The sequence below is a fragment of the Somniosus microcephalus genome, chromosome 4 (genome assembly GCF_052327205.1).
Source record: "Somniosus microcephalus isolate GS21.2 chromosome 4, FLI_Smic_1.0, whole genome shotgun sequence".
NCBI lineage: Eukaryota > Metazoa > Chordata > Chondrichthyes > Squaliformes > Somniosidae > Somniosus > Somniosus microcephalus.
The window spans coordinates 37910500-37982588 of record NC_140990.1 but is presented as its reverse complement, the minus strand read 5'-3'; positions in this window follow the sequence as shown (position 1 = coordinate 37982588).

The window sequence follows — 72089 nt, the reverse complement described above, 5'->3', positions numbered from 1 at the left end:
CACAGACGCAGCGATTGGCCAACCATCAGGTGACTGAACTGTAGGATTGGTCAATCATGACGGCACAGGATTGGTCGAACCTTGACGTCAGTCACTAAATGCTAATTAGGAGATTTTGGGCCAGAAATTGGTGAACGGGGCTTGCAGCCCCGTTTCTGCACTTACCCCGCGCTACTGCCGATCAGCTCCAGGGACGCCTGGAATTGGTGTTTCCAGAAGAAGAATCCCGGGCAGCGTATGACGTCACGCCGCCCAGGAGTGCAGCCAGCGCGAAGCCAGGAGCGTGCAGTGCAAGTGAGACACGCCCCTTGAGGTCTCAGTTTCACTGGACACACCCCCAATGTTTCTGTCAAGCTGCTAACCATTTTTACATGCAAAGCAGCAGTTTAAATAGGTTTTTGGAAGTTTTTTGAAGATTTTGGTAACTTTTATAAACTTATTAAAATGTTTACATTATTTTGAGTAATCTGAAGTAGTTTTAAACAGAATTAAAGCAATTTAAAGACTTTTAAAAGCCCTAAAAGAATTTTTTAAATTCCATTTATGTATTTAGCAATGTCGTCGTCATACGTGTCTTCACACTGTTCCCTTTGGGGAACTGTATGAAGTGGTGGAAGGATTTATGGCCATGATTAATGCTCATTCCGTGACCGTAACCATCTTTGAACCAAGCATTAGGGCGGTTAGTCCTATGGCGGGAGGGTTTTACGGGCTCCCACAAGCTATACAAGGAGGGGGGGCCACTCACACCCACGGACGCAAATATCCCACTGGATGTCAACCCAGAATTTAGAGCCGGAGCTCCGACTCCACTTGCCGGGACTGTCTGGAGCGGGGTTCGAAACCCTACCCTGATCTGGCCCAGCGGCAGGGATCCTACCGCTATGACAAAGGCCCAATCTGATTAGCAACGTGAAATGGCAGCATAGGGCTCCAGTCACGGGGAGGGAAAAGGCACAGGAAACATATGGGTGTCACCTTTTGTGCGGAGTGGGCCTTTTGTGTAGCAGTAAGCATCCCCGCCGCTGGGCCAGAAGGAGTAGGGTTTTGAACCCCACTCCAGACAGTCCCGGCAAGTGGAGTCGGAGTTCCAACTTTAAATTCTGGGTGGACATCCAGCGGGATACTTGTGTCCGTGGGTGTTGGTGGCCCCCCCCCTCAGATGGGTTGTGGGAGCCCATAAAACTCTCCCGCCATAGGACTAACCACCCTAATGGCTGGTTCAAAGATGGTTACGGTCACGGAATGAGCGTTAATCACGGCCATAAATCCTTCCACCACTTCATACAGTTCCCCAAAGGGAACAGTGTGAGGATATGTACGATGATGACCTCTTGCGCAATGCACCTCCTTGGACCCTCAGTCGCAGATGCGAGGGGGCAAGTCGTGCAATTGTTAAATTTTTCATTTTATTGACATGTAAAATGTTGGCCCAGTAATTCCCTTCCAACTGCGCGAGTACGGTCGGGGTACTTACGCATCTGGCCGGATGAAATGCCGGTTTTCAGCATGCACAGTGCTTTTGGGGAAAACCGGCATTTCCTGTCCTCTGAACGAAGGGGTTCAGAGGCAGAACGCGTGCGACTGCACAGGCAGCGCGTGCGCAGTATAATTCGCCGCTTTCATTACTGCTTTCAGTGAGGTCAAGTCCTTACAACTTACACATGAAAAAAGCATGGGTACAGTTGCTCCAGAGGCTGCGGAGGAAGATATTTCTTATCGTGGAGCTTCTGAACGTATGTATGTCTGTATATATTCCTTTGCGTGTTATGTATATATTCCTTTACTTATGTGTGTGAATGTATTATTTAATTATGACTTTCAGAGAAAGTAACTTATTGGAAAATCATAATTAAAAACACACATTCATACACATTAGTAAAGGAATATAAAACATACATACATATACGTAAAGGAATATATGTGGACATACATACATAACTCATTCTCACATTCCATTCACACAGCCACAATTGCTCCTTCTACCTACCGTTCTGAAAACCCTTCAAAAAAAAAAAATTTTAACTTTAAAACTTACTTAAAATTTCTTAAAATAACTTCCCTCCCTTTCCCAAACAAAAATATTGCATTTCAGAAGCTCCACGATAAAATGTTTCTTCCTACGCAGCCAATGAACCACTTTACACTTGCTTTTTTCAAGTGTAACTTCTGAGGACTTACCCTCACGGATTTCATGAATGAAATCTACGAAGTTCACTGCGCAAGCGCTGCCTGTGCAGTCGCATGCGCTCGAGGTCTGGAAATGCTGGCGTTCCCCGCATGCGCTGTTCATGCTGAACGCTGGCATTTCCAACGGCCAGATGCGTGAGTACCCCGAGCGCACTCACGCCTTTGGCTGCGAATTTCTGGCCCAAAGCGTGGAATTTTGAAGGTTTTTTGTATAAGGCGCAAACAATTTTTGTCCGAGCGAAAAGTAAGTACACTTACGACCGTCCTGGAATCGTAAGCTTTCTTTGGAGGTAACGCACGTGTAGGCACGCTCTATAACTTTCGAGTGTATAGCCGGACAGACAAATCGTAAGGAACTGCTTTATATATAGACTAGCTGGAGTGCCCGGCGGTGCCGAGGCTTTTTCGAGGTCATGTTGCTGTTGGAAGAGAGAGAGAGAGCAACTGGGGGTGCGGGGAAGAGAGAGAGCGACTCAGGGGGGGGAAGAGAGAGAGCGACGGGGGGGAAGAGAGAGAGCGACTGGGGGGGAAGAGAGAGAGCGACTGGGGGGGAAGAGAGAGAGCGACTGGGGGGGAAGAGAGAGAGCGACTGGGGGGGAAGAGAGAGAGCGATGGGGTGAAGAGAAAGAACAACTGGGGGGAAGAGTGAGAGCGACTCGGGGGGAAGAGAGAATGACGGGGGGAAGAGAGAGAGCGACTGGGGGGGAAGAGAGAGAGCGACTGGGGGGGAAGAGAGAGAGAGAGCGACTGGGGGAAGAGAGAGAGAGCGACAGGGGGGAAGAGAGAGAGAGCGACAGGGGGGTAAGAGAGAGAGAGAGTGTCTGGGGGGAAGAGAGAGAGAGGGCGACTGGGGGGGAAGAGAGAGAGCGACTGGCGGGGCAGAGAGAGAGCGACTGGGGGGGAAGAGAGAGAGCGACTGGGGGGGAAGAGAGAGAGAGAGTGACTGGGGGGAAGAGAGAGAGAGGGCGACTGGGGGGGAAGAGAGAGAGCGACTGGGGGGGAAGAGAGAGAGCGACTGGGGGAAGAGAGAGAGCGACTGGGGGGGAAGAGAGAGAGCGACTGGGGGGGAAGAGAGAGAGCGACTGGGGGGGAAGAGAGAGAGCGACTGGGGGGGAAGAGAGAGAGCGACTGGGGGGGAAGAGAGAGAGCGACTGGGGGGAAGAGAGTGAGTGACTGGGGGGGAAGAGAGAGAGCGACTGGGGGGGAAGAGAGAGAGCGACGGGGGGGAAAGAGCAAGCGAGTGGGGGGGAAGAGAGCGAGCGACTGGTGTGGAAGAGAGAGAGCGACTGGGGGGGAAGAGAGGGAGCGACTGGGGGGGAAGAGAGAGGACTGGTGGAAGAGAGAGAGTGACTGGGGGGCAAGAGAGAGAGCGACGGGGGGAAGAGAGAGAGTGATGGGGGGGAAGAGAGAGGGCGACTGGGGGGAAGAGAGAGCGATGGGTGGGGAAGAGAGAGAGCGACTGGGGGGAAGAGAGAAAGCGACTTGGGGGGAAGAGAGAGCGACGGGGGGGAAGAGAGAGAGCAACTGGGGGGAAAGAGAGAGAGCGACTGGGGGGAAGGGAGAGCGATGGAGGGGAAGAGAGAGCGACGGGAGGAAGAGAAAGCGACTGGGGGGAAGAGAGAGAGAGAGTGACTGGGGGAAGAGAGAGAGAGAGCGCCTGGGGGGAAGAGAGAGAGCGACAGGGGGGGGAGTGGAGGGGGGGAGGGGGGGGAGTGGAGGGGGGGAGGGGGCTGAGGGGGGGAGTGGAGGGGGGGAGGGGGAGGGGAGGGGGGAGAGGGAGGGGGAAGGGGAGGGGGAGAGGGAGTGTGGGAAGGGGAAGGGGGGAGGAGTGGGGGAAGGGGGAGGGTGGGAGGGGGGAGTGGGGGAAGTGGCAGGGGGGGAGTGGGGGAAGGGGGCAGGAATGGGGGAAGGGGAAGGGGGAGGAGGGGGAGGGGGAGGAGGGGGAGGGGAGAGTGGGGGAAGGGGAAGGGGGGCGATGAGGGGGAGGGAGGAGGGGGAGGGGGTGAAGGGGGAGGGAGGAGGGGGAAGGGGGGAAGGGGGATGGAGGGGGACGGAGGGGGGAAGGGGGGGAAGTGGGATGGAGGGGGAGGGAGGAGGGGGAGGGAGGGGAAGGGAAGGGGAGGGAGGAGAGGGAGGGAGGAGGGGGAGGGAGGGGTGAAGGGGAGGGGGATGGGGGAAAGGGAGGGGGGTATGTGGGGAGGGGGGAAGGGAGGGGAGGGGAAAGGGGAGGGGGAGGGGGAAGGGGAGGGGGGATGTGGGGAGGGGGGAGGGGAGGGGAGGGGGGAGGGGAGGAGGGGAGGGGGAAGGAGGGAAGGGGAGGGAGGGAGGGAAGGGGAGGGAGGGAAGGGGGAGGGGACGGGGGGAGGGGACGGGGGGAGGGGTAGGAGGGGGGGAGGGGTAGGAGGGGGGGTGGGGAAGGGGGAGCGGGAGGGGAAGGGAGTAGAGGAGGGGAAGTGGGAGGGGAGGGGCAGGGGGGAAGGGGGGAATGGGGGAAGGGTGTGGGGAGGGGGGAAGAGGGGGTGGGGGAGGGGGAAGGGGGTGCAGAGGGGGGGAAGGGGGTGTGGGGAAGCGAGGAGGGGGGGTGTGGGGGGGACGGGGGTGTGGGGAAGCGAGGAGGGGGGTGTGGGGTGGAAGGGGTGTGGTGGGGAGGGTGGTGGGGAGGGGTTGGAAGGGGGGAAGGAGGGGTGGGGGATGTGGGGGGGAAGGGGGTTGGGCAGAAGGGAGTGTGGGGGGAGGGGGTGTGGGGGTGTGGGTGGTGTGGAGGGGGGGTGGCAGGGGAAGGGGGTGTGGGGGGGGAAGGGTGTGTGGGGGCTGTGGGTGGGAGGGGGGGTGTGGAGTGTGGAAAGTGAGGGGGGGAGATAAACTTAAAGTACAGGAAACTTTGTGCTATCCGGCACCCACCCTCTCCAGAGTTAATGTTGAGAGATACGGAGATTCTTATCTCCGTATTTGACAACAAACACTGTTGCTTAGCAACAGCTTCTAAACACTGGGTGTGGCCCTAAAGCTCTGTAGCTAAAGCTGTTGCTATAGCTACAGACCTTGCACAGCTTGACTGTTCAAACAAAGCAAAATAAGAAACGGCTGCTGATTTTTGCCGCTGGCTCCAGATTGACGGATAGCTCACCTCCGGATAGCACAAAGATTCCTGTACTTATAAAACATTTTTGGTAAATCTTTCTATAACATACACTTTATAACCTCACCAATCTTTTTGTTAAAAAAGGGGTGCTCACCTCAGTGTGTTTTATCACGAACAATCGCCGCTGCTTGCTTTTCAGTTGGAAAGATTAGGCCCCGCCCACACAGTCGATTGTCTGTCACAGACACAGATTTGGAGCACAGAAGCCCCACCCACTCTATGTTCCTGTACTAAGATGGCCACGCATGCACTCTGTTACACACTGAATCAAAATGGCGTTGCACTGAAACTTTTCACCCTCCTTGACAAAGATGGCTGCCGTTAACTTGGGGCTGTCAGCAGAAGAAATTTCCTCAGCTGCAAACACAGGATCTTCAGATTATTATTCGGGGCTTGCGACCTACCCAAGTTGCTTATGAAGCCTCCCCACCTACTGACCCCGGGAATGGAGCTGAGGCAGCACACCCTCTGCCCTCTGCCAGTGTTTGTCTCTGTCTAGGCCGGGAGCCTGGGTCTAGAGTTGCACTGCTGGCAGTTGGAGAAGCCTAGGCCCCGGGCCTGGAAAAACGGTGAAAGGTAGGAGAATTATAGAGGTTAGACAAAAGATTTACAAATTAATTAACTTTTTAAAAAAAAAATTTGTGTTTTAAAAGCAACTTTTTTTTTGCTGGAACTGTAGATTTGAAAAGAAACACGCAGAAAGCGGGAGAAAGAAAGGAAAAGTTTGGAATCAAAATGGCGGTGACTCACCTCGGTTCAGAATGATAAGGCCCGCCCACACACGCACCGACCGATTGGTCGACCGTCAGGTGACCGAAGCATAGGATTGGTCAATCATCCCGTCACTCGACCGTAGGAGGGCCCGGCCGCACGCGCCAGCAACCCGACGTACGATTGGTCAACCTCGAGGTCACTCTATCACTAATGAGCGGATAATGAGATGCTAATGAGCGGAATGTTGAACGTTTTTCGGATACCGTGGGCGCGATTTTTGTCCGGCCGAAACGTCAATACGCTTACGACCGTTTCGGAATGGTAAGCTTTCTTTTGACGTAACGCATGCGTAGGTATGCTCTATAACTTTCGAGCGCATAGCCGGACAGACGCACACGTGAGGACAGACAGACAGACAGATAGACAGACAGACAGACAGATCGATCCGTTTATATATATAGACTAGCTGGGGGAGCCCGGCTTTGCCAGGGCTGTTTTGGGCCGGGCGGTTTAAATCGAGTGCGAGGCTTTGGGGCCTCTCTGTGTCCCTCTGTGAATCTGCTGCCGGGCAAAATTTTAAATCGAGTCCCAGGCTTTTGGGCCCTGTCTGTGTCCCTCTCTCAATCTGCTGCCGGGCAAAATTTCTACCTTTTAATATCCTTAAAGGTGAAAGTGAAAGTACTTATAAAACGTTTTTGGTAAATCTTATGTTATTTTTAAAAGAGATACTAACTTTTTCAAAGCTGGATGAGCAGAGTAGTTTGAGCTGGAAGCAGTGAAACAATGGCTGCCACATCCCTGTGAAGAAAACGGTTAGTCGGGCCCACAGACGCAGCAATTGGCCAACCATCAGGCAACTGAACTGTAGGATTGGTCAATCGTGACGGCACAGGATTGGTTGAACCTTGACGCCAGTCAATCAATGCTAAGTAGCAGATAATGAGTTTAATTTTGAAGGTTTTTTGCATAAGACGCGAACAATTTTCGTGCGACCGAAAAGCAAATACGCTTACGACCGTCCCGGAACTGTAAGCTTTCTTCGGAGGTAACGCACGCATAGGTATGCTCTATAACTTTCGAGCGCATAGCCAGGCGGACGCACACATGAGGACAGACAGACAGATAGACAGACAGAACGATTCATTTATTTATATATATAGATAGACTAGCTGGCGTGCCCGACGGTTCTGAGGCTTTTTCGAGGGCATGTTGTTGTTGGAAGAGAGAGAGAGAGCAACTGGGGGGGGGAAGAGAGAGAGCGACTGGGGGGGAAGAGAGAGAGCGACTGGGGGGAAGAGGGAGAGCGACTGGGGGGAAGAGAGCGAGCGACTTGGGGGGGGAAGAGAGAGAGCGTCTGGGGGGAAGAGAGAGAGCGACGGCGGGAAGAGAGAGAGCGACTGGGGGGAAGAGAGAAAGCGACTGGGGGGAAGAGAGAGAGCGACTGGGGGGAAGAGAAAGAGCGACTGGGGGGAAGAGAGAGAGCGACTGGGCGGAAGAGAGAGAGCGACTGGGGGGTAGAGAGAGAGCAACTGGGGGGAAGAGAGGCGGGAGGAAAGGGAGGGAGGGGAGGGGGAAGGGAAGGGGAGGGGGAGAGGGGGGTAGTGGGGGAGGGGGAGGGTGAGAGGGAGGGGGTGGAGGGAGGGGGAGGGGAGGGGGAGAAGGGGGGAGGGGAGGGGGAGGGGGGAGGGGAGGGGGCGGGGGAGGGGAGGGGGAGAGTGGGAGTGGGGGGAGGTGAGGGGGAGAGGGGGGTAGGGGAGCGGGAGAGGGGAGAGGGGGAGGGGAGGGGTTGAGGGGAGGGGAGGGGAAGGGGAGGGGGAGAGGGGGGATGGGGGGAGAGGAGGGGGAGGAGGAGAGGGGGGGAGGGGAGGGGAGAGGGGGGAGGGGAGGGGAGGGGTGGGGGAGGTGGGGGAAGGAGGGGGGTAGAAAGGGAGGGGGTGCAAGCAGACCCTCTCCCCTCTGCCGGCGAAGGCTCCACTGAGCTCCGTGCCGCCCCACGCACTGACATGTTGAGCACAGCGCCCCAGTCAGCACGAGCCCCACCCTCCCGAGGCCGGGACTGAGGCGTCTTGAGATGGCCAATTGCAGCTGGCCGGGCCCGGTTGCCTTGGTAACCCTCCTCCCCTCTCCGCCTGCCGATCTCCGGGACCGGACTGGGCCTGAGCGGCCTGAGACGGCCGATTGCAGCTGGCAAGCCTGGTTGCCGTGGTAACCCTCTCCGCTCCCGCTCCCCTCTCGAGCCCCGCCGCCCCCCCCCGCTAACCTGCTTGCTTCCCTCTGGCCGCGCTCTGTCTGGAGGTGCGCGTGCGGTGTGCAGCGCGAGGAGCTTGCAGTGAGCCCAGCCAACCTTTACCAGGATGGCTGGCCGCTGGTTCGGAATCAGACCCAGCGGGGGGGTGGGGTTTGAGGGGTGGGAGGAGCTTGCCACAAAACTAATGTCTAGGGTCCAGCATGGCTGGCAACAGACGCCCAGGCTTCGAGGTCTACCTTCAAAAACGGGGAAATGTAGGAAAATTAATGAGATTAGATAAAAGGTTTAGAAAGTAAGTAATTTTTTAAAAAACAATATGTGTTTTAAAAGCAACTTTTTTTTTAAGACGCAGAAAGCGGGAAAAAGAAATGAAAAGTTTGGAATCAAGATGGCGGCGACTCACCTCAGTTCAGAACGATAAGGCCCGCCCACACACGCACCGATTGGTCGACCGTCAGGTCACCGAAGCGTAGGATTGATCAATCATCCCGTCACTCGACTCTAGGAATGCCCGCCCACATGCGCCAGGAACCAACCCCCGCCACGCAGCAATTGGTCGACAGTCAGGTCGCTCGACCATACGATTGGTCGACCTCGACGTCACTCTATTGCTAGTGAGCGGATAATGAGAGTCTAATGAGCGGAATTTTGAACGTTTTTTGGATACCGTGGCGCTATTTTTGTCTAGCCGAAACTTAAATACGCTTATGACCGTTCCGGTTGCGTAAGCTTTCTTTTGATGTAACGCACGTGTAGGTACGCTTTATAACTTTAGAGTGTATAGCCGGAGAGACACACTGAACGACAGACAGACAGACAGACAGACAGAGAGATGTAACCTTATATATATATAGACTAGCTGGAGTGCCCGGCGGTGCCGATGCTTTTTCGAGGGCATGTTGTTGTTGGAAGAGAGAGAGCGACTGGGGGGGAAGAGAGAGAGCGACTGGGGGGAAGAGAAAGAGCGACTGGGGGGGAAGAGAGAGTGACTGGGGGGCAAGAGAGAGAGCGACTGGGGGCGAAGAGCGAGAGCGACTGGGGGGGAAGAGAGAGAGCAACTGGGGGGGGAAGAGAGAGAGCGACTGGGGGGAAGAGAGAGAGCGAGTGGGGGAAGAGAGAGAGCGACTGGGGGGAAGAGAGAGAGCGACTGGGCGGAAGAGAGAGAGCGACTGGGGGAAGAGAGAGAGCGACTGGGGGGAAGAGAGAGAGCGACTGGGGGAAGAGAGAGAGCGACTGGGGGAAGAGAGAGAGCGACTGGGGGGAAGAGAGAGAGCGACGGGGGAAGAGAGAGAGCGACTGTGGGGAAGAGAGAGAGCGACTGGGGGGAAGAGAGAGAGCGACTGGGTGGAAGAGTGAGAGTGACGGGGGGAAGAGAGAGAACGACTGGGGGGAATAGAGAGAGCGACTGGGGGGAAGGGAGAGAGCGACTGGGGGGAAGAGAGAGAGCGACTGGGGGGAAGAGAGAGAGCGACTGGGGGGGAGAGAGAGAGCGACTGGGGGGAAGAGAGAGAGTGACAGCGGGAAGAGAGAGAGCGACTGGGGGGAATAGAGAGAGCGACTGCGGGGAAGAGAGAAAGCGACTGGGGGAAGAGAGAGAGTGACGGGGGGAAGAGAGAGAGCGACTGGGGGGAAGAGAAAGAGCGACTGGGGGGAAGAGAGAGAGCGACTGGGGGGGAAGAGAGAGAGCGACTGGGGAGAAGTGAGAGAGCGACTGGGGGGAAGAGAGAGAGCGACTGGGGGGAAGAGTGAGAGCGACTGGGGGGAAGAGAGCGAGCGACTGGGGGGGAAGAGAGAGAGCGACTGGGGGGAAGAGCGAGAGCGACTGGGGGGAAGAGAGAGAGTGACTGGGGGGAAGAGAGAGAGCCACTGGGGGGAAGAGAGAGTGACTGGGGGGAAGAGAGAGAGCGACTGGGGGGAAGAGAGAAAGCAACTGGGGGAAAGAGAGAGAGCGACTGGGGGGAAGAGAGAGCAACTGGGGGGAAGAGAGAGAGCGACTGGGGGGAAGAGAGAGAGCGATGGCGGGAAGAGAGAGAGCGACTTGGGGGTAGAGAGAGAGCGACTGGGGGGAAGAGAGAGAGCGACGGGGGGAAGAGAGAGAGTGACGGGGAAGAGAGAGAGCGACTGGGGGGAAGAGAAAGAGCAACTGGGGGGAAGAGAGAGAGTGATTGGGCGGAAGAGAGAGAGCGACTGGGGGGAAGAGAGAGAGCGACTGGGGGGAAGGGAGAGAGCGACTGGGGGGAAGAGAGAGAGTGACTGGGGGGAAGAGGGGGGGAAAGGGGAGGGAAGGGGAGGGGAGGGGGGGAGGTGGGGGGAGGGGCGGGAGGGGAGAGGGAGGGGGGAGGGGAGTGGGGGAGGGCAGCGGGGAGGGGGAGAGGAGGGGAGGGCGAGTGGGGGGGAGAGGAGGGGAGGGGGAGGGTGAGTGGGAGGGGGTGGCGGGAGGCGGGGGGGAGGGGGAGAAGGGGGGAGGGGATGGGGAGGGGCGAGGGGAGGGGGAGGGGGATGGGAGGGGAGAGGGGGAGAGGGGGGAGGGGAGGGGGAGAGGGGGGGAGGGGAGGGGGAGAGGGGAGAGGGGGAGGGGGAGGGGGTGAGGAGGGGGGAGGGGAGGGGGAGAAGGGGGAGGGGAGGGGGAGAGGGGGGACGGGAGGGGAGGGGTGGGGGAGGTGGGGGAAGGAGCGGGGGAGGAAGGGTGGGGTGCCAGCAGACCCTCTCCCCTCTGCCGGCGAAGGCTCCACTGAGCTCCGTGCCGCCCGACGCACTGACATGTTGAGCGCAGCGCCCCGGTCAGCACGAGCCCCGCCCTCCCGAGGCCGGGACTGAGGCATCTTGAGACAGCCAATTGCTGCTGGCCGGGCCCGGTTGCCTTGGTAACCCTCCTCCCCTCTCCGCCTGCCGATCTCTGGGACCGGGCCTGGGCCTGAGCGGCTTGAGACGGCCGATTGCGGCTGGCGAGCCCGGTTGCCGGGGTAACCCTCTCCGCTCCCGCTCCCCTCCCGAGCCCCGCCGCGCCCCCCCGCTAACCTGCTTGCTTCCCTCTGGCCAAGCTCTGTCTGGAAGTGCGCGTGCGCCGTGCAGCGCGAGGAGCTTGCAGTGAGCCCAGCCAACCTTTACCAGGATGGCTGGCCGCTGGTTCGGAATCGGGCCCAGCGGGGGGTTGGGGGGTGAGGGGTGGGAGGAGCTTGCCACAAAACTATTGTCTAGGGTCCAGCATGGCTGGCAACAGACGCCCAGGCTTCGAGGTCTACCTGCAAAAACGGGGAAAGGTAGGAAAATTAATGAGATTAGATAAAAGGTTTAGAAAGTAAGTAATTTTTTAAAAAACAAAATGTGTTTTAAAAGCAACTTTTTTTTTAAGACGCAGAAAGCGGGAAAGAGAAATGAAAAGTTTGGAATCAAGATGGCGTCGACTCACCTCGGTTCAGAATGATAAGGCCCGCCCACACACGCACCGATTGGTCGACCATCAGGTCACCGAAGCGTAGGATTGATCAATCATCCCGTCACTCGACTCTAGGAAGGCCCGCCCGCACGCGCCAGGAACCCGCCCCCGCCATGCAGCGATTGGTCGACCGTCAGGTCGCTCGACCGTACGATTGGTCGACCTTGACGTCACTCTATTGCTAATGAGATGCTAATGAGCGGAATTTTGAACGTTTTTTGGATACCGCGGGCACAATTTTTGTCTCGCGGAAATGTAAATACACTTATGACCGTTCCGGAATCGTAAGCTTTCTTTTGATGTAACGCACGTGTAGGTACGCTCTATAACTTTAGAGTGTATAGCCAGACAGACACACCGAAGGACAGACAGACAGACAGACAGACAGATGTATCCTTTTACATATATAGATAGATAGATGCGTTAACTTTTTAAAAACGTCACTGTAAATTCTTCTCTGTGAAATTGTTAATAAATCTGGAATGACAAATGGAATTATTTGGATTTTGCTGAATTCCTTTCTCCAAGGTTCCTCCACACCGCTCCATTATCCATATCACACTTTGTTTTATTTCGCTGACCGGTATTTTTCACCCGTCCTGTCTGGGGTCTGTTTGAACACAAGTCCTTTCGGTTAAGGAGCCTCTGCGCCACCTAGTGCGCTATCAGAGTAAAGACACCTTTACCCGTGCATTTTTCTGTCAAGATGTGGAGATGCCGGTGTTGGACTGGGTTGGACAAATGTGAGAAGTCACACAACACCAGGTTATACTGACTACTCACATTTTTATGTCAAGTCCCAGAGGCGGAATGACTGCACAGCGCACGGGCGCACCTCGCTGTCTCCTCTAATATTATGGTCTGTAACAGTCACATGCCAGGTTCTAATAAAGAACAGGGCTCTGCTCCATCACAGCCTCATAGAGTACAGCACATGGCAGAGTAAAGCTCCCTCTACACTGTCCCATCAAACACTTCCAGGGCAGGAACACACTTGTTAGATACAGAGTAAAGCTCCCTCTACACTGTCCCATCAAACACACCCAGGACAGATACAGCAAGGGTTAGATGCAGAGTAAAGCTTCCTCTACACTGTCTGATCAAACACTCCCAGGGCAGGGACAGCACGGGTTAGATACAGAGTAAATCTCCCTCTACACTGTCCCATCAAATACTCCCACGACAGGTACACACTTGTCAGATATCTGCCACAGACACACTGGGTAGCACAAATGCCGGAAATGGTTCTAACAGTCTGTGGCGTATCTGACACACAGGCTTTTCTTTTATACACACACATGGACAGTCTTCACTTTTTCTGTTATACAGACAAACTAACCCTCTCTCCACCTGTTATGTTACACTCAAAGATTCCCTCTCCATCCCTTCCGTTATACACACTCAGGCAGTCTTCACTTTACTGTTATACACACTCAGGCTCTCTTAACTTTACTGTTATACACACTCAGGCACTCTTCACTTTACTGTTATACACACTCAGGCTCTATTCACTTTACTGTTATACACAATCAGGCACTCTTCACTTTACTGTTATACATACTCAGGCTCTCTTCACTTTACTGTTATACACACTCAGGCACTCTTCACTTTACTGTTATACACACTCAGGCTCTCTTCACTTTACCCATATACACACTCAGGCGCTCTTAACTTAACTGTTATACACACTCAGGCTCTCTTCACTTTACTGCTATGCACACTCAGGCACTCTTCACTTTACTGTTATACACACTCGGGCTCTCTTCACTTTACTGTTATACACACTCAGGCACTCTTCACTTTACTGTTATACACACTCAGGCATTCTTCACTTTAATGTTATACACACTCAGGCACTCTACACTTTTCTGTTTTACACACTCAATCCCTCTTCACTTTACTGTGATACACACTCAGGCCCTCTTCACTTTATTGTTAAACACACTCAGGCTCTCTTCACTTTACTGTTATACACACACAGACACTATTCACTTTACTGTTATACACACTCAGCACTCTTCACTTCACTGTTATACACACTCAGGCACTCTTCACTTTACTGTTATACACACTCAGGCGCTCTTCACTTTAATGTTATACACACTCAGGCACTCTTCACTTTAATGTTATACACACTCAGGCACTCTTCACTTTTCTGTTGTACACACTCAGGCACTCTTCACTTTACTGTTATACACACTGAGGCACTCTTCACTTTACTCTTATTAACACTCAGGCTCTCTTCACTTTTCTGTTAAAGACACTCAGACACTCTTCACTTTTCTGTTATACACACTCAGGCACACTTAACTTTACTGTTATACACACTCAGACACTCTTTACTTTACTGTTATACACTCAGGCACTCTTCACTTTACTGTTATATACACACTGAGGCAATCTTCACTTTAATGTTATACACACTCAGGCTATCTTCACTTTTCTGTAATACACACTCAGTCACTCTTCACTTTACTGTTATACACACTCAGGCACTCTTCACTTAACTGTTATACACACTCAGACACTCTTCACTTTACTGTTATACACGCTCAGGCACTTTTCACCACACTGTTATAGACACGCAGGCTCTCTTCACTTTACTGTTATATACAATCAGGCACTCTTCACTTTACTGTTATACCCACTCAGGCACTCTTCACTTTACTGTTATACACACTCAGGCACTCTTCACTTTTCTGTTATACTCACTCAGGCTCTCTTCACTTTACTGTTATACACACTCAGGCACTCTTCTTTTTAGTGTTATACACACTCAGGCTCTCTTCACTTTTCTGTTATACACACTCAGGCACTGTTCACTTTTCTGTCATACACACTCAGACACTCTTCACTTTACTTTTATACACACTCAGGCTCTCTTCACTTTACTGTTATAAACACTCAGCCACTCTTCACTAATCTGTTATACACACTCAGGCTCTCTTCACTTTACTGTTATACACACTCAGGCTCTCTTCACTTTACTGTTATACACACTCAGGCACTCTTCACTTATCTGTTATACACACTCAGGCACTCTTCACTTTTCTGTTATGCACACTCAGGCTCTCTTCACTTCACTGTTATACACAATCAGGCTCCCTTCACTTTACTGTTATACACACTCAGGCTCTCTTCACTTTACTGTTATACACAATCAGGCTCCCTTCACTTTACTGTTATACACACTCAGGCACTCTTCACTTTAATGTTATACACACTGAGGCACTCTATATTTTACTGTTATACACACTCAGGCTCTCTTCACTTTACTGTTATACACACTCAGGCAATCTTCACTTTTCTGTTTAACACACTCAGGCACACTTCACCTTAGTGTTATACACACTCAGGCACTCTTCACATTAATGTTATAAACACTCAGACACTCTTCAATATTATGTTACACACACTCAGGCACTCTTCACTTTACTGTTATACACACTCAGGCTCCCTTCACTTTGCTGTTATACATACTCTGGCACTCTTCACATGCGTTTTATACACACTCAGGCACTCCTCGCTTTACTGTTATAGACACTCAGACACTCTTCACTTTTCTGTTATGCACACTCAGCCACTGTTCAATTTACTGTGATACACACTCAGGCACTCTTCACTTTACTGTTATATACACTCAGGCACTCTTCACTTTACTGTTATACACAATCAGGCACACTTCACTTTACTGTTATACAAACTCAGGCACTCTTCACTTTACTGTTATATATGCACAGGTTCACTTCACATTACTGTTATACACACTCAGGCACACTTCACTTTACTGTTATACACACTCAGGATCTCTTCACTTAATTGTTATATACACTGAGGCAGTCTTCACTTTACTGTTATACACACTCAGGCTACCTTCACTTTTCTGTAATACACACTCAGGCACACTTCCCCTTATTGTTATACACACCCATGCACTCTTCACTTTACTGTTATACACACTCAGGCACACTTCACTTTACTGTTATACACACTCAGGATCTCTTCACTTAATTGTTATATACACTGAGGCAGTCTTCACTTTACTGTTATACACACTCAGGCTACCTTCACTTTTCTGTAATACACACTCAGGCACACTTCCCCTTATTGTTATACACACACAGGCACTCTTCACTTTACTGTTATACACACTCAGGCACACTTCACTTTAATGTTATACACATGCAGGCACACTTCACTTCACTGTTATAATAACACAGGTTCTCTTCACTTTATTGTTATTCACACTCAGGCACTCTTCACTTTCCTGCTTTACACGCTCAGCTTCTCTTCACTTTATTGTTATACCCACTCAGGTTCTCTTCACTTTACTGTTATACACACTGAGGCGCTCTTCAATTTACTGTTATACACACTCAGGCTCACTTCACTTTTCTGTTATACACAATCAGGCACTCTTCACTTTTCTGTTATACACACTCAGGCAATCTTCACTATACTGTTATACACACTCAGACACACTTCACTTTACTGTTATACACACTCAGGCGCACTTCACTTTACGGTAAAACACACTCAGGCACTCTTCACTTTACTGTTATATACACACACGTTCTCTTCACTTTACTGTTATACACACTCAGGAACTCTTCACTTTATTCTTATATATACTGAGGCACTCTTCACTTTACTGTTATACACGCTCAGGCTATCTTCACTTTTCTGTAATACACACTCAGGCACTCTTCACTTTAATGTTATACATACTCAGGCACTCATCATTTAACTGTTATACACACTCAGACACTCTTCACTTTACTGTTGTACATGCTCAGGCACTTTTCACTATACTGTTGTACACACTCAGGCGCTCTTCACTTTACTGTTATACACTCTCAGGCACTCTTCACTTTACTGTTATACACACTCAGGCACTCTTCACTTTAATGTTATACACACTCAGGCACTCTTCGCTTTACTGTTATACACACTCAGGCACACGTCACTTTTCTGTTATACACACTCAGGCTCTCTTCACTTTACTGTTATACACACTCAGGCTCTCTTCACTTTACTGTAATACACACTCAGACACTCTTCACATCACTGTTATACACACTCAGGCACACATCACTTTACTGTTGTAGACACTAAGGCACTCTTCACTTTAATGTTATACACATTCAGGCACTCTTCACTTTTCTGTTATACACACTCAGGCGCTCTTCACTTTTCTGTTATACACACTCAGGCTCTCTTCACTTTACTGTTATACACACTCAGGCACTCTTCACTTTACTGTTATACACACTCAGGCTCTCTTCACTTTACTGTTATACACACTCAGGCACTCTTCACTTTACTGTTATACACACACAGGCACTCTTCACTTTACTGTTATACACACTCAGGCACACTTCACTTTAATGTTATACACATGCAGGCGCACTTCACTTCACTGTTATAATAACACAGGTTCTCTTCACTTTATTGTTATTCACACTCAGGCACTCTTCACTTTCCTGCTTTACACGCTCAGCTTCTCTTCACTTTATTGTTATACCCACTCAGGTTCTCTTCACTTTACTGTTATACACACTGAGGCGCTCTTCAATTTACTGTTATACACACTCAGGCTCACTTCACTTTTCTGTTATACACAATCAGGCACTCTTCACTTTTCTGTTATACACACTCAGACACACTTCACTTTAATGTTATACATGCTCAGGCACTCTTCACTTTACTGTTATACACACTCAGGCAATCTTCACTTTACTGCTATACACACTCAGGCACTCTTCACTTTACTGTTACGCACACTCAGGCACTCTTCACTTTACTGTTATACACACTCAGGCACTCTTCACTTTACTGTTATACACACTCAGGCACTCTTCACTTTTCTGTTATAGACACTCAGGCACTCTTCACTTTACTGTTATACACACTCAGGCTCTCTTCAATTTACTGTTATACACACTCAGGCACTCTTCACTTTACTGCTATACACACTCAGGCACTCGTCACCTTACTGTTATGCACACTCAGGCTCTCTTCACTTTACTGTTATTCACACTTAGGCATTCTTCAGTTTACTGTTATAGACACTCAGACACTCTTCACTTTTCTGTTATACACACTCAGGCTATCTTCAAATTACTGTTATACACACTCAGGCACTCTTCACTTTTCTGTTTTACACGCTCAGGCACTTTTCACTTTACTGTTATACACACTCAGCCACTCTTCACATCACTGTTATACACACTCAGGCACTCTTCACTTTACTGTTATACACACTCAGCCACTCTTCACATCACTGTTATACACACTCAGGCACTCTTCACTTTACTGTTATACACATTCAGGCACTCTTCACTTTTCTGTTATACACACTCAGGCTCACTTCACTTTACTGTTATACACACTCAGGCACTCTTCAGTTTTCTGCTTTATACACTCAGGCACTCTTCACTTTAATGTTATACACATGCAGGCACGTTTCAGTTCACTGTTATAAACACACAGGTTCTCTTCACTTTATTGTTATACACACTCAGGTACTCTTCACTTTCCTGTTATACACACTCAGGTTCTCTTCACTTTACTGTTATACACACTGAGGCACTCTTCAATTTACTGTTATACACACTCAGGCTCACTTCACTTTTCTGTTATACACAATCGGGCACTCTTCACTTTTCTGTTATACACACTCAGGCAATCTTCACTTTACTGTTATGCACACTCAGACACTCTTCACTTTACTGTTGTACACGCTCAGGCACTCTTCACTTTACTGTTATACACACTCAGGCACTCTTCACTTTATTGTTATACACAATCAGGCATTCTTCACTTTTCTGTTATACACACTCAGGCACTCTTCACTTTACTGTTATACACACTCAGGCTCTCTTCACTTTACTGTTATACACACTCAGCCACACTTCACTTTACTGTTATAGATACTCAGCCACTCTTCACTTTTCTGTTACACACACTCAGGCACTCTTCACTTTACTGTTATACGCACTCAGGCACTCTTCACTTTACTGTTATACACACTCAGGCACTCTTCACTTCAATGTTAAACACACTCAGGCACACTTCACTTTACTGTTATACACACTCAGGCACTCTTCACTTTATTGCTATACACACTCAGGCACTCTTCACTTTCCTGTTATACACACTCAGGTTCTCGTCACTTTACTTATATACACACAGAGGCTCTCTTCAATTTACTGTTATGCACACTCAGACTCACTTCACTTTTCTTTTATAGACAATCAGACACTCTTCACTTTTCTGTTATACACACTCAGGCACTCTTCACTTTACTGTTAAACACACTCAGACACTCTTCACTTTATTGTTATACACGCTCAGGCACCCTTCACTTTACTGTTATACTCACTCAGGCTCTCCTCACTTTACTGTTATACACACTCAGGCACTCTTCACTTTACTGCTATACACACTCAGGCACTCTTCACTTTACTGTTGTGCACACTCAGGCACTCTTCACTTTACTGTTATACACTCTCAGGCACTCTTCACTTTACTGTTATACACACTCAGGCACTCTTCACTTATCTGTTATACACACTCAGGCCCTCTTCACTTTTCCGTTACACACACTCAGGCACTCTTCACTTTACTGTTATACACACTCAGGCTCTCTTCACTTTCCTGTTATACACACTCAGGCACTCTTCACTTTACTGCTATACACACTCAGGCACTTTTCACTTTACTGTTATGCGCACTCCGGTTCTCTTCACTTTATTGTTATACACACTCAGGCACTCTTCACTTTACTGTTATACACACTCAGGTTCTCTTCACTTTACTGTTATCCACACAGAGGCACTCTTCAATTTACTGTTATACACACTCAGGCTCACTTCACTTTTCTGTTATGCACAATCAGGCACTCTTCACTTTTGTGTTATACACACTCAGGCACTCTTCACTTTACTGTTATACACACTCAGGCACTCTTCACTTTAATGTTATACACACTCTGGCACTCTTCACTTTTATGTTATACACACTCAGACACTCTTCACTTTTCTGTTATACACACTCAGGCACTCTTCACTTTTCTGTTATACACACTCAAGCACTATTCACTTTACTGTTATACACTCTCAGGCACTCTTCACTTTACTGTTATACACAGTCAGGCACTCTTCCCTTTACTGTTATACACGCTCAGGCACTCTTCACTTTTCTGTTTTACACACTCAGGCTCTCTTCACTTTACTGTTATACACACTCAGGCTCTCTTCACTTTACCGTTATACACACTCAGGCACTCTTCACTTTACTGTTATACACACTCAGGCTCTCTTCACATTACAGTTATACACACTCATGCACTCTTCACATTAATGGGTTTGAAATTCGTGACCAAATGCGTGAGTACGGTCGGGGTACTCACGCATCTGGCCGTTGGAAATGCCGGCGTTCAGCATGCACAGCACTTGCGGAGAACGCTGGCATTTCCAGACCTCGGAACGAAGGGGTTCATAGGCACAGCGCATGCGACTGCACAGGCAGTGCTTGCGCAGTGAACTTCATAGATTTCATTCATGGATTCAGTGAGGGTAAGTCCTTACAAGTTACACTTGAAAAAAGCAGGTGTAAAGTTGTTCCAAGGCTGCGGAGGAAGATATATTTTATCGTGGAGCTTCTGAAAGGCAATATTTTTGTTTGGGAAGGGAGGGAAGTAATTTTAAGAAATTTTAATTAAGTTTTAAAGTTTAAATTTTTTTTTAAACGGGTTTTCAGAATGGTAGGTAAAAGGAGCAATTGTGGCTGTGTGAAGGGAATGTGAAAATGAGTGTTCTAAAATGAGTAATGTAACATTTCCAGCACTTTTAAGAAAGAAACTTTTCATCAGTAATAAGTAATTATGTATGTATGTCCGCATATATTCCTTTACGTATATGTATGTATGTTTTATATTCCTTTACTTATGTGTATGAATGTATGTTTTTAATTATGATTTTTCAATAAGTTACTTTCTCTGAAAGTCATAATTAAATAATACATTCATACACATAAGTAAAGGAATATATACATAACACGCAAAGGAATATATACAGACATACATACTTTCAGAAGCTCCACAATAAGAAATATCTTCCTCCGCAGCCTCTGGAGCAACTGTACCCATGCTTTTTTCATGTGTAAGTTGTAAGGACTTGACCTCACTGAAAGCATGAATGAAAGCTGCGAATTTTACTGCGCACGCGTTCTGCCTCTGAACCCCTTCGTTCAGAGGACAGGAAATGCCGGTTTTCCCCGCATGCGCTGTGCATGCTGAAAACCGGCATTTCCTCCGGCCAGACGCGTAAGTACCCCGACCGTACTCGCGCATTTGGAAGGGAATTACTGGGCCAACATTTTACATGTCAATAAAATGAAAAATTTAACAATTGCACGATTTGCCCCCTCGCATCTGCGACTGAGGGTCCAAGGAGGTGCATTGCGCAAGAGGTCATCGTCGTACGTATCCTCACACTGTTCCCTTTCGGGAACTGTATGAAGTGGTGGAAGGATTTATGGCCGTGATTAACGCTCATTCTGTAACCGTAACCATCTTTGAACCAGCCATTCGGGTGGTTAGTCCTATGGCGTGAGGGTTTTACGGGCTCCCACAACCCATCTGAGGCGGGGGGGGCCACCCACACCCACGGACGCAAGTATCCCGCTGGATGTCCACCCAGAATTTATAGTTGGAGCTCCAACTCCACTTGCCGGGTCTGTCTGGAGTGGGGTGCGAAACCCTACTCCTTCTGGCCCAGCGGCGGGGATGCTTACTGCTACGCAAAAGGCCCACTCTGCACAAAAGTTGACACCCATATGTTTCCTGCACCTTTTCCCTCCCCGTGACTGGAGCCCTATGCTGCCACTTGAAAGACCAAGCTATCATCTGCCCTTTTTGCGGCGCCTTTGACTTCTCATTACCAATGATGAGCAGGTGCTGCACCTCCACCTCCTTGAGGAGATTGCTGAGGTCATCATCAGTTCAATTGTGAGTTCATTTAATGCCGTGAATTGTGCTCATTACAGCCATTTCACGTTGCTAATCGGGTTGGGCCTTTGGCATAGCGGTAGGATCCCCGCCGCTGGGCCAGATCAGGGTAAGGTTTCGAACCCCGCTCTCGACAGTCCTGGCAAGTGGAGTCGGAGCTCCGGCTCTAAATTCTGGGTTGACATACAGTGGGATATTTGCGTCCGTGGGTGTGGGTGGCCCCCCTCCTTGTATAGCCCGTAAAACCCTCCCGCCATAGAACTAACCGCCCTAATGGCTGGTTCAAAGATGGTTACAGTCACGGAATGAGCGTTAATCATGGCCATAAAATCCTTCCACCACTTCATACAGTTCCCCAAAGGGAACAGTGTGAAGACACGTATGATGACGACATTGCTAAATAAATAAATGGAATTAAAAAATTACTTTTAGGGCTTTTAAAACTTTTAAATTGCTTTAATTCTGTTTAAAACTACTTCAGATTCTTCAAAATAATGTAAACGTTTTTAAAAGTTTATAAAAGTTACCAAAATCTTCAAAAAACTTCCAAAAACCTATTTAAACTGCTGCTTTGCATGTAAAAATGCTTAGCAGCTTGGCAGAAACATTGGGGGCGTGTCCTATTAAACCTAGACCTCAAGGGGCGTGTCTCAGTTGCACAGCGCGCTACTGGCTTCGCGCTGGCTGCAATCCTGGGCGGCGTGACGTCATACGCTGCCCGGGATTCTTCTTTTTAAAACACGAATTCCAGGAGTCCCTGGAGGTGATCGGCAGGCGCGTCGGGTAAGTGCAAATCGGGACTTTGCACGCGCGGCAAGCCCTGTTCACGCTTCAATTTTCTGTTACACACACTCAGGCTCTCTTCGCTTTATTGTTATACACACTCAGGCACTCTTCACATTACTGTTATACACACTCAGGCACTCTTCGCTTTACTGTTATACATACTCAGGCACTCTTCACATTTCAGTTATACACACTCAGGCACTCTTCCCTTTACTGTTATACACACTCAGGCTCTCTTCACTTTACTGTTATACACACTCAGGCACCCTTCCCTTTACTGTTATACACACTCAGGCACTCTTCCCTTTACTGTTATACACACTCAGGCACCCTTCCCTTTACTGTTATACACACTCAGGCACTCTTCACTTTTCTGTTATACACACTCATGCACTCTTCACTTTGCTGTTATACACACTCAGGCAATCTTCACGTTACTGTTATACACACTCAGGCACACTCCACATTAATGTTATACACACGCAGGCACTCTTCACTTTACTGCTTTACACTCAGGGACTCTTCACTTTACTGTTAAACACACTCAGGCACTCTTCACTTTTCTGTTATACACACTCAGGCACTCTTCACTTTACAGTTATACACACTCAGGCTCTCTTCACTTCACTGTTATACACAGTCAGGCACTCTTCACTTTATTGTTAAAACACTCAGGCACTCTTCACTTCACTGTTATACACCCTCAGGTTCTCTTCATTTTACTGTCATACATACTGAGGCACTCTTCAATTTACTGTTATACACACTCAGGCTCACTTCACTTTTCTTTTATACACACTCAGGCTCACTCCACTTTTCTGTTATACACACTCAGGCTCTCTTCACTTTACTTTAACTCAAACTGAGGCACTCTTCAATGACTGTTATACACACTCAGGCTCACTTCACTTTTCTGTTATACACACTCAGGCACTCTTCACTTTACTGTTATACTCACTCAGACACTCTTCACTTTACTGTTATACACGCTCAGGCAATCTTCACTTTTCTGTTTTACACACTCAGGCTCTCTTCGCTTTACTGTTATACACATTCAGGCACTCTTCACTTTTCTGTTATACACACTCAGGCACTCTTCACTTTACTGTTATACACACACAGGCACTCTTCACTTTACTGTTAAACACACTCAGGCACTCTTCACTTTATTGTTATACACACTCAGGTTCTCTTCACTTTATTGTTATGCACACTCAGGCACTCTTCACTTTCCCGTTATACACACTCAGGCTCTCTTCACTTTACTTTAACTCAAACTGAGGCACTTTTCAATGACTGTTATACACACTCAGGCTCACTTCACTTTTCTGTAATACACACTCAGGCTCTCTCCACTTTTCTGTTATGCACACTCAGGCACTCTTCACTTTTCTGTTATACACACTCAGGCACTCTTCACTTTAATGTTACACACACTCAGGCACTCCTCACTTTTCTTTTATACACACTCAGGCACTCTTCACTTTTCTGTTATACACTCTCAGGCTCTCTCCACTTTTCTGTTATACACACTCAGGCACTCTTCACTTTACTGTTATACACTCTCAGGCATTCTTCACATTACTGTTATACACACTCCGGCTCACTTCACTTTACTGTTATACACACTCAGGCTCTCTTCACTTTACTATTATACACACTCAGGCACTCTTCACATTACTGTTATACACACTCAGGCACTCTTCACTTTACTGTTATACACACTCCGGCTCTCTTCACTTTTCTGTTATTCACACTCAGGCACTCTTCACATTACTGTTATACACACTCAGGCTCTCTTCACATTACTGTTATACACACTCAGGCACTCTTCACTTTACCGTTATACACACTCAGGCTCCCTTCACTTTACTGTTATATACACTCAGGCTCTCTCCACTTTTCTGTTATTCACACTCAGGCACTCTTCACTTTACTGTTATACACACTCCGGCTCTCTTCACTTTACTGTTATACACACTCAGGCTCTCTTCACTTCACTGTTATACACACTCCGGCTCTCTTCACTTTTCTGTTATTCACGCTCAGGCACTCTTCACTTTACTGTTATACACACTCAGGCTCTCTTCGCTTTACTGTTAAACACACTCAGGTTCTCTTCATTTTATTGTTATGCACACTCAGGCACTCTTCACTTCACTGTTATACACACTCAGGCTCACTTCACTTTTCTGTTATACGCGCTCAGGCAATCTTCACTTTACTGCTATACACACTCAGGCTCTCTTCACTCTACTATTATACACACTCAGGCACTCTTCACTTGACTACTATACACAACCAGGCACTCTTCACTTTACTGTTATACACACTCAGGCTCTCTTCACTTTACTGTTATGCACACTCAGGCTCTCTTCACTTTTCTGTTATACACACTCAGGCACTCTTCACATTAGTGTTATACACACTCAGGCACTCTTCGCTTTACTGTTATAGACACTCAGGCACTCTTCACTTTTCTGTAATACACTCTCAGGCTCTCTCCACTTTTCTGTTATACACACTCAGGCTCTCTTCGCTTTACTGTTATACACACTCAGGCTCTCTTCGCTTTACTGTTATACACACTCAGGCACTCTTCACTTTTCTGTTACACACACGCAGGCACTCTTCACTTTTCTGTTATACACACTCAGGCACTCTTCACTTTTCTGTTACACACACGCAGGCACTCTTCACTTTTCTGTTATACACTCTCAGGCATTCTTCACTTTACTTTTATACACACTCAGGCACTCTTCACTTTACTGTTACATGCTCAGGCACTCTTCACTTTACTGTTATACACACTCAGGTTCTCTTCACTTTATTGTTATGCACACTCAGGCACTCTTCACTTTACTGTTACATGCTCAGGCACTCTTCACTTTACTGTTATACACACTCAGGCACACCTTACTTTTCTGTTATACACACTCAGGCACTCTTCACTTTCCTGTTATACACATTCAGGCTCTCTTCACTTTACTGTAATACACACTGAGGCATTCTTCAATTACTTTTATACACACTCAGGCTCACTTCATTTTTCTGTTATACACACTCAGGCTCTCTTCACTTTTCTGTTATACTCACTCAGGCACTCTTCACTTTACTGTTATACACACTCAGGCTCTCTTCGCTTTTCTGTTATACACACTCAGGCACTCTTCACTTTTCTGTTATACACACTCAGCTTCTCTTCACTTTATTGTTATACACACTCATGCACTCTTCACTTTCCTGTTATACACACTCATGCACTCTTCACTTTCCTGTTATACACACTCAGGCTCTCTTCACTTTACTATTATACTCACTCAGGCACTCTTCACTTTTCTGTTGTACACACTCAGGCACTCTTCACTTTTCTGTTATACACACTCAGGCTCTCTTCACTTTACTGTAATACACACTGAGGCACTCTTCAATTACTGTTATACACACTCAGGCTCTCTTCACTTTACCGTAATACACACTCAGGCTCTCTTCACTTTACTTTTATACGCACTCAGCCACTCTTCACATCACTGTTATACACACTCAGGCACTCTTCACTTTAATGTTATAAACACTCAGGCACAATTCACTTAACTGTTATACACACTCAGGCAGTCTTCACTTTACTGTTACACACACTCAGGCACACTTCACTTTACTGTTATACACACACAGGCACTCTTCACTTTATTGTTATACACACTCAGGTTCTCTTTACTTTGTTGTTATGCACACTCAGGCACTCTTCACTTTACTTTAACTCACACTGAGGCACTCTTCAATGACTGTTATACACACTCAGGCTCACTTCACTTTTCTGTTATACACACTCAGGCACTTTTCACTTTCCTGTTATACTCACTCAGACACTCTTCACTTTACTGTTATACATGCTCAGGCAATCTTCACTTTACTGTTATACACACTCAGGCTCACTTCACTTTTCTGTTATACACAGTCAGGCACTCTTCACTTTACTGTTAAACACACTCAGGCACTCTTCACTTTTCTGTTATACACACTCAGGCACTCTTCACTTTACAGTTATACACACTCAGGCTCTCTTCATTTCACTGTTATACACAGTCAGGCACTCTTCACTTTAATGTTACACACACTCAGGCACACATCACTTTACTGTTATACACACTCAGGCACTCTTCACTTTACTGCTATACACAATCTGGCTCTCTCCACTTTTCTGTTATACACACTCAGGCACTCTTCACTTTTCAGTTGTACACACTCAGGCACTCTTCACTTTACTGTTACACACTCTCAGGCACTCTTCCCTTTACTGTTAAACACACTCAGGCACTCTTCACTTTACTGTTATATACACTCAGGCTCTGTTCATTTTACAGTTATACACACTCAGGCATGCTTCACATTAACGTTATACACACTCAGACATGCTTCAATTTTCTGTTACACACACTCAGGCCCTCTTCACTTTACTGTTTTACACGCTCAGGCAATCATCACTTTACTGTTATACACACTCAGGCTCTCTTCACTTTACTTTTATACACACTCAGGCTCCCTTCACTTTTCTTTTATACACACTCAGGCTCACTCCACTTTTCTGTTATACACACTCAGGCTCTCTTCACTTTACTTTAACTCAAACTGAGGCACTCTTCAATGACTGTTATACACACTCAGGCTCACTTCACTTTTCTGTTATACACACTCAGGCACTCTTCACTTTACTGTTATACTCACTCAGACACTCTTCACTTTACTGTTATACACGCTCAGGCAATCTTCACTTTTCTGTTGTACACACTCAGGCAGTCTTCACTTTACTGTTACACACACTCAGGCACTCTTCACTTTACTGTTAAACACACTCAGGCACTCTTCACTTTATTGTTATACACACTCAGGTTCTCTTCACTTTATTGTTATGCACACTCAGGCACTCTTCACTTTCCCGTTATACACACTCAGGCTCTCTTCACTTTACTTTAACTCAAACTGAGGCACTTTTCAATGACTGTTATACACACTCAGGCTCACTTCACTTTTCTGTAATACACACTCAGGCTCTCTCCACTTTTCTGTTATGCACACTCAGGCACTCTTCACTTTTCTGTTATACACACGCAGGCACTCTTCACTTTTCTGTTATACACACTCAGGCACTCTTCACTTTACTGTTACACACACTCAGGCACTCCTCACTTTTCTTTTATACACACTCAGGCACTCTTCACTTTTCTGTTATACACTCTCAGGCTCTCTCCACTTTTCTGTTATACACACTCAGGCACTCTTCACTTTACTGTTATACACTCTCAGGCATTCTTCACATTACTGTTATACACACTCCGGCTCACTTCACTTTTCTGTTATACACACTCAGGCACTCTTCACTTTTCTGTTATACTCACTCAGGCACTCTTCACTTTACTGTTATACACACTCAGGCTCTCTTCACTTTACTATTATACACACTCAGGCACTCTTCACTTTTCTGTTATACTCACTCAGGCACTCTTCACTTTACTGTTATACACACTCAGGCTCTCTTCACTTTACTGTTATAAACACTCAGGCACTCTTCACTTTAATGTTATAAACACTCAGGCACAATTCACTTTATTGTTATGCACACTCAGACACTCTTCACTTTACTGTTATACACACTCCGGCTCTCTTCACTTTACTGTTATACACACTCAGGCTCTCTTCACTTTTCTGTTATTCACGCTCAGGCACTCTTCACTTTACTGTTATACACACTCAGGCTCTCTTCGCTTTACTGTTAAACACACTCAGGTTCTCTTCATTTTATTGTTATGCACACTCAGGCACTCTTCACTTTACTGTTATAAACATTCAGGCTCTCTTCAATTACTGTTATACTCACTCAGGCTCTCTTCACTTTACTGTTATACACACTCAGGCACTCTTCACTTTACCGTAATACACACTCAGGCTCTCTTCACTTTACTGTTATACGCACTCAACCACTCTTCACTTCACTGTTATACACACTCAGGCTCACTTCACTTTTCTGTTATACGCGCTCAGGCAATCTTCACTTTACTGCTATACACACTCAGGCTCTCTTCACTTTACTATTATACACACTCAGGCACTCTTCACTTGACTACTATACACAACCAGGCACTCTTCACTTTACTGTTATACACACTCAGGCTCTCTTCACTTTACTGTTATGCACACTCAGGCTCTCTTCACTTTTCTGTTATACACACTCAGGCACTCTTCACATTAGTGTTATACACACTCAGGCACTCTTCGCTTTACTGTTATAGACACTCAGGCACTCTTCACTTTTCTGTAATACGCACTCAGGCTCTCTCCACTTTTCTGTTTTACACACTCAGGCACTCTTCACTTTACTGTTATACACACTCAGGCTCTCTTCACTTTACAGTTATACACACTCAGGCACTCTTCACTTTACTGTTATACACACTCAGGCTCTCTTCACTTTACAGTTATACACACTCAGGCACTCTTCACATTAATGGGCCAGAAATTCGTGACCAAATGCGTGAGTACGGTCGGGGTACTCATGCATCTGGCCGTTGGAAATGCCGGCGTTCAGCATGCACAGCGCATGCGGGGAACGCCGGCATTTCCAGACCTCGGAACAAAGGGGTTCATAGGCGCAGCGCGTGCGACTGCACAGGCAGCGCTTGTGCAGTGAACTTCGTAAATTTCATTCATGGATTCAGTGAGGGTAAGTCCTTACAAGTTACACTTGAAAAAAGCAGGTGTAAAGTTGTTCCAAGGCTGCGGAGGAAGATATATTTTATCATGGAGCTTCTGAAAGGCAATATTTTTGTTTGGGAAAGGGAGGGAAGTAATTTTAAGAAATTTTAAGTAAGTTTTAAAGTTTAAATTTTTTTTTTTTTAAACGTGTTTTCAGAACGGTAGGTAGAAGGAGCAATTGTGGCTGTGTGAATGGAATGTGAAAATGAGTGTTCTAAAATGAGTAATGTAACATTTCCAGCACTTTTAAGAAAGAAACTTTTCATCAGTAATAAGAAATTATGGATGTATGTCCGCATATATTCCTTTACGTATGTGTATGTATGTTTTATATTCCTTTACTTATGTGTATGAATGTATGTTTTTAATTATGATTTTTCAATAAGTTACTTTCTCTGAAAGTCATAATTAAATAATACATTCATACACATAAGTAAAGGAATATATACATAACACGCAAAGGAATATATACAGACATACATACTTTCAGAAGCTCCACAATAAGAAATATCTTCCTCCGCAGCCTCTGGAGCAACTGTACCCATGCTTTTTTCATGTGTAAGTTGTAAGGACTTGACCTCACTGAAAGCATGAATGAAAGCGGCGAATTTTACTGCACACGCGTTCGGCCTCTGAACCCCTTCGTTCAGAGGACAGGAAATGCCGGTTTTCCCCGCATGCGCTGTGCATGCTGAAAACCGGCATTTCCTCCGGCCAGACGCGTAAGTACCCCGACCGTACTCGCGCATTTGGAAGGGAATTACTGGGCCAACATTTTACATGTCAATAAAATGAAAAATTTAACAATTGCACGATTTGCCCCCTCGCATCTGCGACTGAGGGTCCAAGGAGGTGCATTGCGCAAGAGGTCATCATCGTACGTATCCTCACACTGTTCCCTTTCGGGAACTGTATGAAGTGGTGGAAGGATTTATGGCCGTGATTAACGCTCATTCTGTAACCGTAACCATCTTTGAACCAGCCATTAGGGTGGTTAGTCCTATGGCGTGAGGGTTTTACGGGCTCCCACAACCCATCTGAGGGGGGGGGGCCACCCACACCCACGGACGCAAGTATCCCGCTGGATGTCCACCCAGAATTTATAGTTGGAGCTCCGACTCCACTTGCCGGGACTGTCTGGAGTGGGGTGCGAAACCCTACTCCTTCTGGCCCAGCGGCGGGGATGCTTACTGCTACGCAAAAGGCCCACTCTGCACAAAAGGTGACACCCATATGTTTCCTGCACCTTTTCCCTCCCCGTGACTGGAGCCCTATGCTGCCACTTGAAAGACCAAGCTATCATCTGCCCTTTTTGCGGCGCCTTTGACTTCTCATTACCAATGATGAGCAGGCGCTGCACCTCCACCTCCTTGAGGAGATTGCTGAGGTCATCATCAGTTCAATTGTGAATTCATTTAATGCCGTGAATTGTGCTCATTACAGCCATTTCACGTTGCTAATCGGATTGGGCCTTTGGCATAGCGGTAGGATCCCTGCTGCTGGGCCAGATCAGGGTAAGGTTTCGAACCCCGCTCTAGACAGTGCTGGCATGTGGAGTCGGAGCTCCAGCTCTAAATTCTGGGTTGACATCCAGTGGGATATTTGCGTCCGTGGGTGTGGGTGGCCCCCCTCCTTGTATAGCTTGTGGGAGCTCGTAAAACCCTCCCGCCATAGGACTAACCGCCCTAATGGCTGGTTCAAAGATGGTTACGGTCACGGAATGAGCGTTAATCATGGCCATAAATCCTTCCACCACTTCATACAGTTCCCCAAAGGGAACAGTGTGAGGACACGTATGACAACGACATTGCTAAATAAATAAATGGAATTTAAAAAATTACTTTTAGTGCTTTTAAAACTCTTTAAATTGCTTTAATTCTGTTTAAAACTACTTCAGATTCTTCAAAATAATGTAAACGTTTTTAAAAATTTATAAAAGTTACCAAAATCTTCAAAAAACTTCCAAAAACCTATTTAAACTGCTGCTTTGCATGTAAAAATGCTTAGCAGCTTGGCAGAAACATTGGGGGCGTGTCCTATTAAACTGAGACCTCAAGGGGCGTGTCTCAGTTGCACAGCGCGCTACTGGCTTCGCGCTGGCTGCACTCCTGGGCGGCGTGACGTCATACGCTGCCCGGGATTCTTCTTTTTGAAACAGGAATTCCAGGCGTCCCTGGAGGTGATTGGCAGGCGCGTCGGGTAAGTGCAAATCGGGACCTTGCACGCGCGGCAAGCCCCGTTCACGCTTCAATTTTCTGTTACACACACTCAGGCTCTCTTCACTTTACTGTTATACACACTCTGGCTCTCTTCACTTTACTGTTATACACACTCAGGCACCCTTCACTTTACTGTTATACACACTCAGGGTCTCTTCACTTTACTGTTATACACACTCAGGGTCTCTTCACATTACTGTTATACACACTCAGGCTCTCTTCACTATACTGTTATACACACTCAGGCTCTCTTCACTTTACTGTTATACACACTCAGGCTCCCTTCACTTTACTGTTATACACACTCAGGCTCTCTTCACTTTAATGTTACACACACTCAGGGTCTCTTCACTATACTGTTGTACACACTCAGGCTCTCTTCACTTTACTGTTATGCACACTCAGGCTCTCTTCACTATACTGTTATACACACTCAGGGTCTCTTCACTATACTGTTGTACACACTCAGGCTCTCCTCACTTTACTGTTATACACACTCAGGCTCTCTTCACTATACTGTTATACACACTCAGGCTCTCTTCACTTTATTGTTATACACACTCAGGCCCTCTTCACTTTACTGTTATACACACTCAGGCTCTCTTCACTTTACTGTTATACACACTCAGGCACTCTTCACTTTTCTGTTATACACACTCAGGCTCTCTTCACTTTACTGTTATACACACTCAGGCACACTTCACTTTTCTGTTATACACACTCAGGCACCCTTCCCTTTACTGTTATACACTCTCAGGCTCTCTTCACTTTACTGTTATACACACTCAGGCTCTCTTCACTTTACTGTTATACACACTCAGGCTCTCTTCACTATACTGTTGTACACACTCAGGCTCTCTTCACTTTATTGTTATACACACTCAGGCCCTCTTCACTTTACTGTTATACACACTCAGGCTCTCTTCACTTTACTGTTATACACACTCAGGGTCTCTTCACTTTACTGTTATACACACTCAGGCTCTCTTCACTTTACTGTTATACACACTCAGGCTCTCTTCACTTTACTGTTATACACACTCAGGCTCTCTTCACTTTACTGTTATACACACTCAGGCGCTCTTCACTTTACTGTTATACTCACTCAGGCTCTCTTCACTTTACTGTTATACACACTCAGGCACACTTTGCTTTACTGTTATAGACACTCGGGCACTCTTCACTTTACTGTTATACACACTCAGGCACTCTTCACTTTTCTGTTATGCACACTCAGGCACCCTTCACTTTTCTGTTATGCACACTCAGGCACTCTTCACTTTTCTGTTATACACACTCAGGCACCCTTCCCTTTACTGTTATACACACACAGGCGCTCTTCACTTTTCTGTTGTACACACTCAGGCACTCTTCACTTTATTGTTATATACACTCAGGCACTCTTCACTTTTATGTTATAGACACTCAGCCACTCTTCACTTTACTGTTATACACACTCACGCACACTTCACTTTTATGTTATAGACACTCAGCCACTCTTCACTTTACTGTTATACACACTCACGCACACTTCACTTTTCTGGTAAACACACTCAGGCACTCTTCACTTTACTGTTATACACACTCAGGCTCTCTTCACTTTACTGTTATACACACTCAGCCACTCTTCACTTTACTGTTATACACACTCAGGCACTCTTCACTTTACTGTTATACACACTCAGGCACTCTTCACTTTTCTGTTATACACACTCAGGCTCCCTTCACTTTACTGTTATACACACTCAGGCTCTCTTCACTTTACTGTTATACACACTCAGGCTCTCTTCGCTATACTGTTGTACACACTCAGGCTCTCTTCACTTTATTGTTATACACACTCAGGCCCTCTTCACTTTACTGTTATACTCACTCAGGCACTCTTCACTTTACTGTTATACACACTCAGGCGCTCTTCACTTTACTGTTATACACACTCAGGCACTCTTCACTTTACTGTTAGACACACTCAGGCACTCTTCACATTAGTGCTATAAACACTCAGGCACTCTTCACTTTACTGTTATACACACTCAGGCTCTCTTCACTTTACTGTTATACACACTCAGGCGCTCTTCACTTTACTGTTACACTCACTCAGGCTCTCTTCACTTTACTGTTATACACACTCAGGCTCTCTTCACTTTACTGTTATACACACTCAGGCGCTCTTCACTTTACTGTTACACTCACTCAGGCTCTCTTCACTTTACTGTTATACTCACTCAGGCTCTCTTCACTTTACTGTTATACACACTCAGGCACTCTTCACTTTACTGTTATACACACTCAGGCTCTCTTCACTTTTCTGTTATACACACTCAGGCACCCTTCACTTTTCTGTTGTACACATTCAGGCACCCTTCTCTTTTCTGTTATACACACTCAGGCACCCTTCACTTTACTGTTATACACACACAGGCGCTCTTCACTTTTCTGTTGTACACATTCAGGCACTCTTCACTTTACTGTAATGCACACTGAGGCACTCTTCAATTACTGTTATATACACTCAGGCTCACTTCACTTTTCTTCTATACACAATCAGCCACTCTTCACTTTTCTGTTATACACAATGAGGCACTCTTCACTTTACTGTTATACATGGTCAGGCAATCTTCACTTTACTGCTATACACACTCAGGCTCTCTTCACTTTACTGTTATACACGCTCAGGCAATCTTCACTTTACTGCTATACACAATCAGGCACTCTTCACTTTACTGTTATACATACTCAGGCAATCTTCACTTTACTGCTATACACAATCAGGCACACTTCACTTTACTGTTATACACGCTCAGGCAATCTTCACTTTACTGCTATACACAATCAGGCACACTTCACTTTACTGTTATGCACACTCAGGCTCCCTTCACTTTTCTGTTATACACACTCAGGCTCAATCCACTTTTCTGTTATACACACTCAGGCACTCTTCACTTTACTGTTATACACACTCAGGCACTCTTCACTTTACTGTTATACACACTCAGGCACTCTTCACTTTACTGTTATACACACTCAGGCACTCTTCACTTTTCTGTTATACACACTCAGGCGCTCTTCACTTTACTGTTATACACACTCAGGCACTCTTCCCTTTACTGTTAAACACACTCAGGTTCTCTTCATTTTATTGTTATGCACACTCAGGCACTCTTCACTTTCCTGTTATAAACATTCAGGCTCTCTTCACTTTACCGTAATACACACTCAACCACTCTTCACTTCACTGTTATACACACACAGGCACTCTTCACTTTAACATTATAAACACTCAGGCACTCTTCACTTTCCCGTTATACACACTCAGGCTCTCTTCACTTTACTTTAACTCAAACTGAGGCACTCTTCAATGACTGTTATACACACTCAGGCTCACTTCACTTTTCTGTTGTACACAATCAGGCATTCTTCACTTTACTGTTATACTCACTCAGGCAATCTTCACTATACTGTTATACACACTCAGGCTCTCTTCACTTTTCTGTAATACACACGCAGGCTCTCTCCACTTTTCTATTATACACACTCAGGCACTTTTCTGTTATACACACTCAGGCACTCTTCACTTTAATGTTATACACTCTCAGGCACTCTTCACTTTTCTGTTATACACACTCAGGCTCTCTTCACTTTACTGTTATACACACTCAGGCACTCTTCACTTTACTGTTATACACACTCAGGCACACTTCACTTTTCTGTTATACACACTCAGGCACCCTTCCCTTTACTGTTATACACTCTCAGGCTCTCTTCACTTTACTGTTATACACACTCAGGCTCTCTTCACTTTACTGTTATACACACTCAGGCTCTCTTCACTATACTGTTGTACACACTCAGGCTCTCTTCACTTTATTGTTATACACACTCAGGCCCTCTTCACTTTACTGTTATACACACTCAGGCTCTCTTCACTTTACTGTTATACACACTCAGGGTCTCTTCACTTTACTGTTATACACACTCAGGCTCTCTTCACTATACTGTTGTACACACTCAGGCTCTCTTCACTTTATTGTTATACACACTCAGGCCCTCTTCACTTTACTGTTATACACACTCAGGCTCTCTTCACTTTACTGTTATACACACTCAGGCGCTCTTCACTTTACTGTTATACTCACTCAGGCTCTCTTCACTTTACTGTTATACACACTCAGGCACACTTTGCTTTACTGTTATAGACACTCGGGCACTCTTCACTTTACTGTTATACACACTCAGGCACTCTTCACTTTTCTGTTATGCACACTCAGGCACCCTTCACTTTTCTGTTATACACACTCAGGCACCCTTCCCTTTACTGTTATACACACACAGGCGCTCTTCACTTTTCTGTTGTACACACTCAGGCACTCTTCACTTTATTGTTATATACACTCAGGCACTCTTCACTTTACTGTTATACACACTCACGCACACTTCACTTTTATGTTATAGACACTCAGCCACTCTTCACTTTACTGTTATACACACTCACGCACACTTCACTTTTCTGGTAAACACACTCAGGCACTCTTCACTTTACTGTTATACACACTCAGGCTCTCTTCACTTTACTGTTATACACACTCAGCCACTCTTCACTTTACTGTTATACACACTCAGGCACTCTTCACTTTACTGTTATACACACTCAGGCACCCTTCACTTTTCTGTTATACACACTCAGGCACCCTTCCCTTCACTGTTATAGACTCTCAGGCACTCTTCACTTTTCTGTTATACACACTCAGGCTCCCTTCACTTTACTGTTATACACACTCAGGCTCTCTTCACTTTACTGTTATACACACTCAGGCTCTCTTCGCTATACTGTTGTACACACTCAGGCTCTCTTCACTTTATTGTTATACACACTCAGGCCCTCTTCACTTTACTGTTATACTCACTCAGGCACTCTTCACTTTACTGTTATACACACTCAGGCGCTCTTCACTTTACTGTTATACACACTCAGGCACTCTTCACTTTACTGTTAGACACACTCAGGCACTCTTCACATTAGTGCTATAAACACTCAGGCACTCTTCACTTTACTGTTATACACACTCAGGCTCTCTTCACTTTACTGTTATACACACTCAGGCGCTCTTCACTTTACTGTTACACTCACTCAGGCTCTCTTCACTTTACTGTTATACACACTCAGGCTCTCTTCACTTTACTGTTATACACACTCAGGCGCTCTTCACTTTACTGTTACACTCACTCAGGCTCTCTTCACTTTACTGTTATACTCACTCAGGCTCTCTTCACTTTACTGTTATACACACTCAGGCACTCTTCACTTTTCTGTTATGCACACTCAGGCACTCTTCACTTTTCTGTTATACACACTCAGGCACCCTTCTCTTTTCTGTTATACACACTCAGGCACCCTTCCCTTTACTGTTATACACTCTCAGGCACTCTTCACTTTTCTGTTGTACACATTCAGGCACCCTTCTCTTTTCTGTTATACACACTCAGGCACCCTTCACTTTACTGTTATACACACACAGGCGCTCTTCACTTTTCTGTTGTACACATTCAGGCACTCTTCACTTTACTGTAATGCACACTGAGGCACTCTTCAATTACTGTTATATACACTCAGGCTCACTTCACTTTTCTTCTATACACAATCAGCCACTCTTCACTTTTCTGTTATACACAATGAGGCACTCTTCACTTTACTGTTATACATGGTCAGGCAATCTTCACTTTACTGCTATACACACTCAGGCTCTCTTCACTTTACTGTTATACACGCTCAGGCAATCTTCACTTTACTGCTATACACAATCAGGCACTCTTCACTTTACTGTTATACATACTCAGGCAATCTTCACTTTTTACTGTTATACACGCTCAGGCAATCTTCACTTTACTGCTATACACAATCAGGCACACTTCACTTTACTGTTATACACGCTCAGGCAATCTTCACTTTACTGCTATACACAATCAGGCACACTTCACTTTACTGTTATGCACGCTCAGGCAATCTTCACTTTACTGCTATACACAATCAGGCACACTTCACTTTACTGTTATACACGCTCAGGCAATCTTCACTTTACTGCTATACACAATCAGGCACACTTCACTTTACTGTTATGCACACTCAGGCTCCCTTCACTTTTCTGTTATACACACTCAGGCTCAATCCACTTTTCTGTTATACACACTCAGGCACTCTTCACTTTACTGTTATACACACTCAGGCACTCTTCACTTTTCTGTTATTCACGCTCAGGCACTCTTCACTTTTCTGTTATACACACTCAGGCGCTCTTCACTTTACTGTTATACACACTCAGGCACTCTTCCCTTTACTGTTAAACACACTCAGGTTCTCTTCATTTTATTGTTATGCACACTCAGGCACTCTTCACTTTCCTGTTATAAACATTCAGGCTCTCTTCACTTTACCGTAATACACACTCAACCACTCTTCACTTCACTGTTATACACACACAGGCACTCTTCACTTTAACATTATAAACACTCAGGCACTCTTCACTTTCCCGTTATACACACTCAGGCTCTCTTCACTTTACTTTAACTCAAACTGAGGCACTCTTCAATGACTGTTATACACACTCAGGCTCACTTCACTTTTCTGTTGTACACAATCAGGCATTCTTCACTTTTCTGTTATAAACACTCAGGCACTCTTCACTTTACTGTTATACTCACTCAGGCAATCTTCACTATACTGTTATACACACTCAGGCTCTCTTCACTTTTCTGTAATACACACGCAGGCTCTCTCCACTTTTCTATTATACACACTCAGGCACTTTTCTGTTATACACACTCAGGCACTCTTCACTTTAATGTTATACACTCTCAGGCACTCTTCGCTTTACTGTTATAGACACTCAGGCAATCTTCACTTTTCTGTTATAAACACTCAGGCATTCTTCACATTACTGTTACACACACTCCGGCTCTCTTCACTTTTCTGTTATACACACTCAGGCACTCTTCACTTTACTGTTATACACTCTCAGGCATTCTTCACTTTACTGTTATACACACTCAGGCACTCTTCACTTTACTGTTATACGCACTCAGCCACTCTTCACTTCACTGTTATACGCACTCAGCCACTCTTCACTTCACTGTTATACACACTCAGGCACTCTTCACTTTACTGTTATACACACTCAGGCTCCCTTCACTTTTCTGTTATACACACTCAGGCTCTCTCCACTTTTCTGTTATACACACTCAGGCACTCTTCACTTCACAGTTATACACACGCAGGTTCTCTTCACTTTACTGTTATGTACACTCAGGCACACATCATTTTACTGTTGTACACACTCAGGCACACTTCACTTTAATGTTATACACACTCAGGCTCTCTTCACTTTACTGTTATACACACTCAGGCAGTCTTCACTTTACTGTTATACACACTCAGGCACTCTTCACATTATTGTTATACACACTCAGACTCTCTTCACTTTACTGTTATACACACTCAGGCTCACTTCACTTTACTGTTATACACACTCAGGCGCTCTTCACTTTACTATTATACACACTCAGGCACTCTTCACGTTTCTGTTATACACACTCCGGCTCTCTTCACTTTACTGTTATACACACACACGCGCTCTTCACTTTTCTGTTATACACACTCAGCCACTCTTGACTTTACCGTTACACACACTCAGGTACTCTTCACTTTACTGTTAAATACACTCAGCCATTCTTCACTTCACTGTTATCCGCACTCAGGCACTCTTCACTTTACTGTTACACACACTCAGGCACTCTTCACTTTAATGTTATACACACTCAGGCACACTTTACTTTACTGTTATACACACTCAGGCACTCTTCACTTTATTGTTATACACACTCAGGCACTCTTCACTTTACTGTTATACACACTCAGGTTCTCTTCACTTTATTGTTATGCACACTCAGGCACTCTTCACTTTCCTGTTATACACATTCAGGCTCTCTTCACTTTACTGTAATACACACTGAGGCACTCTTCAATTACTGTTATATACACTCAGGCTCACTTCACTTTTCTTTTATACACAATCAGGCACTCTTCACTTTACTGTTATACACGGTCAGGCAATCTTCACTTTACTGCTATACACACTCAGGCTCTCTTCACTTTACTGTTATACACGCTCAGGCAATCTTCACTTTACTGCTATACACACTCAGGCACTCTTCACTTTACTGCTATACACAATCTGGCTCTCTCCACTTTTCTGTTATACACACTCAGGCACTCTTCACTTTACTGTTACACACTCTCAGGCACTCTTCCCTTTACTGTTAAACACACTCAGGCTCTGTTCATTTTACAGTTATACACACTCAGGCACTCTTCAATTTTCTGTTACACACACTCAGGCCCTCTTCACTTTACTGTTTTACACGCTCAGGCAATCATCACTTTACTGTTATACACACTCAGGCTCTCTTCACTTTACTGTTATACACACTCAGGCTCTCTTCACTTTACTTTTATACACACTCAGGCTCCCTTCACTTTTCTTTTATACACACTCAGGCTCACTCCACTTTTCTGTTATACACACTCAGGCTCTCTTCACTTTACTTTAACTCAAACTGAGGCACTCTTCAATGACTGTTATACACACTCAGGCTCACTTCACTTTTCTGTTATACACACTCAGGCACTCTTCACTTTACTGTTATACTCACTCAGACACTCTTCACTTTACTGTTATACACGCTCAGGCAATCTTCACTTTTCTGTTGTACACACTCAGGCAGTCTTCACTTTACTGTTACACACACTCAGGCACTCTTCACTTTTCTGTTATACACACTCAGGCGCTCTTCACTTTACTGTTATGCACACTCAGGCACTCTTCACTTTCCCGTTATACACACTCAGGCTCTCTTCACTTTACTTTAACTCAAACTGAGGCACTTTTCAATGACTGTTATACACACTCAGGCTCACTTCACTTTTCTGTAATACACACTCAGGCTCTCTCCACTTTTCTGTTATGCACACTCAGGCACTCTTCACTTTACTGTTACACACACTCAGGCACTCTTCACTTTACTGTTATACACACTCAGGCATTCTTCAATTACTTTTATACACACTCAGGCTCACTTCATTTTTCTGTTATACACACTCAGGCTCTCTTCACTTTTCTGTTATACTCACTCAGGCACTCTTCACTTTACTGTTATACACACTCAGGCTCTCTTCGCTTTTCTGTTATACACACTCAGGCACTCTTCACTTTTCTGTTATACACACTCAGCTTCTCTTCACTTTATTGTTATACACACTCATGCACTCTTCACTTTCCTGTTATACACACTCATGCACTCTTCACTTTCCTGTTATACACACTCAGGCACTCTTCACTTTTCTGTTATACACACTCAGGCTCTCTTCACTTTACTGTAATACACACTGAGGCACTCTTCAATTACTGTTATACACACTCAGGCTCTCTTCACTTTACCGTAATACACACTCAGGCTCTCTTCACTTTACTTTTATACGCACTCAGCCACTCTTCACATCACTGTTATACACACTCAGGCACTCTTCACTTTAATGTTATAAACACTCAGGCACAATTCACTTAACTGTTATACACACTCAGGCAGTCTTCACTTTACTGTTACACACACTCAGGCACACTTCACTTTACTGTTATACACACACAGGCACTCTTCACTTTATTGTTATACACACTCAGGTTCTCTTTACTTTGTTGTTATGCACACTCAGGCACTCTTCACTTTACTTTAACTCACACTGAGGCACTCTTCAATGACTGTTATACACACTCAGGCTCACTTCACTTTTCTGTTATACACACTCAGGCACTTTTCACTTTCCTGTTATACTCACTCAGACACTCTTCACTTTACTGTTATACATGCTCAGGCAATCTTCACTTTACTGTTATACACACTCAGGCTCACTTCACTTTTCTGTTATACACACTCAGGCTCTCTCCACTTTTCTGTTATACACAGTCAGGCACTCTTCACTTTACTGTTAAACACACTCAGGCACTCTTCACTTTTCTGTTATACACACTCAGGCACTCTTCACTTTTCAGTTGTACACACTCAGGCACTCTTCACTTTACTGTTACACACTCTCAGGCACTCTTCCCTTTACTGTTAAACACACTCAGGCACTCTTCACTTTACTGTTATATACACTCAGGCTCTGTTCATTTTACAGTTATACACACTCAGGCATGCTTCACATTAACGTTATACACACTCAGACATGCTTCAATTTTCTGTTACACACACTCAGGCCCTCTTCACTTTACTGTTTTACACGCTCAGGCAATCATCACTTTACTGTTATACACACTCAGGCTCTCTTCACTTTACTGTTATACACACTCAGGCACTCTTCACTTTACTGTTATACACACTCAGGCTCTCTTCACTACTTTTATACACACTCAGGCTCCCTTCACTTTTCTTTTATACACACTCAGGCTCACTCCAATTTTCTGTTATACACACTCAGGCTCTCTTCACTTTACTTTAACTCAAACTGAGGCACTTTTCAATGACTGTTATACACACTCAGGCTCACTTCACTTTTCTGTAATACACACTCAGGCTCTCTCCACTTTTCTGTTATGCACACTCAGGCACTCTTCACTTTTCTGTTATACACACGCAGGCACTCTTCACTTTTCTGTTATACACACTCAGGCACTCTTCACTTTACTGTTACACACACTCAGGCACTCCTCACTTTTCTTTTATACACACTCAGGCGCTCTTCACTTTTCTGTTATACACTCTCAGGCTCTCTCCACTTTTCTGTTATACACACTCAGGCACTCTTCACTTTACTGTTATACACTCTCAGGCATTCTTCACATTACTGTTATACACACTCCGGCTCACTTCACTTTTCTGTTATACACACTCAGGCACTCTTCACTTTTCTGTTATACTCACTCAGGCACTCTTCACTTTACTGTTATACACACTCAGGCTCTCTTCACTTTACTATTATACACACTCAGGCACTCTTCACTTTTCTGTTATACTCACTCAGGCACTCTTCACTTTACTGTTATACACACTCAGGCTCTCTTCACTTTACTGTTATAAACACTCAGGCACTCTTCACTTTAATGTTATAAACACTCAGGCACAATTCACTTTATTGTTATGCACACTCAGACACTCTTAACTTTTACTGTTTTACACGCTCAGGCAATCTTCACTTTACTGTTATACACACTCAGGCTCTCTCCACTTTTCTGTTATTCACACTCAGGCACTCTTCACTTTACTGTTATACACACTCCGGCTCTCTTCACTTTACTGTTATACACACTCAGGCTCTCTTCACATTACTGTTATACACACTCAGGCACTCTTCACTTTACTGTTATACACACTCCGGCTCTCTTCACTTTTCTGTTATTCACGCTCAGGCACTCTTCACTTTACTGTTATACACACTCAGGCTCTCTTCGCTTTACTGTTAAACACACTCAGGTTCTCTTCATTTTATTGTTATGCACACTCAGGCACTCTTCACTTTACTGTTATAAACATTCAGGCTCTCTTCAATTACTGTTATACTCACTCAGGCTCTCTTCACTTTACTGTTATACACACTCAGGCTCTCTTCACTTTACTGTTATACGCACTCAACCACTCTTCACTTCACTGTTATACACACTCAGGCTCACTTCACTTTTCTGTTATACGCGCTCAGGCAATCTTCACTTTACTGCTATACACACTCAGGCTCTCTTCACTTTACTATTATACACACTCAGGCACTCTTCACTTGACTACTATACACAACCAGGCACTCTTCACTTTACTGTTATACACACTCAGGCTCTCTTCACTTTACTGTTATGCACACTCAGGCTCTCTTCACTTTTCTGTTATACACACTCAGGCACTCTTCACATTAGTGTTATACACACTCAGGCACTCTTCGCTTTACTGTTATACACACGCAGGCACTCTTCACTTTTCTGTTATACACACTCGGGCACTCTTCACTTTACTGTTATACGCACTCAGGCCCTCTTCACTTTTCTGTTTTACACACTCAGGCACTCTTCACATTAGTGTTATACACACTCAGGCTCTCTTCGCTTTACTGTTATACACACTCAGGCACTCTTCACTTTACTGTTACACACACTCAGGCACTCCTCACTTTTCTTTTATACACACTCAGGCGCTCTTCACTTTTCTGTTATACGCACTCAGGCCCTCTTCACTTTTCTGTTTTACACACTCAGGCACTCTTCACATTAGTGTTATACACACTCAGGCTCTCTTCGCTTTACTGTTATACACACTCAGGCACTCTTCACTTTACTGTTACACACACTCAGGCACTCCTCACTTTTCTTTTATACACACTCAGGCGCTCTTCACTTTTCTGTTATACACTCTCAGGCTCTCTCCACTTTTCTGTTATACACACTCAGGCACTCTTCACTTTACTGTTATACACTCTCAGGCATTCTTCACATTACTGTTATACACACTCCGGCTCACTTCACTTTTCTGTTATACACACTCAGGCACTCTTCACTTTTCTGTTATACTCACTCAGGCACTCTTCACTTTACTGTTATACACACTCAGGCTCTCTTCACTTTTCTGTTATACTCACTCAGGCACTCTTCACTTTACTGTTATACACACTCAGGCACTCTTCACTTTTCTGTTATACTCACTCAGGCACTCTTCACTTTACTGTTATACACACTCAGGCTCTCTTCACTTTACAGTTATACACACTCAGGCACTCTTCACATTAATGGGCCAGAAATTCGTGACCAAATGCGTGAGTACGGTCGGGGTACTCATGCATCTGGCCGTTGGAAATGCCGGCGTTCAGCATGCACAGCGCATGCGGGGAACGCCGGCATTTCCAGACCTCGGAACAAAGGGGTTCATAGGCGCAGCGCGTGCGACTGCACAGGCAGCGCTTGTGCAGTGAACTTCGTAAATTTCATTCATGGATTCAGTGAGGGTAAGTCCTTACAAGTTACACTTGAAAAAAGCAGGTGTAAAGTTGTTCCAAGGCTGCGGAGGAAGATATATTTTATCATGGAGCTTCTGAAAGGCAATATTTTTGTTTGGGAAAGGGAGGGAAGTAATTTTAAGAAATTTTAAGTAAGTTTTAAAGTTTAAATTTTTTTTTTTAAACGTGTTTTCAGAACGGTAGGTAGAAGGAGCAATTGTGGCTGTGTGAATGGAATGTGAAAATGAGTGTTCTAAAATGAGTAATGTAACATTTCCAGCACTTTTAAGAAAGAAACTTTTCATCAGTAATAAGAAATTATGGATGTATGTCCGCATATATTCCTTTACGTATGTGTATGTATGTTTTATATTCCTTTACTTATGTGTATGAATGTATGTTTTTAATTATGATTTTTCAATAAGTTACTTTCTCTGAAAGTCATAATTAAATAATACATTCATACACATAAGTAAAGGAATATATACATAACACGCAAAGGAATATATACAGACATACATACTTTCAGAAGCTCCACAATAAGAAATATCTTCCTCCGCAGCCTCTGGAGCAACTGTACCCATGCTTTTTTCATGTGTAAGTTGTAAGGACTTGACCTCACTGAAAGCATGAATGAAAGCAGCGAATTTTACTGCACACTCGTTCGGCCTCTGAACCCCTTCGTTCAGAGGACAGGAAATGCCGGTTTTCCCCGCATGCGCTGTGCATGCTGAAAACCGGCATTTCCTCCGGCCAGACGCGTAAGTACCCCGACCGTACTCGCGCATTTGGAAGGGAATTACTGGGCCAACATTTTACATGTCAATAAAATGAAAAATTTAACAATTGCACGATTTGCCCCCTCGCATCTGCGACTGAGGGTCCAAGGAGGTGCATTGCGCAAGAGGTCATCATCGTACGTATCCTCACACTGTTCCCTTTCGGGAACTGTATGAAGTGGTGGAAGGATTTATGGCCGTGATTAACGCTCATTCTGTAACCGTAACCATCTTTGAACCAGCCATTAGGGTGGTTAGTCCTATGGCGTGAGGGTTTTACGGGCTCCCACAACCCATCTGAGGGGGGGGGGCCACCCACACCCACGGACGCAAGTATCCCGCTGGATGTCCACCCAGAATTTATAGTTGGAGCTCCGACTCCACTTGCCGGGACTGTCTGGAGTGGGGTGCGAAACCCTACTCCTTCTGGCCCAGCGGCGGGGATGCTTACTGCTACGCAAAAGGCCCACTCTGCACAAAAGGTGACACCCATATGTTTCCTGCACCTTTTCCCTCCCCGTGACTGGAGCCCTATGCTGCCACTTGAAAGACCAAGCTATCATCTGCCCTTTTTGCGGCGCCTTTGACTTCTCATTACCAATGATGAGCAGGCGCTGCACCTCCACCTCCTTGAGGAGATTGCTGAGGTCATCATCAGTTCAATTGTGAATTCATTTAATGCCGTGAATTGTGCTCATTACAGCCATTTCACGTTGCTAATCGGATTGGGCCTTTGGCATAGCGGTAGGATCCCTGCTGCTGGGCCAGATCAGGGTAAGGTTTCGAACCCCGCTCTAGACAGTGCTGGCATGTGGAGTCGGAGCTCCAGCTCTAAATTCTGGGTTGACATCCAGTGGGATATTTGCGTCCGTGGGTGTGGGTGGCCCCCCTCCTTGTATAGCTTGTGGGAGCTCGTAAAACCCTCCCGCCATAGGACTAACCGCCCTAATGGCTGGTTCAAAGATGGTTACGGTCACGGAATGAGCGTTAATCATGGCCATAAATCCTTCCACCACTTCATACAGTTCCCCAAAGGGAACAGTGTGAGGACACGTATGACAACGACATTGCTAAATAAATAAATGGAATTAAAAAAATTACTTTTAGTGCTTTTAAAACTCTTTAAATTGCTTTAATTCTGTTTAAAACTACTTCAGATTCTTCAAAATAATGTAAACGTTTTTAAAAATTTATAAAAGTTACCAAAATCTTCAAAAAACTTCCAAAAACCTATTTAAACTGCTGCTTTGCATGTAAAAATGCTTAGCAGCTTGGCAGAAACATTGGGGGCGTGTCCTATTAAACTGAGACCTCAAGGGGCGTGTCTCAGTTGCACAGCGCGCTACTGGCTTCGCGCTGGCTGCACTCCTGGGCGGCGTGACGTCATACGCTGCCCGGGATTCTTCTTTTTGAAACAGGAATTCCAGGCGTCCCTGGAGGTGATTGGCAGGCGCGTCGGGTAAGTGCAAATCGGGACCTTGCACGCGCGGCAAGCCCCGTTCACGCTTCAATTTTCTGTTACACACACTCAGGCTCTCTTCACTTTACTGTTATACACACTCTGGCTCTCTTCACTTTACTGTTATACACACTCAGGCACCCTTCACTTTACTGTTATACACACTCAGGGTCTCTTCACTTTACTGTTATACACACTCAGGGTCTCTTCACATTACTGTTATACACACTCAGGCTCTCTTCACTATACTGTTATACACACTCAGGCTCTCTTCACTTTACTGTTATACACACTCAGGCTCTCTTCACTTTACTGTTACACACACTCAGGGTCTCTTCACTATACTGTTGTACACACTCAGGCTCTCTTCACTTTACTGTTATGCACACTCAGGCTCTCTTCACTATACTGTTATACACACTCAGGGTCTCTTCACTATACTGTTGTACACACTCAGGCTCTCTTCACTTTATTGTTATACACACTCAGGCCCTCTTCACTTTACTGTTATGCACACTCAGGCTCTCTTCACTTTACTGTTATACACACTCAGGCTCTCTTCACTATACTGTTATACACACTCAGGCTCTCTTCACTTTATTGTTATACACACTCAGGCCCTCTTCACTTTACTGTTATACACACTCAGGCTCTCTTCACTTTACTGTTATACACACTCAGGCACTCTTCACTTTTCTGTTATACACACTCAGGCTCTCTTCACTTTACTGTTATACACACTCAGGCACTCTTCACTTTACTGTTATACACACTCAGGCACACTTCACTTTTCTGTTATACACACTCAGGCACCCTTCCCTTTACTGTTTTCACTCTCAGGCTCTCTTCACTTTACTGTTATACACACTCAGGGTCTCTTCACTTTACTGTTATACACACTCAGGCTCTCTTCACTATACTGTTGTACACACTCAGGCTCTCTTCACTTTATTGTTATACACACTCAGGCCCTCTTCACTTTACTGTTATACACACTCAGGCTCTCTTCACTTTACTGTTATACACACTCAGGGTCTCTTCACTTTACTGTTATACACACTCAGGCTCTCTTCACTATACTGTTGTACACACTCAGGCTCTCTTCACTTTATTGTTATACACACTCAGGCCCTCTTCACTTTACTGTTATACACACTCAGGCTCTCTTCACTTTACTGTTATACACACTCAGGCGCTCTTCACTTTACTGTTATACTCACTCAGGCTCTCTTCACTTTACTGTTATACACACTCAGGCACTCTTCACTTTACTGTTATACACACTCAGGCACACTTTGCTTTACTGTTATAGACACTCGGGCACTCTTCACTTTACTGTTATACACACTCAGGCACTCTTCACTTTTCTGTTATGCACACTCAGGCACCCTTCACTTTTCTGTTATGCACACTCAGGCACTCTTCACTTTTCTGTTATACACACTCAGGCACCCTTCCCTTTACTGTTATACACACACAGGCGCTCTTCACTTTTCTGTTGTACACACTCAGGCACTCTTCACTTTATTGTTATATACACTCAGGCACTCTTCACTTTTATGTTATAGACACTCAGCCACTCTTCACTTTACTGTTATACACACTCACGCACACTTCACTTTTATGTTATAGACACTCAGCCACTCTTCACTTTACTGTTATACACACTCAGGCACTCTTCACTTTTCTGTTATACACACTCAGGCACCCTTCCCTTCACTGTTATACACTCTCAGGCACTCTTCACTTTTCTGTTATACACACTCAGGCACTCTTCACTTTACTGTTATACACACGCAGTCACTCTTCACTTTTCTGTTATACACACTCAGGCACCCTTCACTTTTCTGTTATACACACTCAGGCACCCTTCCCTTCACTGTTATAGACTCTCAGGCACTCTTCACTTTTCTGTTATACACACTCAGGCTCCCTTCACTTTACTGTTATACACACTCAGGCTCTCTTCACTTTACTGTTATACACACTCAGGCTCTCTTCACTATACTGTTGTACACACTCAGGCTCTCTTCACTTTATTGTTATACACACTCAGGCCCTCTTCACTTTACTGTTATACTCACTCAGGCGCTCTTCACTTTACTGTTATACACACTCAGGCACTCTTCACTTTACTGTTAGACACACTCAGGCACTCTTCACATTAGTGCTATAAACACTCAGGCACTCTTCACTTTACTGTTATACACACTCAGGCTCTCTTCACTTTACTGTTATACACACTCAGGCGCTCTTCACTTTACTGTTACACCCACTCAGGCTCTCTTCACTTTACTGTTATACACACTCAGGCTCTCTTCACTTTACTGTTATACACACTCAGGCGCTCTTCACTTTACTGTTACACTCACTCAGGCTCTCTTCACTTTACTGTTATACTCACTCAGGCACTCTTCACTTTACTGTTATACACACTCAGGCTCTCTTCACTTTACTGTTATACACACTCAGGCACTCTTCACTTTTCTGTTATACACACTCAGGCACTCTTCACTTTTCTGTTATACACACTCAGGCACTCTTCACTTTTCTGTTATACACACTCAGGCACCCTTCTCTTTTCTGTTATACACACTCAGGCACCCTTCCCTTTACTGTTATACACTCTCAGGCACTCTTCACTTTTCTGTTATACACACTCAGGCACCCTTCACTTTACTGTTATACACACACAGGCGCTCTTCACTTTTCTGTTGTACACATTCAGGCACTCTTCACTTTACTGTAATGCACACTGAGGCACTCTTCAATTACTGTTATATACACTCAGGCTCACTTCACTTTTCTTCTATACACAATCAGCCACTCTTCACTTTTCTGTTATACACAATGAGGCACTCTTCACTTTACTGTTATACATGGTCAGGCAATCTTCACTTTACTGCTATACACACTCAGGCTCTCTTCACTTTACTGTTATACACGCTCAGGCAATCTTCACTTTACTGCTATACACAATCAGGCACTCTTCACTTTACTGTTATACATACTCAGGCAATCTTCACTTTACTGTTATACACGCTCAGGCAATCTTCACTTTACTGCTATACACAATCAGGCACACTTCACTTTACTGTTATACACGCTCAGGCAATCTTCACTTTACTGCTATACACAATCAGGCACACTTCACTTTACTGTTATGCACGCTCAGGCAATCTTCACTTTACTGCTATACACAATCAGGCACACTTCACTTTACTGTTATACACGCTCAGGCAATCTTCACTTTACTGCTATACACAATCAGGCACACTTCACTTTACTGTTATGCACACTCAGGCTCCCTTCACTTTTCTGTTATACACACTCAGGCTCAATCCACTTTTCTGTTATACACACTCAGGCACTCTTCACTTTACTGTTATACACACTCAGGCACTCTTCACTTTTCTGTTATACACACTCAGGCACTCTTCACTTTTCTGTTATACACACTCAGGCGCTCTTCACTTTACTGTTATACACACTCAGGCACTCTTCCCTTTACTGTTAAACACACTCAGGTTCTCTTCATTTTATTGTTATGCACACTCAGGCACTCTTCACTTTCCTGTTATAAACATTCAGGCTCTCTTCACTTTACCGTAATACACACTCAACCACTCTTCACTTCACTGTTATACACACTCAGGCTCTCTTCACTTTACTTTAACTCAAACTGAGGCACTCTTCAATGACTGTTATACACACTCAGGCTCACTTCACTTTTCTGTTGTACACAATCAGGCATTCTTCACTTTTCTGTTATAAACACTCAGGCACTCTTCACTTTACTGTTATACTCACTCAGGCAATCTTCACTATACTGTTATACACACTCAGGCTCTCTTCACTTTTCTGTAATACACACGCAGGCTCTCTCCACTTTTCTATTATACACACTCAGGCACTTTTCTGTTATACACACTCAGGCACTCTTCACTTTAATGTTATACACTCTCAGGCACTCTTCGCTTTACTGTTATAGACACTCAGGCAATCTTCACTTTTCTGTTATAAACACTCAGGCATTCTTCACATTACTGTTACACACACTCCGGCTCTCTTCACTTTACTGTTATACACACTCAGGCTCTCTTCGCTTTACTGTTATACACAATCAGGCATTCTTCAGATTACAGTTACACACACTCAGGCACTCCTCACTTTTCTGTTATACACTCTCAGGCTCTCTCCACTTTTCTGTTATACACACTCAGGCACTCTTCACTTTACTGTTATACACTCTCAGGCATTCTTCACTTTACTGTTATACACACTCAGGCACTCTTCACTTTACTGTTATACGCACTCAGCCACTCTTCACTTCACTGTTATACGCACTCAGCCACTCTTCACTTCACTGTTATACACACTCAGGCACTCTTCACTTTAATGTTATACACACTCAGGCACTCTTCACTTCACAGTTATACACACTCAGTCACTCTTCACTTCACTGTTATACACACTCAGGCTCCCTTCACTTTTCTGTTATACACACTCAGGCTCTCTCCACTTTTCTGTTATACACACTCAGGCACTCTTCACTTCACAGTTATACACACTCAGTCACTCTTCACTTTACTGTTATACACACGCAGGTTCTCTTCACTTTACTGTTATGTACACTCAGGCACACATCACTTTACTGTTGTACACTTTCAGGCACTCTTCCCTTAACTGTTATACACACACAGGTTCTCTTCACTTTACTGTTAGATACACTCAGGCACACATCATTTTACTGTTGTACACACTCAGGCACACTTCACTTTAATGTTATACACACTCAGGCTCTCTTCACTTTACTGTTATACACACTCAGGCAGTCTTCACTTTACTGTTATACACACTCAGGCACTCTTCACATTATTGTTATACACACTCAGACTCTCTTCACTTTACTGTTATACACACTCAGGCTCACTTCACTTTACTGTTATACACACTCAGGCGCTCTTCACTTTACTATTATACACACTCAGGCACTCTTCACGTTTCTGTTATACACACTCAGGCTCTCTTCACTTTACTGTTATACACACACACGCGCTCTTCACTTTTCTGTTATACACACTCAGCCACTCTTGACTTTACCGTTACACACACTCAGGTACTCTTCACTTTACTGTTAAATACACTCAGCCACTCTTCACTTCACTGTTATCCGCACTCAGGCACTCTTCACTTTACTGTTACACACACTCAGGCACACTTTACTTTACTGTTATACACACTCAGGCACTCTTCACTTTATTGTTATACACACTCAGGCACTCTTCACTTTACTGTTATACACACTCAGGTTCTCTTCACTTTATTGTTATGCACACTCAGGCACTCTTCACTTTCCTGTTATACACATTCAGGCTCTCTTCACTTTACTGTAATACACACTGAGGCACTCTTCAATTACTGTTATATACACTCAGGCTCACTTCACTTTTCTTTTATACACAATCAGGCACTCTTCACTTTACTGTTATACACGGTCAGGCAATCTTCACTTTACTGCTATACACACTCAGGCACTCTTCACTTTACTGCTATACACAATCTGGCTCTCTCCACTTTTCTGTTATACACACTCAGGCACTCTTCACTTTTCAGTTGTACACACTCAGGCACTCTTCACTTTACTGTTACACACTCTCAGGCACTCTTCCCTTTACTGTTAAACACACTCAGGCACTCTTCACTTTACTGTTATATACACTCAGGCTCTGTTCATTTTACAGTTATACACACTCAGGCATGCTTCACATTAACGTTATACACACTCAGACATGCTTCAATTTTCTGTTACACACACTCAGGCCCTCTTCACTTTACTGTTTTACACGCTCAGGCAATCATCACTTTACTGTTATACACACTCAGGCTCTCTTCACTTTACTGTTATACACACTCAGGCACTCTTCACTTTACTGCTATACACAATCAGGCACTCTTCACTTTACTGTTATACACACTCAGGCTCTCTTCACTTTACTTTTATACACACTCAGGCTCCCTTCACTTTTCTTTTATACACACTCAGGCTCACTCCACTTTTCTGTTATACACACTCAGGCTCTCTTCACTTTACTGTTATACTCACTCAGACACTCTTCACTTTACTGTTATACACGCTCAGGCAATCTTCACTTTTCTGTTGTACACACTCAGGCAGTCTTCACTTTACTGTTACACACACTCAGGCACTCTTCACTTTTCTGTTATACACACTCAGGCGCTCTTCACTTTACTGTTATACACTCTCAGGCACTCTTCACTTTACTGTTAAACACACTCAGGCACTCTTCACTTTATTGTTATACACACTCAGGTTCTCTTCACTTTATTGTTATGCACACTCAGGCACTCTTCACTTTCCCGTTATACACACTCAGGCTCTCTTCACTTTACTTTAACTCAAACTGAGGCACTTTTCAATGACTGTTATACACACTCAGGCTCACTTCACTTTTCTGTAATACACACTCAGGCTCTCTCCACTTTTCTGTTATGCACACTCAGGCACTCCTCACTTTTCTTTTATACACACTCAGGCACTCTTCACTTTTCTGTTATACACTCTCAGGCTCTCTCCACTTTTCTGTTATACACACTCAGGCACTCTTCACTTTACTGTTATACACTCTCAGGCATTCTTCACATTACTGTTATACACACTCCGGCTCACTTCACTTTTCTGTTATACACACTCAGGCACTCTTCACTTTTCTGTTATACTCACTCAGGCACTCTTCACTTTACTATTATACACACTCAGGCACTCTTCACTTTTCTGTTATTCACACTCAGGCACTCTTCACTTTACTGTTATACACACTCCGGCTCTCTTCACTTTACTGTTATACACACTCAGGCTCTCTTCACATTACTGTTATACACACTCAGGCACTCTTCACTTTACTGTTATACACACTCCGGCTCTCTTCACTTTTCTGTTATTCACGCTCAGGCACTCTTCACTTTACTGTTATACACACTCAGGCTCTCTTCGCTTTACTGTTAAACACACTCAGGTTCTCTTCATTTTATTGTTATGCACACTCAGGCACTCTTCACTTTACTGTTATAAACATTCAGGCTCTCTTCAATTACTGTTATACTCACTCAGGCTCTCTTCACTTTACTGTTATACACACTCAGGCACTCTTCACTTTACCGTAATACACACTCAGGCTCTCTTCACTTTACTGTTATACGCACTCAACCACTCTTCACTTCACTGTTATACACACTCAGGCTCACTTCACTTTTCTGTTATACGCGCTCAGGCAATCTTCACTTTACTGCTATACACACTCAGGCACTCTTCACTTGACTACTATACACAACCAGGCACTCTTCACTTTACTGTTATACACACTCAGGCTCTCTTCACTTTACTGTTATGCACACTCAGGCTCTCTTCACATTAGTGTTATACACACTCAGGCACTCTTCGCTTTACTGTTATAGACACTCAGGCACTCTTCACTTTTCTGTTATACACACGCAGGCACTCTTCACTTTTCTGTTATACACACTCGGGCACTCTTCACTTTACTGTTATACGCACTCAGGCCCTCTTCACTTTTCTGTTTTACACACTCAGGCACTCTTCACATTAGTGTTATACACACTCAGGCTCTCTCCACTTTTCTGTTATACACACTCAGGCTCTCTTCGCTTTACTGTTATACACACTCAGGCTCTCTTCGCTTTACTGTTATACACACTCAGGCACTCTTCACTTTTCTGTTATACACTCTCAGGCTCTCTCCACTTTTCTGTTATACACACTCAGGCACTCTTCACTTTTCTGTTACACACACGCAGGCACTCTTCACTTTTCTGTTATACACTCTCAGGCATTCTTCACATTAATGTTATAAACACTCCGGCTCTCTTCACTTTTCTGTTATACACACTCAGGCACTCTTCACTTTACTGTTTTACACACTCAGGCTCTCTTCACTTTACTGTTATACACACTCAGGCACTCTTCACTTTACTGTTATACACACTCAGTCTCTCTTCGCTTTACTGTTATAGACACTCAGGCACTCTTCACTTTTCTGTTATACACTCTCAGGCACTCTTCACTTTACTATTACACACACTCAGGCACTCTTCCCTTTACTGTTATACACACTCAGCTTCTCTTCACTTTACTGTTATACACACTCAGGCGCTCTTCACTTTACTGTTATACACACTCAGACACTCTTCACTTTACTGTTATACACACTCAGGCTCTCTTCACTTTACTTTTATACACACTCAGGCACTCTTCACTTTACTGTTACATGCTCAGGCACTCTTCACTTTTCTGTTATACACACTCAGGCACTCTTCACTTTACTGTTACACACTCAGGTTCTCTTCACTTTATTGTTATGCACACTCAGGCACTCTTCACTTTACTGTTACATGCTCAGGCACTCTTCACTTTACTGTTATACACACTCAGGCACACCTTACTTTTCTGTTGTACACGCTCAGGCACTCTTCACTTTCCTGTTATACAGACTCAGGCGCTCTTCACTTTTCTGTTATACACACTCAGGCACTCTTCACTTTCCTGTTATACACATTCAGGCTCTCTTCACTTTACTGTAATACACACTCATGCACTCTTCACTTTTCTGTTATACTCACTCAGGCACTCTTCACTTTACTGTTATACACACTCAGGCTCTCTTCGCTTTTCTGTTATACACACTCAGGCACTCTTCACTTTTCTGTTATACACACTCAGGCACTCTTCCCTTTACTGTTATACACCCTCAGGCACTCTTCACTTAACTGTTATACACACTCAGGCACTCTTCACTTTACTGTTATACACACTCAGCTTCTCTTCACTTTATTGTTATACACACTCATGCACTCTTCACTTTCCTGTTATACACACTCATGCACTCTTCACTTTTCTGTTGTACACACTCAGGCACTCTTCACTTTTCTGTTATACACACTCAGGCTCTCTTCACTTTACTGTAATACACACTGAGGCACTCTTCAATTACTGTTATACACACTCAGGCTCTCTTCACTTTACCGTAATACACACTCAGGCTCTCTTCACTTTACTTTTATACGCACTCAGCCACTCTTCACATCACTGTTATACACACTCAGGCACTCTTCACTTTAATGTTATAAACACTCAGGCACAATTCACTTAACTGTTATACACACTCAGGCAGTCTTCACTTTACTGTTACACACACTCAGGCACACTTCACTTTACTGTTATACACACACAGGCACTCTTCACTTTATTGTTATACACACTCAGGTTCTCTTTACTTTGTTGTTATGCACACTCAGGCACTCTTCACTTTACTTTAACTCACACTGAGGCACTCTTCAATGACTGTTATACACACTCAGGCTCACTTCACTTTTCTGTTATACACACTCAGGCACTTTTCACTTTCCTGTTATACTCACTCAGACACTCTTCACTTTACTGTTATACATGCTCAGGCAATCTTCACTTTACTGTTATACACACTCAGGCTCACTTCACTTTTCTGTTATACACACTCAGGCTCTCTCCACTTTTCTGTTATACACTCTCAGGCACTTTTCACTTTACTGTTATACACACTCAGGCACTCTTCCCTTTACTGTTATACACACTCAGCTTCTCCTCACTTTATTGTTATACACTCTCAGGCACTTTTCACTTTACTGTAATACACACTCAGACGCTCTTCACTTTACTGTTATACACACTCAGGCAATCTTCACTTTACTGTTATACACACTCAGGCTCTCTTCACTTTACTTTTATACACAATCAGGCACTCTTCCCTTTACTGTTATAAACACTCAGCTTCTCTTCACTTTTTTGTTATACACAATCAGGCACTCTTCACTTTACTGTAATACACACTCAGGCTCCCTTCACTTTTCTGTTATACACACTCAGGCTCTTTCCACTTTTCTGTTATACACACTCAGGCACTCTTCACTTTACTGTTATACACACTCAGGCACTCTTCACTTTACTGTTATACACTCTCAGGCACTCTTCCCTTTACTGTAATACACACTGAGGCATTCTTCAATTACTTTTATACACACTCAGGCTCACTTCATTTTTCTGCTATACACAATCAGGCACTCTTCACTTTTCTGTTATATACACTCAGGCACTCTTCACTTTACTGTTATACCCACTCCGGCTCTCTTCACTTTACTGTTGTACTCACTCAGGCACTCTTCACTTTACTGTTATACAAACTCAGGCTCTCTTCGCTTTACTGTTATACACGCTCAGGCACTGTTCACTTTTCTTTTACACACACTCAGGCACTCTTCACTTTACTGTTATACACACTCAGGCACTCTTCACTTTACTGTTATACACACTCAGGCACTCTTCACTTTCCTGTTATACACACTCAGGCTCTCTTCACTTTACTGTTATACACACTCAGGCAATTTTCACTTTACTATTATACACACTCAGGCTCTCTTCACGTTACTGTTATACACACTCAGGCACTCTTCACTTTACTGCTATACACAATCAGGCACTCTTCACTTTACTTTTATGCACACTCAGGCATTCTTCACTTTACTGTTATACGCACTCAGGCTCTCTTCACTTTTCTGTTTTTCACACTCAGGCTCTCTCCACTTTTCTGTTATACACACTCAGGCACTCTTCACTTTTCTGTTTTACGCACTCATGCACTCTTCACTTTACTGTTATACACACTCAGGCACTCTTCACTTTTCTGTTTTTCACACTCAGGCTCTCTCCACTTTTCTGTTATACACACTCAGGCTCTCTTCACTTTACCGTTATACACACTCAGGCATTCTTCACTTTACTGTTATACACACTCAGGCTCTCTTCACTTTTCTGTTATACACACTCAGGCACTCTTCACTTTAATGTTATACACATTCCGGCTCTCTTCACTTTTCTGTTATACACACTCATGCACTCTTCACTTTTCTGTTATACACACTCAGGCACTCTTCCCTTTACTGTTATACACACTCAGACAATCTTCACTTTACTGTTATACACACTCAGGCTCTCTTCATTTTACTGTTATACACACTCAGGCATGCTTCACCTTTCTGTTATACACACTCAGGCACTCTTCACTTTAATGTTATACACACTCAGGCACACTTCACTTTACTGTTGTACACACTCAGGTTCTCGTCACCTTATTGTTATACACTCTCAGGCACTCTTCACTTTACTGTTATACACACTCAGGCACTCTTCACTTTACTGTTATACACACTCAGGCACTCTTCACTTTACTGTTATACACACTCAGGCTCTCTTCACTTTTCTGTTATACACACTCAGGAAATCTTCACTTTTCTGTTTTAAACACAGATATTCTGTCTCCAACTTCTCTGTTATAACCAGAGATTCTCGAACTTTCCTGTTACACATTCACTCTTTCTCTCCACCTATTCTGTTATATACGCACACAGACACCCAGGACAGAGAGGAAAGAAGGAGAGGTTGCATTTGTGGCAGAGGAGATGAGCGATCACGCGGTGTCCTGAGATATATTTGGTCACCACTGGATACAGGTTGTGTGACAGTCGGACAAAATCAAATTCTGATGGAATATCATTCTAGTTTTGTTCAGGCTAAATGAGCGAGTGTAGCCCTCCTCTCGGGGAGGGTGCTGTAGAATGTATGTTTTGTTTTGGATTTGCCCCTTTAATAGAGTCCCAAGTCCAAATGATCCACGCAGACCAATGAAAGAGTCGGCCCAGCACTGGGGTAACCACTTGCAATCCTTCTTCCATCTGAGCCACACCCATTTACCCTGGCCCCCTCTCTCCTGTATCCCTGACGACCTTTCTCCCGGCTCTGCTCTATTCCCTCTTGTACCATCTGCATGAACTCAGTGATCATCACTGCTGAGTACCGCCAGTGACCTTTTGATCACCGATCCCTGTTTCCCTGCAGTTTTGCTCCATGCCCTTAACCAGATCCTCAGACTCTTTCGGTGCCTCCCGGCCCCGGGAGCATCTCCAGAGGTTTCTGGCCCGACCCGAGTATCTTCCGGCATTCTCCTTCTGATTCAGTGTTGCTTTCCCTCTGAACTCCTGAAGTCCAGCCGCGAGGTCTCCTGTGGTTGAATATATGATCGGGCTGAGGAACGGAAGTATTAGGCGGCCCTTCTGAAGGGCTGGGAAGGCAGTGTGGCAATAGTTTGAGTTGTTTGAACTATGTCTCTGCCCCAATTTCTCTCCCTCCCCTCAAAGTGACAAATAACTTCAGCCACCATCGCTGTGTCTCCCGGCTCTGTGTTCTGTCCCCAAGCTCCGAGAATATCGTGTGGTGCAGGGCCCATTGGAGACTTTCTGAGCTGAACCCCCTGGGTCACAGCCCTGTGTCAGGGGTTGCAGGCTGCACACATGGGGAATCTTTATCGCTGAGCATGGCCTGGAGACTGCCCGTGACCTCTGACCCTCAATGAATGTGAAAAACAGCCAATCGCAGTGCTGTGACATGCGAAAAGCATTGTGGCGTCATCCAGTGCAGGGCAAAGCGGTGGCGGCCATGTTTGTGTGACGTGCGGTGTGACGTATAACTTCAATTCCTACCAAGAACCAGTCTCCCTTGTGTTGAATATGTCATTCATCAGACTCTGTATTTAACTACATATATTGTATTGCCTGCTCCTGTGTTTGTATTGCCTGCTCCTGTGTTTTTACCTTGTATTGTATATAGTGCACCGCCCCCCTTCTCCCCATTGGGTGTGTCGGCTCCGCCCATACCTGGCCCTTCTTAAGACAAGCCCAGGCTTGTCTTGCAGCAGAACAGCAGAATGCTAGGTGGAGACACAGGCATCTTTCTTTGCTAATAAAAGCCTTGTTTTATCCAGTTAACTTTGAGCCTTGAAGTTATTGAGGTGCTTCAATTTTATTAGCAAACTTTCAACGATGGATCAACTTTTGAAACCGGAACGCTTGGATTTGGACCCGCATGCTTCGGATGCATCGGCACGGTTTGGACACTGGTTCCAGTGCTTGGAATTTTTTATGGCCAACTCCGAAGCCATCACAGCCTCTAAAGCCACCGGAGATGTGAAACTCGGGATCCTGCAGAATCGGGTAAGCCACCGGGTTTTTCCACTCATCCAAGACGCCGCCACCTACCTGGATGCCTGCAACATTCTAAAGGCCCACTATCAGCGGCCTACCAACGAGGTGTACGCCAGGCATCTGCTTGCTACCTGCACACAGCGACCCGGAGAGTCGCTAGAGGACTTTCTAGTCACCCTAAAAGTGCTTGGCAAAGACTGCAAATGCAAAGAGGTGAAGGCCATGGTATACACAGACGAGCTTATTTGGGATGCCTTTATCGCAGGCCTGAGCTCTAATTACATCCGACAGAGACTGCTAGAGAAAACGGGCCTAGATCAGACACAGACTGTGGACACAGCGCGATCGCTGGATGTGGCTCAGAAGAACTCTGACTCCTACTCTTCAGGCCACGTGGCCTATGCCACCTCGTACGCACCAAGGGCACCGCCATGTTGGAAGACATCTTCCCCACCCGGTAGCCCAACACCGTCGGGGCCCTGCTCTCCCCCCAGAAGCCCTACGACTGCTGCGACACATCGGGGCCACAAATGCTACTTCTGAGGGCAGCCGAAGCACACCAGGAACCTGTGCCCGGCGAAAGGCACCACCTGCTGTAAGTGCGGTAAGAAGGGGCACTTTGGGAAGGTGTGCAGAGGGAACTCCACAGGCAAACCCGCCACCGCCGCGTGCGCACCGTGGGAGCGGCCATCTTGGACGCCATCTTGTCCGACCTTGTGGGGTCTGCCATCTCGCGAGCAGACATCGTGGATGCCATCTTACCCGGCCTCGTGTGGCCCACCATCTTGTCCTGATCAGGGCCCTACAGTGGCGTCGATCACAGTGGACCAGTCCAGACCGCACCCACTATCCAAATCGATGGTGGACATCGAGGTAAATGGGTGCAAGGTTAAATGTTTAATTGACAGCGGGAGCACGGAGAGCTTCATTCACCCTGGTCTGGTACAATGACTCTCTCTAACTATAGTCCCTACTCAGGGCACGATCTCTATGGCCGACAAAACTCAGATATCAACTATTGCGGGTTACTGCGCGGTACGATTGTCCATTAAAGGCACTGTACATAATAATTTTAAACTGTTAATTATGAAGGATTTATGTGTGAGCGTGATCTTGGGCCTGGATTTTCAGTGCCACCACCAAAGCATCACGCTCAATTTCGGTGGGTCCCAGCCGCCCCTCACAGTGTGCAGTCTGGCTACCCTGAAGGTAAAGCCGCCTTCGCTATTCGCGAACCTTACCCCTAACTGCCGGCCAATAGCGACCAAAAGTAGGAGGTACAGCTGGGAGGACAGGCGGTTTATCACGACCAAGGTGGACAGGCTCCTGAGGGAGCACATTATTGAATGCAGCAACAGCCCGTGGTGCGCCCAAGTGGTGGTGGTGAGGGGTAGTGAGAAGAAGCGGATGGTGATTGACTATAGTCAAACAGTCAACATCTATACCCAACTAGACGCCTACCCGTTACCCCGCATATCCGAGATGGTGAACCAAATTGCCCAATACCAGGTGTTCTCCACTATCGACCTCAAGTCAGCGTACCACCAGCTCCCTATCAGACCAGAGGACCGTTCGTACACCACCTTTGAGGCAAAAGGACGCCTCTACCAGTTCCTCAGAGTCCCATTTGGGGCGACGAATGGGGTCTCAGTCTTTCAGAGGGAGATGGACCGCATGGTCGATGACCACCACTTGCAGGCAACCTTCCCCTATCTCGACAACATCACCATCTGTGGCCACAACCAACAGGACCATGACTCAAACCTCGCGAGGTTTCTGAAAACCGCACAAAAACTCAACCTCACTTACAATGAGGACAAGTGCATTTTCAACACCACGCGCCTCTGCATACTAGGCAGCATGGTGGAGAATGGGGAAATCGGACCAGACCCCGACCGATTGCGCCCCCTATGGGAGCTGCCCCTGCCCAACACTCCCAAAGCCCTGAAAAGGTGCCTGGGGTTATTCTCGTATTATGCCCAATGGGTCCCGAACTACTCCGATAAAGCCCGCCCCCTCTTGAAAGCATCCTCTTTCCCGCTCTCTGCTGAGGCCCATGCTGCCTTCAAAAGCATTAAGCAGGATATTGAGCGGGCCACGCTACAGGCAGTGGACGAGAACACTCCCTTTCAAGTGGAAAGTGATGCGTCTGACTTTGCCTTGGTGGCCACCCTCAAGCAGGCGGGACCGCCCATAGCTTTCATCTCGAGGACCCTCCAGGGGCCTGAGATCAGACACTCCTCCGTGGAAAAGGAGGCCCAAGCCATCATGGAGGCAGTGCACCACTGGTGGCACTACCTAGCCGGCAAACGCTTCACCCTACTTACCGACCAGCGGTCGGTAGCATTTATGTTTAATAATAAACAGAGGGGGAAGATTAAAAATGATAAGATTCTTAGGTGGCAGATCGAGCTCTCCACTTTCGAAGACGACATCATATACCGGCCGGAGGCCCTTAACGAATCCCCCGATGCCCTCTCATGAGGGATGTGTGCCAACGCCACCGGGGATCGGCTACAGACCCTCCACAACGACCTCTGCCACCCAGGGGTCACACGGCTGTTCCACTTCATAAAGTCCCGCAACTTACCCTACTCGATTGAGGAAGTTCGGTCTCTGACCAGGAACTGTCGCACTTGCGCTGAGTGCAAGCCTCGGTTCTACCACCCTGATAGAACCCACCTAATCAAAGCTACACGGCCCTTTGAGCGGCTTAGCTTAGATTTCAAGGGCCCCCTCCCGTCCATCGACCGCAATGTTTACTTCCTGAACATTGTGGATGAATACTCCCGTTTCCCATTCGCCTTCCCCTGCCCAGGCATGACCAGTGCCACGGTCATTAAATGCCTCAACAGCCTGTTCTGCCTGTTCGGTATGCCAAGCTATATCCACACGGATAGGGGGGCATCCTTCATGAGTGAAGAGCTACGCCAGTACGTGCTGTCCAAGGGGATTGCCATGAGCCATACCACCAGCTACAACCCCCGGGGTAATGGTCAGGTGGAGCGAGAGAATGGGACAGTATGGAGGGCAGTCACTCTAACTCTAAGGACCAAAGGCCTCCCTATCTCCCGCTGGCAGGAAGTCCTCCCAGATGTGCTCCACTCAATACGGTCACTATTGTGTACCATCACTAATGCCACGCCTCATGAGCTAATGTTTGTGTTTCCCCAGAAATCCACCTCGGGCGTATCAATACCGTCATGGCTCTCCACCCCAGGTCCGGTACTTTTGCGGAAGCATGTGAGGGGCCACAAGACGGACTCTCTCATGGAGCCAGTGCACCTGCTCCACGCCAACCCACAATATGCGTATGTCCGGCACGCCAACGGACGGGAGGACACTGTGTCCATAGAAGACCTCGCCCCAGCCGGTAACAACAGAAACAATGACAACGACTACAACAACAACAACAGCAACAATGACAACAACCACAACAACTATTACCCACCCACTCCACCCACTATTCTTTCATCACCCCCGGAAGAACACCAGCCAATGGTACCCCCACCACCTACTGCTTCAACAACCCCGGTGGCGCCCTCGGCAGAGACCCAGGAGGTCACCTGGGACACCCAGCCACCACCCGCGGCACCGCAACCGTTACGTCGGTCACAGAGGACTATCACACCCCCGGACAGACTAAATCTGTAGAAGGGGTGAATGTGATGAAATATGTCATTCATCAGACTCTGTAGTTAACTACATATATTGTATTGCCTGCTCCTGTGTTTGTATTGCCTGCTCCTGTGTTTTTACCTTGTATTGTATATAGTGCACCGCCCCCTTTCTCCCCACTGGGTGTGTCGGCTCCGCCCATACCTGGCCCTACTTAAGACAAGCCCAGGCTTGTCTTGCAGCAGAGCAGCAGAATGCTAGGTGGAGACACAGGCATCTTTCTTTGCTAATAAAAGCCTTGTTTTATCCAGTTAACTTTGAGCCTTGAAGTTATTGAGGCGCTTCATCCCTTTCTTAATAAAAAGCAGAAAATATGCGACAGAGATAAAGATGCAGACAGCGATAATTGAAGTGGATGGCGAGTTGCGCATGTGCGAACAGTGCTCCCAGGGAGCAGCACGGCCCGTGGTCTACATAGGGCCAATTCTAACGCGCTGTGCATTGTGGGAATCTCTGTCCTTAATGGCCGCTTAAATCACTGACAGGGTGTGAGCCAACTGAACCAGTGAATGGCAATTTATTCCAGCGACCCTAGGGGAAACTGCCATGCAGTCAGAGTTTCCCTTACAGGCCAATAGCACTTCGTCAGATTTATTGCAGGTTAACTAACGCACGGAAGTTCAATGAGGCAGCCAGTGACCGGAACAGCAAGAATAGCGAAAGAGTTCAGAAATCTCTCTATTTTCTCCACAGATCTCCCAAAACATTCAACAAATTTTCTCTTTCATGTCCTCTCCCATTCGTGTTTCCAACACCTCTCTTTTCAAGCTTGGAGAGTGGCATCTACATATGGTGAAACTTAAATCGAGTAATGGGTCAGAGGATTTGCCGAGCTCCTGAATACATTAATTTCTTGGTTTTGAAGGAATACACGAGATGAAATAACACACATAGGCAGAATATGGGAACCAGATCCTGTCCCATTAACGGAGCGACCAGCAGACGGTTCCTGGCGCTGTCAGCAACCTCTTTCTCGGAGCTGATCTTATCATTATTCACTGACCTGTCTGCAGTTTCTGTTTCTGGGAAGCTGGGTTAGAGCGATCCTGAATTAATATGCCATGCAGCAGTAAAAGTTTTACATCGTTAAACTAAAGACTGGAAGAAGAAAGTCCATACGATTAGTGAAGAGTGGAGACAAGAGATGAGAAGAGACAGACAGGCACAGAAAATGCATCAAAAGAGAAAAGGTGAGTTGTGGCATCACATACATGATTGCTGAAGTTCATTTTCAGTATAAATGCGAGTTGAAATCACAAACTAATATAATTCGGCCAGGGGACCTCACCTGTTGTTGTTGAGTGCTGCGTTTTGTTGTACTTTTAAGGTGGTTCCTGTGACTCTCACTGTGGAGGCTGAATTATTGCTTCTGGTTATCGGTGTGAGAGCGCCCTCTCAGTGTGGGTTTTTGTACACCAGGGATGTTGAATAGATACAATTAATACTCATTGAGGTTCAATCCAGATATTGGGCTTCTGTTGGCCACTGCTTCAAGGAGTTTCCAGAACTCAGTTCTGCAGAAAACCTTCCTGGTTTCCCATGGAAACAGAATGAAAGTGAGAGTGACTGCCCTTGATATCAAGGCAACATTTGACCGACTGTGGCATCAAGGAGCCCTAGTAAAACGGAAGTCAATGGGAATCAGGGGGAAAAAGCTCCACTGGCTGGAGTCATACCTAGCACACAGGAAGATGGTTGTGGTGGTTGAAGGTCAATCATCACAGCCCTAGGACATCGCTGCAGGAGTTCCTCAGGGCAGTGTCCTAGGCCCAACCATCTTCAGCTACTTCATCAATGACCTTCCCTCCAACATAAGATCAGAAATGGGGATGTTCGCTGATGACTGCACAGTGATCAGTGCCATTTGCAACTCCTCAGATAATGTAGCAGTTCATGCCCGCATGCAACAAGACCAGGCAATGATGATCTCCAACAAGCCAGAGTCTAACCACCGCCCCTTGACATTCAACGGCATTACCATCGCCGAATCACCCACCATCAACATCCTGGGGGTCACCATTGACCATAAACCTAACTGGAGCAGCCACATAAATACTGTGACAACAAGAGCAGGTCAGAGGCTAGGTTTTCTGTTCCGAGTGTCTCACCTCCTGACTCCCCAAAGCCTTTCCACCATCTACAAGGCACAAGTCAGGAGTGTAATGGAATACTCTCCACTTGCCTGGGTGAGTGCAGCTCCAACAACATTCAAGAAGCTCGACACCATCCAAGACAAAGCAGCCCGCTTGATTGGCACGCCGTGCACCACCTTAAACATTCACTCCCTCCACCACCGGCGTACCATGCTGCAGTGTGTACCATCTACAAGATGCACTGCAGCAACTCGCCAAGGCTGCTTCGGCAGCACCTCCCAAGCCTGCAACCTCTACCACCTAGAAGGACAAGGGCAGCAGGTGCGTGGGAACACCACCACCTCCAAGTCGCACACCATCCTGACTTAGGAGAATATTGCCGACCCTTCATCGTCGCTCGGTCAAAATCCTGGAACCTCCTCCCAAACAGCTCTGTGGCAGTACCTTAACCAATTGGACTGCAGCGGTTCAAGGCGGCGGCTCACCACCACCTTCTCAAGGGCAATTAGGTATGCCCACATCCCATGAACGAATAAAAAAATACAGATGACAGACAGACAGACAGCTAGTCGGATGGACAGAACATACTGATAACACATTTTTATTTATTTACGATATTATTTTTCTATTCCTCGGTTTATACACAGGGAGACGAAGAGAGAGGAAGAGAAAACAACAGGTTAATGACAAGACATTAATATATAGACAGGTAGATATAGAGATACAGAAAGACAGAGAGACAGACAGTCTGATAAAAAATTGTGCAGGCAGAGGCATCAATGAGTGGAAGACAATTGTGTAAATAGTGGAATGGACAGACAGACACAGATGTATAAATAAATAAACAGCCAATTAACAACGTTCGAAGGGCCCAAATAAGGAAAACCCCAAACTCCATAATGACTGCAGTCTCCCCACACTGGGACCCCGCACTTCACCCAGTGCCTCCTCTCAGTGGCAGCTTTCGGGCTGAAGGGGAGAATTTGAATTGTTTCTGTCGGCACACGGAGTCCCCGTCATTTCCTGAGTCAAACCAAGCACCTGGTTTCAATGAGCTGCCGGTGATCATTGAGGCTGTCTGTGTTTATCATCACTGCCCGCGGCCTCGGCACACAGACTCCCGGACATCTGATCATCCGATCTCGGGAATGGGTGAGGATTCTGCCTGACCATTACCGGCCTCACCCACAATGTCATGGACAGAAATAAACCCATCGATTGAAGGTTATTCTTCAAAAGGATTCCCAAATTAACCGTGTTTTGAAACCGATGCTCACGGTTAATGAGGAATCGATTTCAGGGCGTTCTTGCTGATAAGAAGGAATCCATTTTATAGCAATGCAAATCTGACAGGATATTGTCGCAATGTCACTACCTCAGAGTAACCCATTAACATCAGGTTACTCTCGAACTATTTTGCCTCTGTCTATGTGTCTGTGTTTATCTGTCTGTGTGTTTATGTGTCTGTGTGTCTATGGTTGTGTTTATCTTTCTGTGTGTCTCTGTGTGTGTTTATTGGTCTGTGTGTCTATTTGTGTGTTTATCTGTCTGTGTGTGTGTTTATCTGTCTGTGTATCTATGTGTGTGTTTATCTGTGTGTGTGTCTAGGTGTGTGTTTATCTGTCTGTGTGTCTATGTGTGTGTTCGTCTGCGTGTCTATGTGTGTGTTTATCTGTCTGTGTGTCTATGTGTGTGTTTATCTGTCTGTGTGTCTATGTGTGTGTTTATCTGTCTGTGTGTCTATGTGTGTGTTTATCTGTCTGTGTGTCTATGTGTGTGTTTATCTGTCTGTGTGTGTTTATCTGTCTGTGTGTCTATGTGTGTGTTTATCTGTCTGTGTGTCTATATGTGTGTTTATCTGTCTGTGTGTCTGTGTGTGTTTATCTGTCTGTGTGTCTATGTGTGTGTTTATCTGCCTGTGTGTCTATGTCTGTGTCTATCTGTCTATGTGTCTATATGTGTGTTTATTTGTCTGTGTGTCTATATGTGTGTTTATCTGTCTGTGTGTCTATGTGTGTGTTTTTCAGTCTGTTTGTTTATCTGTCTGTGTGTCTATGTTTGTGTTTATCTGTCTGTGTATCTATGTGTGTGTTTGTCTGTGTGTCTATGTGTGTGTTTATCTGTCTGTGTGTCTGTGTGTTTATCTGTCTGTGTGTCTATGTGTGTTTATCTGTCTGTGTGTCTATGTGTGTGTTTATCTGTCTGTGTGTCTGTGTGTGTTTATCTGTCTGTGTATCTATGTGTGTGTTTATCTGTCTGTGTGTCTATGTGTGTGTTTATCTGTCTGTGTGTCTATATGTGTGTTTATCTGTCTGTGTGTCTGTGTGTGTTTATCTGTCTGTGTGTCTATGTGTGTGTTTATCTGCCTGTGTGTCTATGTCTGTGTCTATGTGTCTATATGTGTGTTTAATTGTCTGTGTGTCTATATGTGTGTTTATCTGTCTGTGTGTCTATGTGTGTGTTTTTCAGTCTGTTTGTCTTTGTGTGTGTTTATCTGTCTGTGTGTCTATGTCTGTGTTTATCTGTCTGTGTGTTTATCTGTCTGTGTGTCTATGTTTGTGTTTATCTGTCTGTGTATCTATGTGTGTGTTTGTCTGTGTGTCTATGTGTGTGTTTATCTGCCTGTGTTTCTATGTGTGTGTTTATCTGTCTGTGTGTCTGTATGTTTGTGTGTATCTGTCTGTGTGTCTGTGTGTGTGTATCTGTCTGTGTGTCTGTGTGTGTTTATCTGTCTGTGTGTCTTTGTGTGTGTTTATCTGTCTGTATGTCTTTGTGTGTGTTTATCTGTCTGTGTGTCTATGTGTGTGTTTATCTGTCTGTGTGTCTATGTGTGTGTTTATTTGGCTGTGTTTATGTGTGTTTGTGTGTATCTGTCTGTGTGTCTGTGTGTGTTTATCTGTCTGTGTGTCTTTGTGTGTTTTTATCTGTCTGTATGTCTTTGTGTGTGTTTATCTGTCTGTGTGTCTATGTGTGTGTTTATCTGTCTGTGTGTCTATGTGTGTGTTTATCTGTCTGTGTGTCTGTGTGTTTGTGTGTACCTGTCTGTGTGTCTGTATGTGTGTATCTGTCTGTGTGTCTGTGTGTGTTTATCTGTCTGTGTGTCTTTGTGTGTGTTTATCTGTCTGTATGTCTTTGTGTGTGTTTATCTGTGTGTGTGTCTAGGTGTGTGTTTATCTGTCTGTGTGTCTATGTGTGTTTACCTGTCTGTGTGTCTATGTGTGTGTTTATCTGTCTGTGTGTCTAGGTGTGTGTTTATCTGTCTGTGTGTCTATGTGTGTTTACCTGTCTGTGTGTCTGTGTGTGTGTTTATCTGTCTGTGTGTCTATGTGTGTGTTTATTGGTCTGTGTGTCAGTAAACTCCACAATATAGAAACCACTGTGTGTTTCTGGGTTTATGCTGGCATACTTATAGCTATGTTTCTGCTGGTGTGTATATGTCTGTGAGTATATATATGTCTATATATGCGTGTGTGTGTGTGTATATATATATATGCCTGCATGTATATATATGTCTGCGTGTATGTATATCTTTCTCTGTGTGCATACGTATGTGTGCATATATATGTCTGCGTGTGTATTTATGCATGTGTATCAGTCAGTGTGTGTATATATCAGTCTGTCTCTATATGTCTGTGTGTGTATGTGTGTTTATGCGTGTATGTGTGTGTATGTCAGTGTACGTGCATGTTTCCAATGCACTATGTCAAGCTTGTACTGTCCGCACGAGGGCGCTCTCTGATCACTTTACATAGATCCTGATCCGCATCTACAGGAAGTGACTGTTTCGAGAGGTGCAAATAAGCGGGGAGAGGAAAGCCCAGTCGATCTGATGAGATCCCTGCGCTCTTCCAGATTCTCCAATTCCAGGCCCGGTACAGGCAGTGATCATATTCTCTTGTTTCTGGAGATCAGACTGGAACCATGGAGGTGAAACTCTGCCTGACTCTGGTTATTGTCCTGATCACAGGTCGGTGATATTGGAACCATCCTATAGCCTTCTCCAATCCCCATCTCCACCTCCGCGCGATTATCCTCTTTCTGTTACTCTGTATAACCCGCTGTGTGCCCGTTATTATTTTCAGAGATGAGTAACGGAGACTCGGTGCCCCAGTCAGAACAAGGAGTCAGATCAGAAGAGGGTGCCGAGTCAGCAATAACCTGCAGTTACTCTGTATCGGGTTCAGCTACAAACTATGGCTTCTTCTGGTCTCGCCAGTATCCCCACCAAGCCCCTCAGTATCTGCTCAGAGCCGATAGTTATGGGTACAACGAGACAGCTCCGGGCTTTGAACACTTCAGCGGCAATCTCAACCGGACACAAGGCAGTTTTCACTTATCCATGAAAGACTTGAAGGTCACAGACAGCGCCGTGTATTACTGTGCCCTGAGACCCACAGTGAATAAGGATCCCTCGGCCCCCATACAAAAACAGGTCGGCATAGGGGAAGGAGGGTGAGATGGGACGGGTTGTCGTGCTGCCCTTCAGGAAAATACCAGGGATTGACTCCACGAGGGGTTATACAGAAAATGAATGGGAAAATACAGCCTGATCCGATCGGGTTTCTCCAGTTATGTCAGTGCTGTCAGTGTTGGGATAAGAGAAATGTCTCAACCTTTTTAACCCAGTTTGAAATTAAGACATTTCCACCACACTGTTGGCACAGACCTTCAGATCTCTGGGGTGAATAACGGGCTAAATCTCTACAAGTAGGTTTCCTGGGAGTGGTGAAGATCCGTCAGGTCGTATTTTAAAAAGCTATCTCACCGGTGCCGAGGGCTGTCCACTTGCCATGTCCTTCGTATTCTTGGGGCTCCGACAAGTAATGGAGCACATTGGTTGTGGTCAGAACGAAGTGATGCCGGGAATTGAATTGCTTGAGATTATTTTTCGCTTTTCACCTTACTGAGAGAGAGAAGAAATGGGAGAGGGAGTGAGAAAGATACCGAGTTAATCAGTAAATGTCACCGAAACAAAGACACAGAGAGAGATAGAGAGAGGGAGAGAAAAGGAGAGAAAAAACACCGAGTTAAATAGCGTGAGCGACAGCGAGACACAGATATAGAGAGATGCAGAGAGAGAGAGACAGACAGACAGACAGAGGGAGCGAGAGACTCAATCACATAGCTCGGGAAGGAAAGGGTTTGCAGGGAGACATCAGTCATTGTTCCACAACTAACACTGATTGGTGCACAGCTGGTGTCAGTTCCGAGCGATCAGCCAATCCTGTCCCAAGGAAACGCCCCCCATTCTCCCAATAAGTGACGTCTCTCCCATATCTGAGTTTACTCTTTAATGTCAGACTAGAAGGGCCAACATATTTAACGCGATCTGGTATTTTATGTCTAAATCTAAACCAGACACCATGTGCTCCCCATGTTCCTTACTGATAATAATGTTCATGCTGCCCGGTGAGTACATGTGTAAATGGTCATTGTGTGTTTCACGGATTATATTTACACCCAGACTTTTGACACATTCTGTGTTTTGTTACAGGAGCGAGTGGCAAAGAATCAGTGTCCCGGGTTCCGTCTGAATTAACGGTTAAGGAAGGACAGACCATAATACTGAACTGCAGTTACTCTGTAGCTGCTGCAACTCTGTTCTGGTACATCCAGAATCCAGGGGAATGTCCGAGATATTTACTGAAGATACATAGCTCGGGGACGGTAGACCAGTCTCCAGATTTCCCAGGCCGGTTCTCTGCTGTTTTGCACAGAGAGAGCATAGCGGTTCCTTTAAATATCACCGGCGTTCTAGTCTCCGACACCGCCGTGTATTTCTGTGCCATGAACCCCACACTGCTGTAGAGATTTAGCGGATCCCGTACAAAAACCCACACTGAGAGTTCCAGTTAGTGATCACCAGAGGGCGCTCTCACCCCGATAAACAGCAGCGATCATTCAGCCTCCACAGTGAGAGCCAAAGGGAGATTCTTAAAAGAGCGACAATTCACAACACTCAACAAGAACAGGTCAGGTCCATTTGGGGATTTTTAGGTGATTTCAACTTGTTTTTATAGTAAAAATGAACTTCACAAATCATGTCTGTGGCACCTTACCTCCTCTTTTGTCCTTTCTCTATAATGTACATTTCTAGGCAGCACACGTTAGGAAGGATGTCAAGGCCTTGGAGAGGGTACAGAGGAGGTTTACCAGGATTAAACCAGGGATGAGGGACTTCAGTTATGTGGAGAGATTGGAGAAGCTGGGATTGTTCTCCTCGGAGCAGAGAAGGTTAAGGGGAGACCTAATAGAGGTGTTCAAAATGATGAGGGGTTTTGACAGAGCAAATATTTCCTCTGGCAAGTGGGTTGATAATCAGAGGGAATAGATTTAAAATAATGGGCAAAAGAACTAGAGGGGAAATGAGAAAATATTTCTTCACAAAGAAGGTTGTTAAAATATGCAAGGCAATACCTTAAAGGGTGGTGGAATCAGATGTCATGGGAACTTGCAAA